This window comes from Diplotaxodon limnothrissa, linkage group LG3 (assembly GCF_057381915.1).
Source record: "Diplotaxodon limnothrissa isolate DT_005_m linkage group LG3, D_limnothrissa_male_GT1.1, whole genome shotgun sequence".
NCBI lineage: Eukaryota > Metazoa > Chordata > Actinopteri > Cichliformes > Cichlidae > Diplotaxodon > Diplotaxodon limnothrissa.
Genome location: NC_140598.1, coordinates 47,353,762 through 47,424,744, shown reverse-complemented (window position 1 = coordinate 47,424,744; position 70,983 = coordinate 47,353,762). Strand labels below are relative to the sequence as shown.

The 70,983-nt window shown below is 42.1% G+C and overlaps 1 protein-coding gene across 1 annotated transcript; it reads left to right on the top strand.

Moving 5' to 3' along the window:
• The first annotated feature begins 12,909 nt into the window (after window positions 1-12,909).
• Window positions 12,910-54,033, top strand: LOC146636223 (basement membrane-specific heparan sulfate proteoglycan core protein-like). Its single transcript, XM_085350301.1, has 20 exons — window positions 12,910-13,000; window positions 14,928-15,200; window positions 15,330-15,590; window positions 15,984-16,256; window positions 18,377-18,643; window positions 20,183-20,455; window positions 23,333-23,599; window positions 23,993-24,265; window positions 26,386-26,652; window positions 28,192-28,464; window positions 31,342-31,608; window positions 32,699-32,965; window positions 33,389-33,688; window positions 33,875-34,132; window positions 34,384-34,632; window positions 34,849-34,962; window positions 42,057-42,107; window positions 42,205-42,270; window positions 53,852-53,914; window positions 54,026-54,033. The coding sequence occupies exons 1-20, from the start codon at window positions 12,925-12,927 to the stop codon at window positions 54,031-54,033; spliced, it is 4,146 nt and encodes a 1,381-aa protein (XP_085206427.1). The 5' UTR covers window positions 12,910-12,924.
• Window positions 54,034-70,983: the final 16,950 nt, after the last annotated feature.

The window sequence follows — 70,983 nt, the reverse complement described above, 5'->3', positions numbered from 1 at the left end:
TAATCACTCCTCCATCCCCATTAACCCGTAGGAGTCTGGACAGAGGATCACAGAGAGGGAGAGGGGAGAGACCTCTGCTGGAGAGGTGAGTCAAAGATTTCACAGGATGGAGTCATTTGTGATGCAGACAGTCTGATTAGAATGTTATGGAACTCAATATGGATATGAAATATGAAACATTTCAGTCACGGTACAACATATAAGACCTGTTTAACTTGAGCTTTTATTTAGGAGAGTCAAGGTTAGAAAGTAGAGAGCAAAGATATATATATATATATATATATATATATATATATATATATATATATGTATTTAGAACAAGGTTGCTTGAAAGCCAATCAGAAACCTGGGTTAAGCACTGGACTAGGGTGGACAGCCTATCCAGCTGATGAGGCTTAAAGGACATATGGAGCTGAATGTCATCAGCATAAAAATGATAAGACAGGTTGCTAAAAGATTGAATGATACTAGCTAAAGGAAGGAAGGAAGGAAGCATATAAAAAGAAAATAGTAATGGACCTAAAACTGAGCCCTGTGGGACACCACAAGTCAGGGCAGCAGTGTTAGAGGAGAACCTATCAGTCAGCTTAAAATGTGAAACAAAAATAGATTTAATTTCTCTGACAAAAACATCGGAGTGGCAGGTGGATACATACTTGTGAAGTATACTTGTTTGGAGGTATGGAGGAGATCAAAACTCCAGACATCCAGAGGCCCCCAGAACACAAGAGACCAAGGAAGACCAACAGAGGGGCAGCCGCGCCACTGTCCCAGAAAGAGCTGAGGAGAGTCCCAGATGAGGGGTCACTCAGCAGCCGCGGAGCAGAAGCCAGGGGGAGTTGCAGTGACGCGCCCGTGAGCTCCGCCGGCAGCCAGCTGTGCCTGAGTGACCGAGCCCCAGGCCGAGAGGCCGGGGGCACCCCACCTCCGAAGTGGCCCGAGCGAGCCCCAGGCTCCAGGCCCTGATAAGCGGCCGCCAAGGAGTGAGCCGGTGTGTACCTGGACGCCCATCCCCGGACACAAAGAACCACCAATGCACCGACACCTGAGGGAGTCCGCCACCGGCAGGGGAAGTGGTGGTAGGGGGAGATAGGCCTCCAAACCTTGGAGGGCCTAAGATGTCCCCAGAGAAGTGGCGCCTGACACCCAACCTGACATATAGACACAGAAATACAGGCACACACAGATACAAACATCCATTACCACCCTCATGCTCTCATATGCACTTACTCCACACTCAACCAACGTGGAGACAGACATAAAGAGACGCTGTTCACACAATCACACTCCCCAAGCGTACTCTAAGAACCGGGTCTAGGTACCCTTGTCCCTGGAGGGGGGAACTGCACCCAGACCCAGGTGGTGTTACCCTTTTCCCTGCAGTGGGGAGAAGCAGACCGCCCCGACTCCGCAGCAGCAGGGAGGGCCCGCATTCCAGACCCCAGTCGGACGTCCAACTCCTCCTCCTAGCCCCCCACTCCAGCAGGCCGCAGAGAACGGGGGTGAGAGAAGACTCCAAACCTCCCTCCACCCGCTCATTGTAGTGTTGATGCATGTGTGTTCTAAGGTGCATTTAAAACCCAGCAGGTCATGGAGCTACCTGCCAGAGAGCAGCAGGTAAGCACATAGCCCCTCCTGCTAGCCCTCAATGTCTACGTGTATTTAAAATTGAGAGGTGGGCAACAACGCCAGGGGTGAGGTGTACACCCTGATGGTAATTTGGATTCCGTGTAGCGTGCCCACCCCCAAGATCCTATATGTATGTGTAATGAGAGTGTGAGTAATGTGAATGTCTAAGTTGTGGGATAAAATTGAGGCAGGGGCAGCCAGAAGGGGACGGGGGGGGGGGGGGGGGGGGTAGCCTCCTCTGCACCCTGGTGACACACCCCTACTCCAAGGCCCTGCATGTGTGGGTGGTTGTGGTGGAGCGGGAAGAGGGAGGCAGCTGGAGATGGGGAGGGAAGGAAGGGAGGGGCAAGTGACCCCTCCCTGGGGCCAGCTCCCCCGCTGACCCCAGTAGGCACCCCCGTACTCCGCGACCCGCCAGGGAAACGGGGCCCAGGCCCATCCGGACCGGGGCCCAGTGCAGCAGCGCCGCCTGGCCCCACAGAGCTGAATAAAATTATTGATCTGAACTGTGCAGAAACATCAAACTTCTTCATCCTGTCATGTGATGATAGATGAAGACCTAAATGCACTTTGAGACAGACTGAATAAGAAAAAGTGAAACTTGAAGTGAACAACACACACACACACACACACACACACACACACACACACACACACACACACACACACACACACACAAACAAACACACTGAGAGGGAAGTAAAACTCAACATAAGACACAAGAAACAGGGTAACAGTTAACACAGGGGAACTGACACAGGAGGATGAGACAGGAAAACACCGAGGAAACAAATTAAACTCTAAGACTAAATTACAAGAAGAACTAAAGCTCCATAAATGCTCAAAAATAAATGAAGCTCAATAAACAACTAGAGATGGCACGATACCACTTTTTTATGTCCGATACGATATCATAAATTTGGATATCTGCCGATACCGATATGAATCCGATATAGTGTGTTTTTTAATCAATAAAACTGTTTTTTAATATATTGCTGCATTTTGTATAAGCTCATACTCAAGTTTAAATAAACAACAACACTAAAGCTATTCTGTTATCCCTGTATGTAAAAAATACACTGCACCCAAAATAATTCATAGTTCAGCAAAACTGATCAATCTAATAAACTTAAACCTACTCAAACCTCCCTATTCTGGTATTTTAAAGAGTACTTAGCAGAAATATTAAGCAACCTAACTAATAGGGTTGCAAACTCCCAGCAAAAAATAAATAAAAAAATAGGGAACCACCCACCCTCCACCTCATGGTGCTAAATCGACGTAATCAACTTTAATTTGATGCAGTGTGGAAAAAAAATGCACAGAAATAAATTATTTTTCAAGAATAATTAAATAGATTCAACATCTTTCTTCAACAGAATTGCAGACTGCACAGATGGTATCTTCCCAAAGGAAAAAGTAGTATAGCTAACTAGGGTATATTAGACTTAATAGTTACTATATACAGTAATGGACTTCTATATATTTTACATCAGATTAAAACTTTGGGTGTAAGATTCAGATAATTATTTATTAAAATCTAGACATTTTAAATGAGAATAAGAAAGAAAAGTATGTCTTTGTCCCCCTTTTCCCTGTTAATGCCCTATCGGCCCCCCTGGCTAAACTTTGCTAGATCCGCCCCTGCACAGTTACCAGCCACCAGCTACTTAGAAAAGGATCCTGCACTGTAAAAAAATTCTGTAAAAATACAGTACAATCTACTGTATAAACGTGAAGGAATTTCCCGTATTAGTTTACAAGTATTTTTCTGTATTTCTCAACTACTGCAATGCATTGTGGGAAAAAAAACCTGAAAAGGAGGGAAAAGTAAGCGCAAGAGCAACCATTAGGCTTCTTTCAGGCTTCATCTGGATTTTGGACTCTGAAGTTGGAGAAACTGCCTTCAAATTTCTGTGGTAAGTATTAAAACTCATGTTTCCTTTTATTAGAATAATGTTTTTCAAAAGACTCCGCATTTTTATTTAGAAAGAATTGTTAATGTATTTGTTAACTGGTTTCGGCTGTCTCCAGACAAGTCAGGAATATTTTGCTGACTCATTTTTTAAAATAATTGTTATTTAGGTTTAACATGACTTAAGCTTTATTTTAGTTAATGTTAAAATAACTTTTACTGTGATACCACCAGTTTTGCCCTTCAGTGGCTGAACCAGTTTTCCTAAATATTATAGTTAGCTCTCTGTGTCTCTCTGGATATTACACAGCTGTGACTGCTAACTAGCTAATTAGCAAAAGTCAGCGATGTGGATAACTGGGAAAAGTGAGAACTTCATGGTCCTAGAAATTATTCTAGGACTCTAATAAGTACTGTATCAATACCTGTGTTTTACAGTTGGCTCTACTGTACACTTAAAAGGGTTTCAGGAAAAGTTACACTAACCCTAGTTTAAGCCTCAGACCTTCCTGGCTGTCGCTAGCAAATGCTAATGTTAGCCTCTGATTTGGGCTGCTAAAGTAAATACTTTTAGCTAGCTGACCAGCATAGATTATTTCGGTGGTTAACAGACTGCAGTGGTAATATTATGGAAAGTATAGTTTCACCTCAGCACATTTACAATTATGTCTATTTTGTAGCACATAGAAATGTTTAGTTAATATTTACAGACACACATTTTCCCTGTAACTGTGTTGTTACTCCAACATTTATTGAAAATGTATTTTATGAAATGCTGAGCAGCATTTCTAGTATGTGGAATATTTTTGTCACCCCACTGTGCTAATGTGATTAAATACTAATAATGATTACTAAAAAAAATCAATAATAAATCAATAATAACTATTTCTTGATTGAACTATAATGTAAGCGCAGTTCTGGTGTGCAGGGGCTTTATATGCCTTATCTATATCAAGCTTTTAGCCAAATATAAGCAGAGATATTTGTATCTTTCTTAAAAATCCAGATCCTTACAGATTATTTGAGAAATGGATCAACAGCTATCACTACTTGAAGCACTCTGCAAGTCCTGCAATGGAAAAATATCCCTTATTTCACCTTTGATCACACACTTTGGTTTTCCAGTGCAGAGCAATGGCCAAGAAAAGGACAGACTTCCCCGAGTGGAAAAAAAAGATGAAGATACAAGCTGGTGATGATCCAGAGCAGCTGGTCTCAGGAAATGAAGAAAAACCCTGATCACCTTCTCTACAGAAACAAGGTGAGTTTAATGTTGTGGTTGATTTAGTTTTTCAAGGTATGTATGTTACTTTAATTATAAACTGCTTTTGTTGCAACAGAATGGTGTTATGTGTATGCAACTCTACGTGAATTATAATCCTTTGTAGGGCTGTGTGATATGACCAAAATCTCACATCCCAATGTAAGACATATCTCTCCTGATAACGATATATATCACAAAATAGTGCATTTTCTGTTAATTCTGTGATTCTCGGGCAACTCAACTTATGTGAAATGTTTTCAGTTGGGCGTTGTGTACTTGGAGTCGAGTGTTTTGACCGATGCGTGAAACTATACATTTTTAGACATGAGTTTAAACGGCCGCCATTTTCTTTCTGAGTATTTATTACATGGCGTGCTGCGAGGAAAACCCTTTTCTAACGTTTGAGTCTACGGATTATTTTGAGCACCTGACAGCTCTTTTTTGCTTTTCATTCGTAAACTCTCTCCATACTCTTTCATGTGATTCTTGTGTAGGTGGTTAAAGAGGTTTGTCGTGTTTGAGTGGTGGTGGGGACCAATTTGTGGCATAATTTGCATAGTACAGTTTTCTGGGGCGTGTCAGATTTTTCATAACCAAACCATGTCCATGCTACAGAGGTAGCCCCTCGTTTAACAATAAGGTCCTCGATTTCTTTTGACTGGTCCTTCTGTTTGGAGCTAGCTGGTTCTGCCTCATCCTTGCTGGCCATGCTGGTATTCTCTGTGCCTTCATCTGCGTGGTGACTGTAAGTGCCATTTATAGTTACTTGATGTTTTTATTTGAGGTAATTTGTTTGATGCATATTCTGAAATTTTATGTTTGAGAATAATGTATATCATTTCAGTTTATTTTGAAAAGTCTCAACAGACACTTGAGCTTTATTGTGAAAGGTTTATGTGGAAAATAAACAAGCGGACAGCAGAGCCACGCACTGGTTTTACCGTCATTGTTGGTAACGAAAGTACGCGTAAAAACAGTCACTTGTCCGTCCATAGTGTGGTTATTGTAAGTATAAGAGAAAGAGAGAACTTTAAGAAATAATATAGCCACTACAGTGACCATCAAAATCATGAAAAAAATATTGCCGTAAACAGTTTATTTTGCAACACCACAAAACAAACAATAGTGTATAATATGAAACAATAGACATTTTTATATCGTCATCTGATATATATCGTCATATCGCACAGCCCTAATCCTTTTTTTTGCTTATGTTGTTTATGTTCTAGGTAAAAAAAATTATAAAAATACAAACTTTTTAAAAATGTCTTGTTGTTTCTCTTTTTTTCCTTAGAATAAATTGCGACTAGTCTCAATGGCTGAGATGGAGGAGCAACCAGTGTTGGGACTAACGCGTTATTAAGTAACGCGTTACAGTAACTACGTTATTATTGTGGTAACGAGCACGGTAACTAGTTATTATGCCAAAATCAGGAACGCGTTACTCGTTACTGGGATTTAGATAGGGTCGTTACTCGTTACTTCGTGTGGTGGCATCGCGGAGTTTCCACAGATTCAGTAACATTAGCAAGTGGTGGAGGCAGCAGGTGGATGAAGGAAAAGGGACGCAGAAGGAAAAGAGACCCGAGGCGGCCGTGTGAACTGAACTTCAGGTAAGAAGTTATGACCTGCAGTCTCTCTGGGTCAGATATGAACCAAGTTTAGGTGGAGTTTATTTTCGTTATTCTGACTTTTTCCGTACTGCGTGCTAGCTAGCATGACGGAGTTTCTACACAGCTGGGTGGTGCTATGAAGTTAATGATGTTGAACCTTATTTTGTTCATAAGTTATTAGAGTTGCCAGCCGTCCCGTCTGGTATTCAGAGAAAATATTACTTATTTCTTATTGAGGTGAAAAGGAACAGTTTGTCCCGTAATTCAGCTACAATGAAAAAGGCACAAAGCTGGAGTTATTCTGTGTTTACGCTGCACAGCTGCCTCTTCTTCTCTCATTCTCCCCCCTCCCTCTCCCGTTTCTACTTCAATCATGAAACTGATCAATGATCAGCTGATCGGCTCTCTTGTTTGTTTATCGCCCACTTTGCGCCGAAAGAGGAAACCAGCGGATGTCGCGCTAAACAACAGCAGCACTTTTAAGCTTGATCAGCTGTTGTTAGAATTTATTTAATATTAATTTCTAGTATCAGCTGATGTTGGCTGGAGCCACAGCTGTAAAAAAAAGCTGCTGGTCATGATATGGTTTGGTTATCTGGTGAGAGGGAAACATGAAGATGAAACCAGGAGATGTCCTTACTGGATCATCAGAGCTGAGCAGGTGATGGAGAAACAGGTTTACCTTTTAGGTGACATGAATGAGTTGAAGGGAAGTTATGAACTGTTTCTGAGAGACAAATAACCCCAGGATCCTTTTTTAGGTAGCTGACAGCTGGTAACTGTGCAGGTGCGGATCTAGCAAAGTGTGGCTAAGGGGGCATGTAGGGCATTAACAGGGAATGGGGGGCACAAAGAAATACTTTTCTTTCTTATTCTCATTTAAAATGTCTAGCTTTTAAAAAATAATTATCTGAATCTTACAACAAACGATTGATAGATTGATGCATATATACCATCAAAACAGTGAACATCACTGTCACAACAGTGTTTGTTTTCATTCAAAGGCTTTATGATTTTTCCTATAATGGTGGGCCAGTTTCTAGTCAAAATGCCCGGGCCAATTTTCTGTCCCAGTCCAGCCCTGTATGCAGCTCATCTGCAGTCTGGTGTTACCTACATCTTCCTATTCAGAAGGCAGAATTTCTGAGTTCTGAGTACAATCGAAAGCACCACGACTGCAGTTTTTGTGTTGGATGTAAAAGGCGCACATGACTCTGTGACGTAGGCTAGAATCATGGCAGCAGTCAATGACGGTCCAGGCGTGGGATTTCTCTTGTGGAAATATGCAAGTTATCATATCCTTTCTATTGGTAGGTGGCACAGTGCACTTGTGGCAAGTAAGCAAGCTAGAAGACTGGCAAAGTTATGGAAGAAACACATTAACAAGAGAATTCTGAGTAAAACCAAAGTTACTTTCCCTAGTAACTAGTTACTTTGAAAGTAACGAGTAACTTGAAGTAACTGAGTTACTTTTGAGAGAAGTAACTAGTAATGTAACTAAGTTACTATTTTAAAGTAACTTACCCAACACTGGGAGCAACACAGCGACACGTTAACCCCGACTGCTGCAGTTCCTGTATGAACTGAGCAACTCTGGAAATCCAAGGAAAAGCTGAGTGTATTTTACTTAAAGCTCAGATGGACCTTGATGTACTAACATGCAGGCTGCATTCAGGACTTTGTCACACTGGTATATGAAGAGTGGTAACAAGACTTTGTAGTAATTTGTCTTACTATTGTCTTATTTGTTGTGATTTAGGGTCTGTGCGCACAAGCAGAGGTTTTTGTGTGTAACCTCGTTTTCAGAGCCTTGTCTAACATTTAATGGTCATGAAATATGTCAGACTTTTTCCTCTACTTAAACAGCTAAGAGCACTTGAACACCGTGGAGAGAAAGGTGTGCATTAAGGATTTTGAACTATGATGTTTAAGTGTTGTCACTGCTGAGGATTCGTGGACACAGATCCTTATTCACTACGCTGCTGTTTACAGTTTAACTTTTCATCAGAACAAGCACTTCTAATTGTACTTTGCTCCTCACTGACAAAACAAGTCCAGTAAATACACTTTTATCTTTAGGTTTGGGATCTGTCTTAATTTATTTTGTGTTGTAGTTATCATATGGGGAAAAGTCCTGTGGTTATCCACCTGTCCTGTTCGAATAAACCCAAAGTTCAGGAACATCTTCTTTAGATCTGTTCAGTTTTATTCATGTGGTACCACTTAAACAGTCAACAAATTTTGACTCAAGTATGTTATATTGTAAGGTAAAGAGCCCAAAGAGTTAATCTCAGACAAATGTGAATTACATTCACTTCATTAATGAAGTGAATGTAATTGTAATGCGATTCAGTAATCAAAGGTGTTTGGCTATAACTGACTACATGTGTATACTGTATCATAAGTGGACAGACATGGATGTAAACCACACCTTAACCATTTGGCTGAGGCAAAACTACCACAAGGCAGTGATTCTAACTAAAAGCTACTCTGGATATTATTAAATGTGAACATATCGTTAAATATGACATTTTTTGTTTGTCAGGTGTCCTGTTTGAAGAAAACACTTGGTAGCCACTTGAATGAATGTAAATAAACACATTTACATGAGGGCAACCTGATTTCAAGGAAATAAAAATGCTCAAATTTGAAAGCTTGTGAGTTATTTTGTTCATGTATCAGCTGCTTAGTAGTTTTATGACAAGATGGATGCTGTCATTATATTTTAGTATAGTTTTAGAGTTGAGGAGAATAAAAGAATATTTAACATTAATTGTACCAATGTTGTTGTGTATAAAGCACAAATTAATTTAAGTTTTAATTTATGAATTTTTGAGCACGTGGTGTACTAGGTTGTAATTGCATAGAAATGTACGTTTAAGGATATAAAGAACTATATTTAATGAGTTACAGTGAAAAGAAGTGCTTGGAAATAGTAATATAAACAGAAATTTCAATTTTTCTATTAATGGAAAATATCAGTTAATGATACAGAAAATATACTGTGAATAAACAGAATTTTCCGTTTTATAGCTGAAGGAAATGTCCTTAAATAGTATAGAGAGTATACTGTAAATCTACAGAATTTTCCATTTTATCATTTACAGAAAAGTCCGTCAAACTTCCGTAAAAAAACAGAAAATATACTGGCAGAAAATTACCAGGACATTTTCCGTTTTTTTACGGAATATTTTTTTACAGTGTGGTGTACAAAGTAATATTAAATAAATTCTAACAACAGCTTATCAAGCTTAAACGTGCTGCTGTTGTTTAGAATCAGAATCAGAATCGGAAAGGGGTTTATTGCCAAATGTTGAGCAGGTTTACAACATTAGGAAATTGCTGCGGTGCTTCAGTGCAAACATAGTGTCATAGATAGCACTTAAATAGACATGAAAAAATAAAAGTAGGAATAAGAATTAAAAGTGCTACGTAGAAAGATATGTGCATGAGATATACATGAGATATATACATGAGAATAAGAATTAAGAGTGCTACGTAGATAGATATATACATGAGTGCAGGTGGTGATCAGTGCCAAACATGGAATGATGCAGTGACACAGCGTAGGGTCATGTGTTAGTGGCGGGGACAGTCATACGGTTATTGTTCATGTGTCCAACAGCAGAGGGGAAGAAACTGTTCTTATGGCGAGAGGTTCTGGTGCGAATGGACCGGAGCCTCCTGCCTGAGGGTAGCAGGTCAAACAGACTGTGTCCAGGGTGAGAAGGGTCAGCTGAGATCCGAGCTGCACGCCGCAATGTCCTGGAGGTGTACAGGTCCTGCAAAGATGGGAGTCTGCAGCCAATCACCTTCTCAGCAGAGCGCACAACATGCTGCAGTCTCTGTTTGTCCCTGATAGTGGCTCCAGCGTACCACACGGTGATGGAGGAGGTGAGGATGGACTCGATGATTGCAGTGTAGAACTGCATCATCGTCCGTGTTGGCAGGTTGAATTTCTTCAGCTGCCTCAGGAAGTACATCCTCTGCTGGGCTTTCTTGATGACGGAGGTGATGGTGGGCTCCCACTTCAGGTCCTGGGTGATGGTGGTACCCAGGAAGCGGAATGAGTCCACAGATGTGATGGGGGTGTCAGTCAGGATACAGTAGATGAAAATATAATAAAATATAATAAAATAAAATAAAATAGGAAAATAGTAAAGAGCAAAATATTAGAGAGACGTGGTAAAAGAGAAAAGATAAGATTAGCCGCTGGTTTTCTCTTTCTGGTGCAAAGTGGGCCAAAAACAAAGAAGAGAGACAGACTCGTGACAGAAAAGCCGATCAGCTGATCATTAATCAGGTTCACGATTGAAGTAGCAGCAAGAAGAGGCACTCGCTCCATATATCGGTTGTTAAGCTTAACGCGGGAATGCTTTACAAACATTCAGAGATGAACTTCCACACTTGCTTTACTTCTCTCTGGGATAACTTCCTCGGAGATGAAATGCTGGTTTGGTAGTGAGGCTACAAATACACACAGCCGCTCTATCATGTGAGCACACTGCTCCGACTGCTACGGTTATGAGCCGAGTTACGCCATGTCGCAAGTTTTGTGAGGTGCTTTTTTGATATTTAATGGATCGGATTGCATTTTTAATTTCTCTCCAATATCCGATCCAGTAATTTACGTCAGTATCGGACCGATACCGATATGTAATATCGGATCGGTCCATCTCTATAAACAACACTACAAACATGAACAAACAACAAATTCAACCTAAAAAAAAAAAACCCAGAAAACAAAATCAGACCTTGAATCTGACACACTCCAGATTTCTGCATCCTCTTTATTTTCATCAAATATTCATTTGATGTTTTGATGGTAAAAATTGAAATTAGAAGCTCTCTAATATGTAACTTCACTAACTTTCAGTTGTGTTTGGCTATTTTTTAATTACAGTTCACTTACCTTTTTATATTTATTTATTATTCAATATATGAACAGTGTATGAGCATACTGTTATAGAGTTTGTTACCTTTAAATGTGACATGAATGAAGGAAAAGACACTGACTGGAAATACAAAATCAACAAGGATGGTCGAGAATTTCTTGCCTACAACTTCTACATGGACTACAGATTAGAAATTAATTCTACAAGTCAGGGTGGTGAATATCAGTGCTTTGGTCGCAGGAAGAGCTCACGTTATACAAAGATCAGTAATACTGTCTCTATAACTGTATTAGGTAAGTCCTCAGTGACCAATAATATGATTATTTGTGTTGAAAATCATCTGAATTATAAAATTCTGAATACATTTAATTAATGTTGTCATTGAAACTATTTTTTTCTGGTGCATTAAAACTTGAAACTTTAAGAAGAACTACTGTATTTTACTGGTTACTTTGCTCACAGTATACACAGTACAGCAATACCCACAGACTGTCATTTATTATTACTGCATTTGTGTATTTTAATGTATAACAAGAATAACTGTGGATTAAATTAATTTTAAATAAGGAGAAGAAGAAACATCAAAAGCTTCATAAAATCTAAGGTGATGATGTTTCTGTTATCTAAACCTGAAACTAGGCAGATCCCTCTGAACCCATCATTGTGTTTCCTTCAAGAGTGAACTGCAGTAGTTTATATTCAGTGTGACTTCTTCAGGCCTGAGATTGGACAAACATGTATACTGTGTTTATTTAGAGATCTACAACCTGAATTACTGCAGCTCTGTCACCATGTTGAGACAGAAAAATGGCAAAAAATTTGAAGCATCTTAAACTGCAGAAAAAAGAAAAAACTATAGTGATGAAATTTGTAGATTTTATTTTGTGGGACTTTAAATCACATGAAAAAATCTTTTAAAATGTAGGATTTGTTTTTATTTATTTTACCTTCATTATGGATCAGGTGTACATTTCCTTCGATTTTTTTTATAGCTCCAGTCATAATAGAAGATAAACCAATTAAACCCAGGGCCACACTCACAGCAAGAACTACAATCATACCAGTAGGGGGCAGTGTGACACTGACCTGCTCTGTGCAGAGCTCTGATGGATGGAAATATGAGTGGTTCAGACGAACCCAAACAACCTCTGAAGTTCAAATCAGAGATCAACAAAACAGAGATATCAGAGTATCTGAAGGAGGAATCTACAGCTGCAGAGGAACAAGAGGAAACCCAGTTTACTACACTGATAGAAGTGATGATGTCAACATTGAGAAAACCTGTGAGTTCAGTAATTTAGTTTGAAATATACATTCACTCATGATTATCAAACGTACAATGTTGAGTTTTCTGTGTTGATTTCATGTTTCTATTTGTATCTCAACTGTTAATATGTGTAAACAGTTTCCAATAAAGTTGTTGTAAAACAACAACCCAACTGGCCTCAGATATTCAGAGGTGAGACGATCACTCTGACATGTGAGGTGGAGGAAGGAGGTGAAACCACTGAGTGGGAGTATGAATGGAGAGGACCCAGGACACCCACACAGTGGACACACAATAATGATGTGACATTCAGAGTTTCTGAGTCCAGCAGTGGAGACTACATGTGTAAGAGTCGACGCAGAGATGACTCATATTCTTCAACAGAGTGGAGTGAAGCCTTCACATTGTCAGCATCAAGTAAGTCATGTTTGTTGTGTGATCTCCATTTGACAAATGTCATACTGGTCAGAACAGGATGAATTCAATGGTCTACAAAGCATGTTACATTGTTAGTCAGACAAAGAGCTGCAGCTGATAGTAGCCTCATTGTAGACAGTTTGTCACCACTTTGTGTCATGAACTTTCAGCTGGTATAGAGACGCCAATGCTGACCTGCTGCTCCATCACCTGAGGACAATAATGACAGAAATAAACAGTATAAAAATATTGTGTTCTTCAAACGTCCTCAAGAAACAACAACAAATCTACAATTTTTATAAAAATCATTTTGGCTTATGATCTCATCAAATACTGCTGTTTGTTACAATTGATTTAAAACACACACATGACTGGGTTTAATACAAAAAAGAAAAAAAGTTTTTACAATCTAAAGTTTTTGATATTATTTCTATTAAATTCATTGATTTGCTTGTTCGCCTCAAGTTCAGTTTATGAAAGCAAATCATACTCATTCCGCTTTATTTCAAATAACTAAACAACAGAAATGCTAGAACATTTTACTTAAAGCTGATATTTTAAGGTCTTATATTGTATTATGACTTTGTATGTAATTTTCATTCCTTTAAACTAAATTTCTTTCTGTGAATCAGCTGTTTTTCAAGGCAAGGCAAGGCAAGTTTATTTGTATAGCACAATTCAACAACAAGGTGATTCAAAGTGCTTTACAGAGACATTAGAAACAAAAACAAATAAAAAGCATGATTTAAAATTGATTAAAACAATCAAACAAACAAACAAACTAATTAACAAACAAACAAACAAACAAAACAGTATATAAATTCAAAACAGATCAAATCAGAACAGTAGATAAAATCAGTAGTTAAAATGTTAGTTTTGAAATTTAAGCATAAAAGTGTGGATTTGGTGCTTTATTCAAATGCAGCTGAGAACAGGTGAGTCTTCAACCTGGATTTAAATAAACTGAGTGTTTCAGCTGATCTGAGGCTTTCTGGGAGTTTGTTCCAGATATATGGAGCATAAAAGCTGAATGCAGCTTCTCCGTGTCTGGTTCTGACTCTGGGAACTGATAAAAGACCGGATCCAGATGACCTGAGGGATCTGGATGGTTCATACTGGGTCAGGAGGTCACTGATGTATTTTGGTCCTAAACCATTCAGAGCTTTATAAACCAGCATCAGAACTTTAAAGTCTATCCTCTGACGGACAGGCAGCCAGTGTAAAGACCTCAGAGCTGGACTGATGTGGTCCACTTTTTTGGTCTTAGTGAGGACTCGAGCAGCAGAGTTCTGAATGAGCTGTAGTTGTCTGATTTTTTTTTTTACTCAGTTTAACTAAAAAAAAAAACTCAGGTAAACAGTGGAAGCCCAGATGTCCCGGTTTTACAGCTGGTCTCAGATCAACTAACAGTTAATAGTTCACCTGTTTCTGCATTTAGGAGTACAGTTTGGTGGCAGAACATAAAAACAGTCTCACCTGATTCTTGATTCACTCTGATAAAGTTTTCATCATGTTATATACATCCAGTGTTAGCTCCTGGCTCTCTAGCTGGCTAACAGTTAGCTGAGATACCTGTGCTGTCCTCATGTGTGCTGCTGCCAGTTGTTGATTCTCATCAAATTTGTTTTACAGACACTTTTTTGTTCTTGTGCTGTTGGTGCCTGTTTGTAACAAGTGTGATGATCACACTGAGATCAGGGACCGACCTACCTGAGAAACCTGAGATCTATTATTGAACTCCATCCATCTTCTTAACCCATTATATGTATTATATGTGAGCTAATTAGCACTTACTGAATTCAAAATATTGGAAATTGCATATTGATAGAATTTTTCTTTATTTCTACAAAATCTTCATTTGTTATATAACAAAGTTCTTCATGAAGCAAGTGACAATCTGATGAATTTTTTCCTGTAACTTCAACAGCAAGTAAACCCAGAGCCACACTGAGAGCACAAAGATCAATCATACCAGCAGGGGGCAGTGTGACACTGAGCTGCTCTGTGGAGGGCTCTGCTAGCTGGAAGTTTGACTGGTTCAGACGTGATTCAGTCTCTTCTAAAGCTCAGCTCATGAGAGGAAATGAAGCAAACAGAGGTATTAGTGTCTCACAAGGAGGTCTGTACCACTGCAGAGGAGGGAGAGGAGATCCAGTTTACTACACAGAGGACAGTGCTGCAGTTACAATTCAGAAACAAGGTGAGGGTGAAATTTTGTTGTGAGATAAAACACAAATTCATGATGATATTAAAGTAAGTATATTTTTTTAAATTTTGTTCCCTGTTGATTATTTTCAGTGTAATTTGTTTTTATTTGTTTGTTGAACAGTTCTGGCTGCTGTGAATCTGCAGCACAGCTGGTCTCAGATATTCACTGGTGAGACAATCACTGTCAGATGTGAGATTCAGGGAGGTGAAGGAAAGGTGTGGAAATATGAATGGACAGCACCCAACAAAAAAAGGCCTCCAACATCCAGTGAATACAGGATCAGCAGAGTTTCAGTGTCCCACAGTGGAGACTACAGATGTCGGGGTAGCAGTGACTATCTCTTAACAGGATGGAGTGATGCCTTCAGACTGACAGTTTCATGTGAGTTGGACCATGATTCATGCTGACATTTCATGTTTTCATGTTTACATCTGTCTTAACAGGAAAACTCCAACAATGATCCAGCTGTCTGCAGGCAGCTCAGGACAACAGTTTTTCTCACTGTACAAACAGAAAGGAGAGACACCATGGAGGCTCTTAAAATATCAGCAATGTAAAGAGGAATGTACAGAGATGACAGTTTGATAAGAGGATGATAAATCAGTGAAATCTTTAGTTTGTTAAACAGTCTAATGTGTCACATGCAGGGAAACTAATTAATTTTTGTGTTTGTAGATAAATTACTCTGTGAATGTTTAAAGTGTGATTAGTGCTGTAAGAAATGTATTCTTTATGATGATTTAATTTTTTTTAATGGTTTTGTTTCTTCAACAGCAAGTAAACCCAGAGCCACACTGACAGCACAAAGTTCAGTCATACCAGCAGGGGGCAGTGTGACACTGAGCTGCTCTGTGGAGGGCTCTGCTGGCTGGAAGTTTGACTGGTTCAGACGTGATTCAGTCTCTTCTAAAGCTCAGCTCATGAGAGGAAATGAAGCAAACAGAGTTATTAGTGTCTCACAAGGAGGTCTGTACCACTGCAGAGGAGGGAGAGGAGATCCAGTTTACTACACAGAGGACAGCAGTGATGTCACAGTTGTGGAGACTTGTGAGTTTTAAACTTTCTGTTATTTAAGTTTCTCATGTGTTTCATACAAATGTAGAAATAAACATTGTGGCATCAACTCCAGAAAAGACTAGAAAAACTGCATATTTTTAGGTCATTATCAGCTGTTAGTCTTTAAATTGTGTTTAATATTTGTGTTAAATATTTTTGGCCTCTCTTTCTAAATGCTTCTTCACCTTAAACTGACTTTAAGTGGACATGAAAGACTACATGTATTAAGCCACAGAGCCCTAAAAACAAACAAACAAACAAAAATAAAGGTTAATCCTGAACATGTTGTTATCCGAGGTCATCACCAAGCTAACAGCTCAGCTAACATCAGGTCAGATCAGGGTCGGTAACCTGCGGCTCTTCCGCCCCTCAGCTGTGGCTCCCGCAAACTTTGGGTGAAACAATTAAAAATAAAAGTCCCAAACTTCCTTTAAGAAGGTGGCCTGATGGGTAATGTATTCCGTGTATTCCGTGCCACAGGTTTAATGTTGTGGTGAAGACAGGGACCGCCTCTCTCTGCGGTGTGTGCGAAGCAGCGAGTGAGAGTAACATCTGCAGGAGGAAGTTTACAGAGTGAGAAAAAGAAAAGTGTGTTTATAGCAGCAGCTACTGCAGCCAGAGAGAGTCTGACAGGCCCAGCTGTGAGCCACATGTTAGTATCCAGCTGTTCACTGTGTTCACCGCCTCCAGAGGAAGAAAGTGTGCTGCTGTAACCTTCCCTCGCCTCTCTCCATCTCTGCACTTTGCCATAAGTTGACCCAGAGCAGAAAGCTAGTTAGCAGCTACGAGCCAAACTCAGAACACTGAGCATCAGCCAGAGGTCTCCGTGGGTCAGAGCCGTGGATCTGGAGATAAACCTGCCGTTCTGACACTCATGTCAACATGACAAAGTCTGCTTTCCATAAGGAGACAAATTTGTGTTGAAAGTGTTACAAATGTGCACAATATTATCAACAAGCAATGATTTGTACACATTTGTTTCACACTGGGACTTGAAAGCAGCTCACATTTGTGGATCTGTGTGAAGCTGGCAGTTAAATTAGACTCAAAACCCCACGTGGGCACGAGACGTGATCTGTGCGTGTCAGGTGATTCGTCCACATGTATTTAACGTGTTGTGAGCTGTGTATTATCACCAGATCTGCTGTTATTGTGCAATAAATATCTTTATGTTTTCGACCCTGAGCTGATGTATTTTATACTCAGGGCTGCCCGTGGCTGCATGAAAACAACAGAAGATGATCGCTCATTGAAATGGACTGAAGACATAATTATATACAAATAGTTTTCATGATTATTCTTCTTATTTTACAATTATTGGACCACAGCTACATTTTATTTACTTATTCTGAACTCAAACAGACCTGCAGAATGATGCTTTATTTAAAGTAGGCCTGCACAGGCCTGTGCTGTTTTTCTCCTCTTTAAAGTTTTTGTTAAAAAGTTCTTAAAAGGTAAAAAAGCTCTTCTTATTATTAAGACATCTTGTATTGTATTAAGTATATTTATTATCATCTCTGAATTATGGACGATGAATTTTAAAGAAAGAAATCTGAAAAACAATCCAGACGTTAAAATTTGTGCCTCAATGATCAGCAGTTACTCAGGTTTGTGTCGACACATTTGTACAATAGTTTGTGTGAACTGGAGACCTGAAAAGTTGCACACAAATCACTGCACACATCTGTAAATCTTACTTTCTGCTTGTGAATCATATTATACACAGTTGTACCACTTTCAAGGTAAATTTGTTGCCATAAAAACAAGGATATACTGTCCACCTTCACTCCCTGTCTCTGTAGCTGTAAGTGGTTCTTCAAAGGGAAAATGCAGCTGTTAGCTGTAATGTTAGGATTTGTAGATCACTTTATAAATGTGGAGTGTGTGGAGAACAAGCTGTGTGAGTCAGATACACCAGTGGGCCACCACACACGTGTACCACACGGTAAATAAATGTAAACACTGATTTTTAAATCCAACTTCATTTACAGTCAAAGTGTCACCAGGATGCAGTAAATCTTTCTCCTCTGAACAACAGCAAAAAGAAAATCAGGCTTCAAAATGACTTCATGTTTCTATTTGTGTCTAACTGGATAATTTTCTGTGAACAGTTCCCAGTAAGCCCACTGTGACCCTGCAGCCATCCTGGCCTCAGATATACAGCGGTGAGACAGTCACTGTCAGATGTGAGATTCAGGGAGGTGAAGGAGCTCAGTGGACGTATGAATGGAGAGCAGCCAAGTTAAACACACCTCCAACATCCAATGAATACAGAATCATCAGAGCTACTGAGTCTGACAGTGGAGGATACAGCTGCCGGGGCAGGAGGGACTATTTCTTCTCAGGGTGGAGTGATATCATCACACTGACTGTATCATGTAAGATCTTTCATCCAGATTATTTCAAATTACTTATTGTGTTAATCTAACCTTTAATTGGGAAAATGAGTCATCTGCCTATTAAATAAAATCACAAATCAGATGTTAATTTATTAATTTTTTATTCTAGTAACTTTCAAACATGATAACAGACAGTTTGTGTTTATATTACAAAACTGATCATTTAACCATTTGTGGACAGGCTGCAGTCTTCAGTGTCCATGAACAGCATCAACATGCTGGTTCAGACGTTTCTTCTCAGGGTCGAAATTATTTATTTTCTTCTTGTATAAAAATATTTTTAATGTTAGTTTTAATCCAAAATTAATGGTTAAAAACATGTAACACATATAAACATTATAGAAAAAGCAAGTGAATGTTTCAGTTCAACAAGCGCTCCAGTCAGACATTAAACTTCAGTAACACTGTGCAGTTATGAAACTTTAATCTGAGTCAAACTGATTTAATCAGCATTAAATAAATCAATGAAATAAACATCACCCCACAGATACAACCCCAGTGAATTATGTCCAGTGTTCACTCAGTGTGGGTGTTAAACTGTGTGACTGGAGTCGTGCTTTGTGGCATCGAGAGCTCAAAACACTCCGTCAGCAACAAACTGACCATGGATTAAAAAAGTACACTTGGTGAGAGACAAACAGGGTATTTTAAAACTTTACTTATACTCGATAGCACTATAATTACTGCTTGTGAATTGAAATGCATTCTGGGATACCTGGCTGCCTCACGTCCACAGTACCACCAGTTCATCGCAGTCAATTTTCTAGTATCGATCTGTGCTGACTTACTCTACATGGTAACCAATCAGATGTTAGACGAGCTGCAGTGGCAGCGTTAAACAAGACCCTCCACAGGTTGATCACATTTTGGCAAGTTTGGTCTCATGAGGAACACAAACTCCATCTTTAGCTGAATTAAACTCAAAGGACTCCTGTGTGGTTTTATTTTATTGGAGACTTCATTGGAGTCTGTCAGCCTCTCTGATTGTTGAGTTTTCCTCTGTAAATAAGGTGTTTACATTATTCAAAATTACATCATAGAAAACTACATGAACTTGATGTTGGAACCATGTCAGCGATGGTCACGGTGCTCGAACAATAACAGACACCATTCAGTGTAGTGTGACTTTAGACTATTATTAAAGGGAAAAGTAGAGAGGACACAAACAAACTGACCATGGATTAAACATGGATAAAGTACTTTGTATTTGTGACATTTGTCTTTGAATAGATGAAGAATAAATCAGAGGGAATCTGTAGTGTAGTTGTGCATGAAGACAGTCTAATGTGTCACATGCAGGTAAATGTTTTCTGTTTGGTGCTAGAAGCTTAATGACTGAGTGAATGTGTAAAGTTTGATCATTACTATTAAGCACTTACTGAAAAAACAACAAATTGCATATTTCTAAAATGATTCTTGAATTTTTTTACTTTCTCTTTAAAATCTTTATTTATTGTAACAAAGTTTTTCCTGAAGCAACTGACAGTCTGATGTTTGTCTTTCCTGTAACATCAACAGCAAGTAAACCCAGAGCCACACTGACAGCACAAAGTTCAGTCATGCCAGCAGGGGGCAGTGTGACACTGAGCTGCTCTGTGGAGGGCTCTGCTGGCTGGAAGTTTGACTGGTTCAGACGTGATTCAGTCTCTTCTAAAGCTCAGCTCATGAGAGGAAATGAAGCAAACAGAGTTATTAGTGTCTCACAAGGAGGTCTGTACCACTGCAGAGGAGGGAGAGGAGATCCAGTTTACTACACAGAGGACAGCAGTGACGTCACAGTTAAAGAAACTCGTGAGTTTAAGCACCCCATTTAGAGTAAAAAAAATGAAGTCTAAAGTTTAAAAACCACATTATGAGATAGTTCATCCTCATCGCAGGTTTTTAATGCAAAATAATTATTTTTAAAATAAAATACTCAAAAATCCCTGTTACTGAAAACAAATGATCTCATGGTCCTGGGCCGTGTTGGCCCAGTATTCTTAGTTCTCTTGTATTTTTGTATTCAGTTCCCTGTTTAGGTTCTGTTTCCTGAGTTGCCCTGTTATGTTGTTCCCTGTGTGCTTTCCCTTTGTGAATCTCACCCCCTGTGTGCCCCTCTATGTATTCATGAGCCCTTGTCCCCTTTCGTGTTTTATTCCATGTTTTCCCCAGCCTGTTATGTCTGTGTTCTCCCCGTGCTCTCTCCTCCTGTCTGAACCTCTGTGTACTTCCTGTTTGACTCTGCCCGTCTCCCGTCAGTGTTATGTTCACCCCGCCCTGTCTCGTTATGGTTATCTGTGTCAGCTGTGTTCCCCGTGTGTTCCCACTTTCCTCGTTAACCCTCTGTGTATTTCTGTCTGCGTCTCCCTCTGTTCGGCGTCGCGTTCTCCCTCATGTTGTGTGTTATTCTCCCCGTGGTTCCTGGTACATCTCATGTTTAGTTTTTCCAGTTTAGTTCAGTACTGTTTTGTGTTTCACCTTTAAGCCAGCATCAAAACCGTGATCTTTAAGTTTATCCCCGTGTCTGTGAGTCTACATCTTGGGTCCTTCTCCTGCCTGCCACACAACGAACCATGACAAATGAAGTGTCCTGCAGAGTAATCAGTGATGATAATGATGTCTAACGTTATTGATCTGAACAGGAAATTTTATATAACTCTCAAGGCTGCAACAGCAGTGGTGTGGAAGGTGAGAGAAAGGGCTGAAGAGCAGGCACTGACTAATGACTTATTGGGAGAGAGCTGTATTTACAGTCGTGAGATACAAACAGAAGCAGTGCAGGGACAAAAGAAATACCTAAACTGGGAAAACTAAAAATCATACAAAGGAACAAAAAACCTGGGACAAACCCAGTACATGACACATAAAGACCTGAGATATGGAACATGGAGCCTGGAATGCAGAAGGACAGGGGGGATAACAGGCACACAAACCAGCAAGAAACAGGACAACACTGATCTTAAATACACAGGCAGTAATGAGGGAGTGAGAAACAGGAAGGAAGCACAGCTGGGTATAATTAGAGATGAAGCAAGAGGAAAGCAAAACTAGACACACTGCACACAGGATGGGCTATCAAAAATGTTTTTTTAAAAAAATAAATAAATAAATAAATAAAAAGGAAGCATGACATTCATAAAGATGCAGAATAGACACTGAGACATGAAACACAGGGAAGACGTAGAGACAGAGAAACAAGACAAGCATTTGACACATGGAGACAAAAAGGAAAACAAGGATACAGAACAAAACCTTCACTAGAGACATGACAGCAAGAACACAGCGAAAGGCACAGAACAGAACAGGAAACCAGAAAATATCAACACAGAAACCCCCAGAAAACAATAATTCAAAGAATATAACTTAAACCAAAACACAAACAGTGGGTCACCAGAGCCAGGACTGTGACAACAGCACATTCATTTCAGGTTGCCAAATCTGCTTTCTTTAGGATTTAAAATGTAATATAGTTTAAGCTTTGACGTTGACATGTTTTTATAGAAGTCATTTTGCTTTGACATTTCCAATCAGCTCACAGAGAAACCAACACACACACAGTCAACTACAGCTTATCAAAATGTCAAAGTACTCGAGCACTACGGCTGCAACTGTTCATCGAGTAATTCTCATAAAACGATTATAAAAAAATCTTTCCCCTTTTTTTTTGCTTTGATGCTTCGTTTAACAAACAGCTCTGTAGAGTTCAGTCGTCACCATGTGAACTCGAGTGTTTCACCCACATTTGTATCTATAAATAGACCTGCAATAGAAACATATTAAGAAGCACGCCTGTGGATAAAAAGTATGACAACACTGAACGCATGCAGCCCCCAGTTTTCCTACAAAAACACTCATAAAAAACAGCAGCAGTGATGATGATGCTGACACAGTTTAACATGCAGTCAGTCTGCACACATGTAGCAAAGAGGTGGAGCTGTTACAGAGACGGTGAGCTCAAGCTGAGTGAAAGAAAATCTGTTTCTAGTGTGTAAAACAGGAGCGCTGTTCCTGTCTTCACCATTAAAACCTTTCCTGGGAAAAAGCTCAGAAGTCCTTCATCACCTGATCAATGAACTCTGACTTGAGGAAAAGTGAACTTTTTAGCTGCTCCATCCACGGCTGTTTGTTTTACACAGGAAAAAAATTCTGCATTAAAGATGCAGAAGTCACATTAAAATATGCAGATGAACTGTTAACTTGCCCGGTGTCATGTTTAAATCAGGCAGCTCACAGAAGGCTCACAGCAGCTCTCCAACATTTTATACCAGTGATAACTGCAGCAAGAAGGGAGGAGTCTAAAGGGGGGCGTGGGGTGTACCATGACCATATTTATTCCAAGGCTTTCATTACATTATTTTTCCAATTTAAAATAAAGTAATGCAAAATATTAATACAAATGCTTTAATATTTACAATTATAAATATAAAGGTTTTTTGCAGTAAAACTCAGACACTGACCTGGGGCTGTTAGGTTGGAAACTGAATTATTATTAACATCTGCATCAGCAGAACCTCGTTTACATCAATGCAAGAATTTGCCTGAAAGGACAGAGTAAACCTCATTACGCTGACTTTTTATCATTGCAACCAACACGTAGTCTGCACACTGAAATTAATTCTAACACTAATCATTCAAATAATTATGATAATAAGCTGCTGCTGGAAACAGTGATGTCTTTGTTTTTCTCAGTTCGTAACAGGATCACAGTGAAACTGCAGCACAGCTGGTCTCAGATATTCACTGGTGACACAATCACTGTCAGATGTGAGATTCAGGGAGGTGAAGGAAAGGTGTGGAAATATGAATGGACAGCACCCAACACAAACAGCCCTCCAACATCCAGTGAATACAGGATCAGCAGAGTTTCAGTGTCCCACAGTGGAGACTACAGATGTCGGGGTAGCAGTGACTATCTCTTAACAGGATGGAGTGATGCCTTCAGACTGACAGTTTCATGTGAGTTGGACCATGATTCATGCTGACATTTCATGTTTTCATGTTTACATCTGTCTTAACAGGAAAACTCCAACAATGATCCAGCTGTCTGCAGGCAGCTCAGGACAACAGTTTTTCTCACTGTACAAACAGAAAGGAGAGACACCATGGAGGCTCTTAAAATATCAGCAATGTAAAGAGGAATGTACAGAGATGACAGTTTGATAAGAGGATGATAAATCAGTGAAATCTTTAGTTTGTTAAACAGTCTAATGTGTCACATGCAGGGAAACTAATTAATTTTTGTGTTTGTAGATAAATTACTCTGTGAATGTTTAAAGTGTGATTAGTGCTGTAAGAAATGTATTCTTTATGATGATTTAATTTTTTTTAATGGTTTTGTTTCTTCAACAGCAAGTAAACCCAGAGCCACACTGACAGCACAAAGTTCAGTCATACCAGCAGGGGGCAGTGTGACACTGAGCTGCTCTGTGGAGGGCTCTGCTGGCTGGAAGTTTGACTGGTTCAGACGTGATTCAGTCTCTTCTAAAGCTCAGCTCATGAGAGGAAATGAAGCAAACAGAGTTATTAGTGTCTCACAAGGAGGTCTGTACCACTGCAGAGGAGGGAGAGGAGATCCAGTTTACTACACAGAGGACAGCAGTGACGTCACAGTTGTGGAGACTTGTGAGTTTTAAACTTTCTGTTATTTAAGTTTCTCATGTGTTTCATACAAATGTAGAAATAAACATTGTGGCATCAACTCCAGAAAAGACTAGAAAAACTGCATATTTTTAGGTCATTATCAGCTGTTAGTCTTTAAATTGTGTTTAATATTTGTGTTAAATATTTTTGGCCTCTCTTTCTAAATGCTTCTTCACCTTAAACTGACTTTAAGTGGACATGAAAGACTACATGTATTAAGCCACAGAGCCCTAAAAACAAACAAACAAACAAAAATAAAGGTTAATCCTGAACATGTTGTTATCCGAGGTCATCACCAAGCTAACAGCTCAGCTAACATCAGGTCAGATCAGGGTCGGTAACCTGCGGCTCTTCCGCCCCTCAGCTGTGGCTCCCGCAAACTTTGGGTGAAACAATTAAAAATAAAAGTCCCAAACTTCCTTTAAGAAGGTGGCCTGATGGGTAATGTATTCCGTGTATTCCGTGCCACAGGTTTAATGTTGTGGTGAAGACAGGGACCGCCTCTCTCTGCGGTGTGTGCGAAGCAGCGAGTGAGAGTAACATCTGCAGGAGGAAGTTTACAGAGTGAGAAAAAGAAAAGTGTGTTTATAGCAGCAGCTACTGCAGCCAGAGAGAGTCTGACAGGCCCAGCTGTGAGCCACATGTTAGTATCCAGCTGTTCACTGTGTTCACCGCCTCCAGAGGAAGAAAGTGTGCTGCTGTAACCTTCCCTCGCCTCTCTCCATCTCTGCACTTTGCCATAAGTTGACCCAGAGCAGAAAGCTAGTTAGCAGCTACGAGCCAAACTCAGAACACTGAGCATCAGCCAGAGGTCTCCGTGGGTCAGAGCCGTGGATCTGGAGATAAACCTGCCGTTCTGACACTCATGTCAACATGATAAAGTCTGCTTTCCATAAGGAGACAAATTTGTGTTGAAAGTGTTACAAATGTGCACAATATTATCAACAAGCAATGATTTGTACACATTTGTTTCACACTGGGACTTGAAAGCAGCTCACATTTGTGGATCTGTGTGAAGCTGGCAGTTAAATTAGACTCAAAACCCCACGTGGGCACGAGACGTGATCTGTGCGTGTCAGGTGATTCGTCCACATGTATTTAACGTGTTGTGAGCTGTGTATTATCATCAGATCTGCTGTTATTGTGCAATAAATATCTTTATGTTTTCGACCCTGAGCTGATGTATTTTATACTCAGGGCTGCCCGTGGCTGCGTGAAAACAACAGAAGATGATCGCTCATTGAAACGGACTGAAGACATAATTATATACAAATAGTTTTCATGATTATTCTTCTTATTTTACAATTATTGGACCACAGCTACATTTTATTTACTTATTCTGAACTCAAACAGACCTGCAGAATGATGCTTTATTTAAAGTAGGCCTGCACAGGCCTGTGCTGTTTTTCTCCTCTTTAAAGTTTTTGTTAAAAAGTTCTTAAAAGGTAAAAAAGCTCTTCTTATTATTAAGACATCTTGTATTGTATTAAGTATATTTATTATCATCTCTGAATTATGGACGATGAATTTTAAAGAAAGAAATCTGAAAAACAATCCAGACGTTAAAATTTGTCCCTCAATGATCAGCAGTTACTCAGGTTTGTGTCGACACATTTGTACAATAGTTTGTGTGAACTGGAGACCTGAAAAGTTGCACACAAATCACTGCACACATCTGTAAATCTTACTTTCTGCTTGTGAATCATATTATACACAGTTGTACCACTTTCAAGGTAAATTTGTTGCCATAAAAACAAGGATATACTGTCCACCTTCACTCCCTGTCTCTGTAGCTGTAAGTGGTTCTTCAAAGGGAAAATGCAGCTGTTAGCTGTAATGTTAGGATTTGTAGATCACTTTATAAATGTGGAGTGTGTGGAGAACAAGCTGTGTGAGTCAGATACACCAGTGGGCCACCACACACGTGTACCACACGGTAAATAAATGTAAACACTGATTTTTAAATCCAACTTCATTTACAGTCAAAGTGTCACCAGGATGCAGTAAATCTTTCTCCTCTGAACAACAGCAAAAAGAAAATCAGGCTTCAAAATGACTTCATGTTTCTATTTGTGTCTAACTGGATAATTTTCTGTGAACAGTTCCCAGTAAGCCCACTGTGACCCTGCAGCCATCCTGGCCTCAGATATACAGCGGTGAGACAGTCACTGTCAGATGTGAGATTCAGGGAGGTGAAGGAGCTCAGTGGACGTATGAATGGAGAGCAGCCAAGTTAAACACACCTCCAACATCCAATGAATACAGAATCATCAGAGCTACTGAGTCTGACAGTGGAGGATACAGCTGCCGGGGCAGGAGGGACTATTTCTTCTCAGGGTGGAGTGATATCATCACACTGACTGTATCATGTAAGATCTTTCATCCAGATTATTTCAAATTACTTATTGTGTTAATCTAACCTTTAATTGGGAAAATGAGTCATCTGCCTATTAAATAAAATCACAAATCAGATGTTAATTTATTAATTTTTTATTCTAGTAACTTTCAAACATGATAACAGACAGTTTGTGTTTATATTACAAAACTGATCATTTAACCATTTGTGGACAGGCTGCAGTCTTCAGTGTCCATGAACAGCATCAACATGCTGGTTCAGACGTTTCTTCTCAGGGTCGAAATTATTTATTTTCTTCTTGTATAAAAATATTTTTAATGTTAGTTTTAATCCAAAATTAATGGTTAAAAACATGTAACACATATAAACATTATAGAAAAAGCAAGTGAATGTTTCAGTTCAACAAGCGCTCCAGTCAGACATTAAACTTCAGTAACACTGTGCAGTTATGAAACTTTAATCTGAGTCAAACTGATTTAATCAGCATTAAATAAATCAATGAAATAAACATCACCCCACAGATACAACCCCAGTGAATTATGTCCAGTGTTCACTCAGTGTGGGTGTTAAACTGTGTGACTGGAGTCGTGCTTTGTGGCATCGAGAGCTCAAAACACTCCGTCAGCAACAAACTGACCATGGATTAAAAAAGTACACTTGGTGAGAGACAAACAGGGTATTTTAAAACTTTACTTATACTCGATAGCACTATAATTACTGCTTGTGAATTGAAATGCATTCTGGGATACCTGGCTGCCTCACGTCCACAGTACCACCAGTTCATCGCAGTCAATTTTCTAGTATCGATCTGTGCTGACTTACTCTACATGGTAACCAATCAGATGTTAGACAAGCTGCAGTGGCAGCGTTAAACAAGACCCTCCACAGGTTGATCACATTTTGGCAAGTTTGGTCTCATGAGGAACACAAACTCCATCTTTAGCTGAATTAAACTCAAAGGACTCCTGTGTGGTTTTATTTTATTGGAGACTTCATTGGAGTCTGTCAGCCTCTCTGATTGTTGAGTTTTCCTCTGTAAATAAGGTGTTTACATTATTCAAAATTACATCATAGAAAACTACATGAACTTGATGTTGGAACCATGTCAGCGATGGTCACGGTGCTCGAACAATAACAGACACCATTCAGTGTAGTGTGACTTTAGACTATTATTAAAGGGAAAAGTAGAGAGGACACAAACAAACTGACCATGGATTAAACATGGATAAAGTACTTTGTATTTGTGACATTTGTCTTTGAATAGATGAAGAATAAATCAGAGGGAATCTGTAGTGTAGTTGTGCATGAAGACAGTCTAATGTGTCACATGCAGGTAAATGTTTTCTGTTTGGTGCTAGAAGCTTAATGACTGAGTGAATGTGTAAAGTTTGATCATTACTATTAAGCACTTACTGAAAAAACAACAAATTGCATATTTCTAAAATGATTCTTGAATTTTTTTACTTTCTCTTTAAAATCTTTATTTATTGTAACAAAGTTTTTCCTGAAGCAACTGACAGTCTGATGTTTGTCTTTCCTGTAACATCAACAGCAAGTAAACCCAGAGCCACACTGACAGCACAAAGTTCAGTCATGCCAGCAGGGGGCAGTGTGACACTGAGCTGCTCTGTGGAGGGCTCTGCTGGCTGGAAGTTTGACTGGTTCAGACGTGATTCAGTCTCTTCTAAAGCTCAGCTCATGAGAGGAAATGAAGCAAACAGAGTTATTAGTGTCTCACAAGGAGGTCTGTACCACTGCAGAGGAGGGAGAGGAGATCCAGTTTACTACACAGAGGACAGCAGTGACGTCACAGTTAAAGAAACTCGTGAGTTTAAGCACCCCATTTAGAGTAAAAAAAATGAAGTCTAAAGTTTAAAAACCACATTATGAGATAGTTCATCCTCATCGCAGGTTTTTAATGCAAAATAATTATTTTTAAAATAAAATACTCAGAAATCCCTGTTACTGAAAACAAATGATCTCATGGTCCTGGGCCGTGTTGGCCCAGTATTCTTAGTTCTCTTGTATTTTTGTATTCAGTTCCCTGTTTAGGTTCTGTTTCCTGAGTTGCCCTGTTATGTTGTTCCCTGTGTGCTTTCCCTTTGTGAATCTCACCCCCTGTGTGCCCCTCTATGTATTCATGAGCCCTTGTCCCCTTTCGTGTTTTATTCCATGTTTTCCCCAGCCTGTTATGTCTGTGTTCTCCCCGTGCTCTCTCCTCCTGTCTGAACCTCTGTGTACTTCCTGTTTGACTCTGCCCGTCTCCCGTCAGTGTTATGTTCACCCCGCCCTGTCTCGTTATGGTTATCTGTGTCAGCTGTGTTCCCCGTGTGTTCCCACTTTCCTCGTTAACCCTCTGTGTATTTCTGTCTGCGTCTCCCTCTGTTCGGCGTCGCGTTCTCCCTCATGTTGTGTGTTATTCTCCCCGTGGTTCCTGGTACATCTCATGTTTAGTTTTTCCAGTTTAGTTCAGTACTGTTTTGTGTTTCACCTTTAAGCCAGCATCAAAACCGTGATCTTTAAGTTTATCCCCGTGTCTGTGAGTCTGCATCTTGGGTCCTTCTCCTGCCTGCCACACAACGAACCATGACAAATGAAGTGTCCTGCAGAGTAATCAGTGATGATAATGATGTCTAACGTTATTGATCTGAACAGGAAATTTTATATAACTCTCAAGGCTGCAACAGCAGTGGTGTGGAAGGTGAGAGAAAGGGCTGAAGAGCAGGCACTGACTAATGACTTATTGGGAGAGAGCTGTATTTACAGTCGTGAGATACAAACAGAAGCAGTGCAGGGACAAAAGAAATACCTAAACTGGGAAAACTAAAAATCATACAAAGGAACAAAAAACCTGGGACAAACCCAGTACATGACACATAAAGACCTGAGATATGGAACATGGAGCCTGGAATGCAGAAGGACAGGGGGGATAACAGGCACACAAACCAGCAAGAAACAGGACAACACTGATCTTAAATACACAGGCAGTAATGAGGGAGTGAGAAACAGGAAGGAAGCACAGCTGGGTATAATTAGAGATGAAGCAAGAGGAAAGCAAAACTAGACACACTGCACACAGGATGGGCTATCAAAAATGTTTTTTTAAAAAAATAAATAAATAAATAAATAAAAAGGAAGCATGACATTCATAAAGATGCAGAATAGACACTGAGACATGAAACACAGGGAAGACGTAGAGACAGAGAAACAAGACAAGCATTTGACACATGGAGACAAAAAGGAAAACAAGGATACAGAACAAAACCTTCACTAGAGACATGACAGCAAGAACACAGCGAAAGGCACAGAACAGAACAGGAAACCAGAAAATATCAACACAGAAACCCCCAGAAAACAATAATTCAAAGAATATAACTTAAACCAAAACACAAACAGTGGGTCACCAGAGCCAGGACTGTGACAACAGCACATTCATTTCAGGTTGCCAAATCTGCTTTCTTTAGGATTTAAAATGTAATATAGTTTAAGCTTTGACGTTGACATGTTTTTATAGAAGTCATTTTGCTTTGACATTTCCAATCAGCTCACAGAGAAACCAACACACACACAGTCAACTACAGCTTATCAAAATGTCAAAGTACTCGAGCACTACGGCTGCAACTGTTCATCGAGTAATTCTCATAAAACGATTATAAAAAAATCTTTCCCCTTTTTTTTTGCTTTGATGCTTCGTTTAACAAACAGCTCTGTAGAGTTCAGTCGTCACCATGTGAACTCGAGTGTTTCACCCACATTTGCATCTATAAATAGACCTGCAATAGAAACATATTAAGAAGCACGCCTGTGGATAAAAAGTATGACAACACTGAACGCATGCAGCCCCCAGTTTTCCTACAAAAACACTCATAAAAAACAGCAGCAGTGATGATGATGCTGACACAGTTTAACATGCAGTCAGTCTGCACACATGTAGCAAAGAGGTGGAGCTGTTACAGAGACGGTGAGCTCAAGCTGAGTGAAAGAAAATCTGTTTCTAGTGTGTAAAACAGGAGCGCTGTTCCTGTCTTCACCATTAAAACCTTTCCTGGGAAAAAGCTCAGAAGTCCTTCATCACCTGATCAATGAACTCTGACTTGAGGAAAAGTGAACTTTTTAGCTGCTCCATCCACGGCTGTTTGTTTTACACAGGAAAAAAATTCTGCATTAAAGATGCAGAAGTCACATTAAAATATGCAGATGAACTGTTAACTTGCCCGGTGTCATGTTTAAATCAGGCAGCTCACAGAAGGCTCACAGCAGCTCTCCAACATTTTATACCAGTGATAACTGCAGCAAGAAGGGAGGAGTCTAAAGGGGGGCGTGGGGTGTACCATGACCATATTTATTCCAAGGCTTTCATTACATTATTTTTCCAATTTAAAATAAAGTAATACAAAATATTAATACAAATGCTTTAATATTTACAATTATAAATATAAAGGTTTTTTGCAGTAAAACTCAGACACTGACCTGGGGCTGTTAGGTTGGAAACTGAATTATTATTAACATCTGCATCAGCAGAACCTCGTTTACATCAATGCAAGAATTTGCCTGAAAGGACAGAGTAAACCTCATTACGCTGACTTTTTATCATTGCAACCAACACGTAGTCTGCACACTGAAATTAATTCTAACACTAATCATTCAAATAATTATGATAATAAGCTGCTGCTGGAAACAGTGATGTCTTTGTTTTTCTCAGTTCGTAACAGGATCACAGTGAAACTGCAGCACAGCTGGTCTCAGATATTCACTGGTGACACAATCACTGTCAGATGTGAGATTCAGGGAGGTGAAGGAAAGGTGTGGAAATATGAATGGACAGCACCCAACACAAACAGCCCTCCAACATCCAGTGAATACAGGATCAGCAGAGTTTCAGTGTCCCACAGTGGAGACTACAGATGTCGGGGTAGCAGTGACTATCTCTTAACAGGATGGAGTGATGCCTTCAGACTGACAGTTTCATGTGAGTTGGACCATGATTCATGCTGACATTTCATGTTTTCATGTTTACATCTGTCTACTACTCTTTGGAGTTCATTCAAAACTGAACTGGTATTTGAAGTTTGAATATTTATTTTGTTATTGTTATTTTCCCTGAACTAAAGGATAATATGATGTATGTTTTCCTGTAACTACAACAGCAAGTAAACCCAGAGCCACACTGACAGCACAAAGTTCAGTCATACCAGCAGGGGGCAGTGTGACACTGAGCTGCTCTGTGGAGGGCTCTGCTGGCTGGAAGTTTGACTGGTTCAGACGTGATTCAGTCTCTTCTAAAGCTCAGCTCATGAGAGGAAATGAAGCAAACAGAGTTATTAGTGTCTCACAAGGAGGTCTGTACCACTGCAGAGGAGGGAGAGGAGATCCAGTTTACTACACAGAGGACAGCAGTGACGTCACAGTTACAGAAACTTGTGAGATTAATTATTTTATTTCTACCAGACTAAGAGGTCATAATATGTTCTGTGCTAAGAACTTTATTCAACAACTGCAAGTTTATTAACCCTTAAATAGGGAAAGTCTTTAGTTTTCCGTTCATTAAGATTACTTGGAGAGGCGAGAAATGGAAAAATAGAAAACATTTCTCGGCCTTATTTTTGATCTTTATGTTTCTTTTTGTCTCTAACTTTTTCACTTCATTACTTAAATCACGCTGCTGTTATTGTGTATATATTTATTTATATTTCTTCATACATTCTTATATAGTTCTATATTGTGTATTTTGTTGTACAGTTATTTTATTTTCAACTTTAATTTATATATTTTATCTTATTCTTTCCCAGTTAAATTTACCCTTCATTCTAATTTGTGTTGTACAGTTATCTCCTTTTTAACCTTAATTTATATCTTATTCCTTCCTAGTAAAATTTACCCTTTTTAATTTTTCATATTTATTTCCTATCTTATTCATAGCTTTTTCCTTTTTCGTGTTCTTTAGGTCACGAGCAGTTGTCCAAGCATTTCACTGCATATCGTACTGTGTATGACTGTGTACGTGACAAATAAAATTTGAATTTGAATTTGAATTTAACTGGATATTTTTCTGTGAACAGTTCCCAGTAAGCCCACTGTGACCCTGCAGCCATCCTGGACTCAGATATACAGCGGTGAGACAGTCACTGTCAGATGTGAGATTCAGGGAGGTGAAGGAGCTCAGTGGACGTATGAATGGAGAGCAGCCAAGTTAAACACACCTCCAACATCCAATGAATACAGAATCATCAGAGCTACTGAGTCTGACAGTGGAGGATACAGCTGCCGGGGCAGGAGGGACTATTTCTTCTCAGAGTGGAGTGATATCATCACACTGACTGTGTCATGTAAGATCTTTCATCCAGATTATTTTGACACAAATTTGATACATAAGAAATATAAATACAAAAAAACCCAGTACATTTTGATCACTGATCAATAAACTCAGCTATGCTTCAAATTAATTACAGCATTTGAACTAGGTAATCACAGAATTTATAACATATTATATTGTTGATCAAATGAGCTTCACCATTGAGGTTTTAGAACATGAATCACTTTTTTCCACCCAGGTCTTTAAATTTGTTGGATTCATTCAAATTTATGTTCTAAAATAAAAATGTGTTTTTATTAGTACATGTTGAGATATTTGACATGTTTAGATAGTCTCACTCTTAAAGTTCATCATAAATATTTGTGAGTCAACATTTTAGTGACATTGAATTCAGAGTTAAGAGACGAAACATTGAGAGAAAATCTTTGTTGAACAGATGAACCCCGTCCTGTCCTCACTGTGTCTCCATCATGGCTGAGTCCTGGAGCCTCAGTAACTCTGAACTGTGAGGTTGAACATCCGTCTGCAGGATGGAGCTTCTACTGGTATAAAGCTGTTCCTGATCTATCAGAGAAATCCTCCAGTTATGAGCTGCTACCTGATGGCAGTGGGACTGCACAGGACTCCTACATCATTCATGGACAGACACACACAGCAGGATATGTGTGCAGAGCTGGAAGAGGAGACCCAGAGTATCACACTGATCACAGTCGACCAAAGTTTGTCTGGTCTGCAGGTCAGTTTGAGGAATTTTGTCTCAGGTATTTTTAATCTTGATGTTGATGATTTGAAAGTCTGTAAATCTGGCTGCATGACTATCAGGACTCCTGTGAACCACACAAAAGTCAAACGTATATTTCCACTGTGATATTTTGATCCTAACATCTGTGAGCTTTGTCTCTTCACTGCATGTTGTTTCCAGATGTTCATTCAGCAGCGTCTCTCACAGTGAGTCCTGACAGAGTGCAACACTTCACCTCTGACTCTGTCTCACTGACCTGTGAGGGAAACTTCACTGAGTGGAGAGTGAGGAAGTTCTCTGAGGACGGCCGACTCTCTGACTGTAGGAGAATGACTGGATCCACATGTGACATCAACACATCAAAGTCAGATACTGCAGTGTACTGGTGTGAGTCTGGATCAGGAGAGTTCAGCAGTGCAGTCAACATCACTGTACAGAGTATGTTATTATACATTTACTACTTGGATTTGGATGATTTAGACGTCACATGAACATTTGTTCCAGCTTTGCTGTATGTGAAGTCATTTCATGTGGGAAAAATAAAACACATACAGCAGTTTTTAAACACATAAGATCAGATCTTCATGATGAACATTTGTACAATCTGTTCTTGTTATTGTTTGTCAGCTTTTTCTCATAGTGTGCACCAGCTGATGTGACTGAAACAATTGTGTGTGATTGTGTCACAGATGATGGTAATGGTCCTATCCTGGTGAGTCCTGTTCATCCTGTGACTGAGGGAGCTTCTGTTAGTCTGAGCTGCAGTTTGAGAACACAAAGAATACTTTCCAATGTGTTTTTCTATCACAATGACAAACTTATTGAAAATGATCCCCAAGGGGAGCTGAAGATCTCTGCAGTGTCAAAGTCTGATGAAGGTTTCTACAAGTGTCAGTACTCAGGAAGAGAGTCAGCACAGAGCTGGATGTCAGTTAAAGGTGAGCAGGATCAAAACATCTGATATGATTTATTGTAGATGAATTCTTCCCCCGTGTGCTGCAAATGTGTACGTTTGTTTAAGGATTTAGTTTTTTCATCAATAATGTTCAACATTGCTGTTTTATTAATTTTTTAATTAAGTACTTTGTGAATTTAGTTCAGCTTAATTTTTTAAGCTAAATCATTTATTAAAAATGAAATGTTCTTATTTACAGCTGCTGTGTCCACACCTGAGAGCTCTTCATTTCCTCTTCTGATGATCTTTAGACTAATTCTTGGATTCATGTTTATTTTCCTTCCACTGTTGTTTTGCTGCAGACGGTCCAAAGGTGAGACCTTTTTTTGTTTTTTTATGTTTTTAAAAATTAAAATAAATAAAATTAGAAATTAATTACATTAGTATAAAAGCCATAACCATGTTTAAGCAAAAGTCTTTGTCAACTACGACCCTGAAAACACACACAGCCACAAGGTTGCAGCTGAGCAGCAGCCCTTTTATTAGCCACACACATTGTTGTTTCAGCTACCGAGGCACAGGAAGCAGACACTCCTTGGTGGCTTGCTGCTCACTTCCCTCCTTGCTCGTCACTGTCAACAACATAAAACAGAACCCAAAGTCAATTACCTGGCCAGGCACACCTGTTCCTTGCCCTGCCCCGCGAGCACACTGCGTCACCCCTCCTATGCAGCAGGCCAGAGACCTGCTTCATGCGGTGGAGCCACTGCCGCGGGGCATGGCCTGAGCAGAGGGTGAATGGCCGTCCCAGGAGGTAGTAACGAAGGGAGTCGACCACCCACCAGATTGCCAGGCACTCCTCCACTGTGCTGTAGCGGGTCTCCCAGTCCGTGAGCTTCTGGCTGATGTAGAGAGTGGGACGGTCGACTCCCCTTACCTGCTGGGACAAAATGGCCCCCAGCCCTCTGTTCGAGGCATCTGTCTGCAGAATAAAAGGACACCCGCTGCACATGCTCCGCCCAGGTGTTGCTGTAGATGATAACACCATCCAGGTAGGCGGCAGCATATGCAGCGTGCAGCCACAGCACCCACTCCATAAGGTGCTGAAAGGCGGCGGGGGCTCCGAAAAAGCCAACCGAAGTGTGACAAATTGGTACAACCTGTACGGTGTGGAGAAGGCTGTTTTTCCTTAGACTCCACAGACAAGGGAATCTGCCAGTAGCCCTTGGCCAAATCCAGCGTCGTAAAACAACGAGCAGTGCCTAACCTTTCCAGGAGCTCGTCGACCCGGGGCATTGGGTACTAGTGATGGGATTTCCGGCTCTTTTTAGAGAACCGGCTCTTTCAGCTCGGCTCACTAAAAAGAGCCGGCTCTTTCGGCTCCGAACCGGCTCTTGAGGTTGTTTTGTTGCTTTAATTAATTTATTATTAACAACAATATAAAATTATGCACAAAAGGCATTACGTGAATGCACCGTCACGCCAAGCTGCTCTATGAGAGAAGTACGGCCGGGTAGGGGGGAGAACACATCAGCAATGCACTGTTGCAGTGCAGCAACATCCGCTCTCTGGGCCTGTATGAGATGGTCATCACAATGGAGGGAGGTGGGAAGAGCAGCGGTTTCAGCCTCTTTCCATGCTTTAAGGAGATTGAGGTGGTAAATCTGTGTAGCTCCTCCCCTGTCCAACCGTGCTACCTCATAGTCAACATCCCCCACTCGCCGTGTGACCACAAAGGACCCTCACCACTTGGCAAGTAATTTGGAGCTGGAGGAAGGGAGCAATACAAGCACTTTGTCTCCTGGTGAAAATTGCCTGAGCCTAGTCCCTCTGTTGTACAGGCTTTGCTGATGCTGCTGGGCCTGGAGCAGATTTTCCCGTGACAACCTCCCCAACCTGTGCAGTTTTGCTCTCAGGTCCAGCACGTATTGAATCTCATTCTTCGCGGGGCTCGACCCTTCCTCCCAGTTTTCCTTAATCAGGTCGAGCACCCCCCCAATTCCTTCAGTGTGTGAGACATGAACGACGTGCCCATGTCAGTATTTCTTTCAGAATACCGACATGGGAGATAACATGGCGAGAGAACACAGGAGCACCTCAGGGATGTGTCCTCTCGCCACTCCTCTACTCCCTCTATACTTCAGACTGTGTGGCCACCCACGGCTCCAACACCATTGTGAAGTTTGCTGACGACACAGTGGTGTTGGGTGCTATCTCCAACAACGATGAGGCGGCCTACATGGATGAAGTGAAGAATCTGGCATCATGGTGCCAGGACAACCACCTCCAGCTGAACGTTGGCAAGACCAAGGAGCTGGCGGTGGACTTCAGAAGGAGTCAGCACAGAGACTACAAGCCCATTATCATCAATGGAGCTCCAGTGGAGAGGGTGCAGTCCTTCAAGTATCTTGGTGTCCACATCTCCTCAGACCTGATATGGGCTGCCCACATTCAGGTCCAGACCAAAAAGGCTAGGCAGTGCCTGTATCACCTACGACAACTGAGGAAGTTCAGGGTCTCTCCAAAGATCCTCAGGATTTTCTATACAGGCGCTGTGGAGAGCATCCTCACACAGAACATGACATCGTGGTTTGGGAACAGCTGTGTGAAGGACCAAAAAGCTCTCCAGAGAGTGATCCGTACAGCAGAACGCTGCTGCAGGATTGCTCTCCCCCCGCTTCAGGACACCTACACCAGGAGATGCCGGACTAGAGCAGCGCAGATACTGAAGGACCCGTCCCATCCTGGCAACAAACTGTTCCAACTTCTGCAATCTGGTAGAAGGTTCCGCATCATCCGGGCAAAGACAGAGAGACTCAAGAGGAGCTTCTATCCCCAAGTCACCCGGGCCCTAAACACACACACCCGCCCTCTCACATCACTATAATTGACTGAGACAGGACTCTCTTCCAGACACTCTAAACCAAGGCACAATGTACATTCCAAATTCCTTTAATTTTAAATATGCTTATATTGTCTATCCTGTAAAATAGTCAGATGTCTATTCATATTAATGTACAGAATTCACCTGCTTGCTGCTACTACTGCACATTCACCCAATGTGTGTATATATATATATATATATATATATATATATATATATCGTTAGCTTCATAGCATAATTGCCTAAGTCAATGACTTAGGCAATTATGCTATGAAGCTAACGATATATAAAACACCCAGCACGCCCCTGCGGGCGGTTTATCCCTCAAGCTCGGGTCCTCTACCAGAGGCCTGGGAGCTTGAGGGTCCTGCGCAGTATCTTAGCTGTTCCCAGGACTGCGCTCTTCTGGACAGAGATCTCCGATGTTATTCCCGGGATCTGCTGGAGCCACTCGCCTAGCTTGGGAGTCACCGCACCTAGTGCTCCGATTACCACGGGGACCACCGTTACCTTCACCCTCCACATCCTCTCGAGCTCTTCTCTGAGCCCTTGGTATTTCTCCAGCTTCTCGTGTTCCTTCTTCCTGATATTGCTGTCATTCGGAACCGCTACATCGATCACTACGGCCGTCTTCTTCTGTTTATCTACCACCACTATGTCCGGTTGGTTAGCCACCACCATTTTGTCCGTCTGTATCTGGAAGTCCCACAGGATCTTAGCTCGGTCATTCTCCACCACCCTTGGGGGCATCTCCCATTTTGACCTCGGGACTTCCAGGTTATACTCAGCACAGATGTTCCTGTACACTATGTCAGCCACTTGGTTATGGCGTTCCATGCATGTCTTGCCTGCTAGCATCTTGCACCCTGCTGTTATGTGCTGGATTGTCTGTGGGGCATCTTTACACAGCCTGCACCTTGGGTCTTGCCTGGTGTGATAGACCCCAGCCTCTATGGATCTTGTACTCAGAGCTTGTTCTTGTGCTGCCATGATTAGTGCCTCTGTGCTGTCTTTCAGTCCAGCTTTGTCCAGCCACTGGTAGGATTTCTGGATATCAGCCACCTCCTCTATCTGCCGGTTGTACATACCGTGAAGGGGCCTGTCCTTCCATGATGGTTCCTCGTCTCCCTCCTCTTTCTTGGGTTTCTGCTGCCTGAGGTATTCACTGAGCACTCGGTCAGTTGGGGCCATCTTCCCAATGTATTCTTGGATGTTCGTTGTCTCATCCTGGACTGTGGTGCTGACACTCACCAGTCCCCGGCCCCCTTCCTTCTGCTTAGCGTACAGCCTCAGGGTGCTGGACTTGGGTGAAACCCTCCATGCATGGTAAGGAGCTTTCTTGTCTTTATGTCAGTGGCTTCTATCTCCTCCTTTGGCCAGCCTATTACCCCAGCAGGGTACCTGATCACGGGCAGGGCGTACGTGTTGATGGCCCGGATCTTGTTCTTACCATTCAGCTGACTCCTCAGGACTTGCCTGACCCTCTGCAGGTACTTGGTGGTTGCAGCTTTTCTAGCGGCCTTTTCATGGTTCCCATTTGCCTGCGGGATCCCCAGGTACTTGTAACTGTCCTCTATGTCTGCAATGTTGCCTTCTGGTAGTTCAATCCCCTCAGTTCTGACTACCTTCCCTCTCTTTGTTACCATCCGACTACACTTCTCCAGTCCGAACGACATTCCAATGTCATTGCTATATAGCCTGGTAGTGTGGATCAGTGAATCGATGTCTCGTTCACTCTTGGCATACAGCTTGATGTCATCCATGTACAGGAGGTGGCTGACAACTGCTCCGTTCCGTAGTCGGTATCCGTAGCCAGTCTTGTTAATGATCTCACTGAGGGGGTTCAGGCCTATGCAGAACAGCAGTGGGGACAGAGCATCTCCTTGGTAGATCCCGCACTTGATGGTGACTTGTGCTATGGGCTTGGAGTTGGCCTCTAGTGTTGTGCACCACATCCCCATTGAGTTCCTGATGAAGGCTCTTAGGGTCCCATTGATCTTGTACAATTCTAGGCATTCCAGTATCCAGCTGTGGGGCATTGAGTCATAGGCCTTCTTGTAATCAATCCAGGCAGTGCACAGGTTGGTCAGTCTGGTCTTGCAGTCTCGGCTGACTGTTCTGTCTACCAGTAGCTGGTGTTTTGCGCCTCTGGTATTCTTGCCAATTCCTTTCTGTGTCCCGCTCATGTATTGACCCATGTGCCTGTTCATCTTAGCCGATATGATGCCTGACAGGAGCTTCCATGTAGTACTGAGGCAGGTTATTGGTCGGTAGTTGGAGGGGACCGGTCCCTTCTTGGGGTCCTTGGGGATCAGGACCGTCCGACCTTCGGTTAGCCATTCCGGGTGTCTCTCGTTAACTAGCAGCTGGTTCATTTGTGCTGCCAGACGCTCGTGGAGTGCAGTCAGCTTCTTTAGCCAGTAGGCGTGAACCATGTCGGGACCTTTCTGCAACTCCGTTAGTTGGCTAACCTCCCTCCGTGCTACTTTGATCTTGCCCTCTAGCCTCCTTCTCCATGGAGGGTACTGCCCCTTGTGGCTGTTCAACTTGTAGCCAAGCATCTCACTGATCACTGCTGCCGTATTGTAGATCAGCTTGTTAGTGTCGGTAATCGTGGTTGTAGGTATTGCCCGTAGTGCTGCATTAACATCATCTAGCAGACCTTCTGAGGGTACTTCACGTAATCTTGGTAACCGGCTACGGGGGATCCAGGTTTCAAGCTTGGCCATGATCCTATTTTTCAGGTCAGCTCCTCTCGCACTCAACGATCCTTCTCCTATCGCACTTGGGGCTATGTACCCAATCTCGGGTGGGGGTGATGATATCTCCCCCCTGACCTGGCGTCCTGACTCCTCCTTGCCGTAGCATTTGTGTTGTACCTCGTCAATCTCTAGCTGTGAGAGCATTCCCTTCTTTCGAATGTTGGAACACTGAGCTACTAGTTGTTTCGCCGTCATTGTGGATGTTGGGTATCGAAGAATCCATAGGTCCCTCATCCTATTCATGTAGCCCCTTCCGCCGGGGTTACTTGCGTAATAGCATTCCAACAACGCCCTGTTTTCGTCCCTTGCCCACCGATGCCTTCTTGTTCCAGTAGCCCACTTTTCGTCAGGGTGCCCTGGTTCCTCAACACCTGACGCGGACCTTGTTGATCCGGGCGACGTCCGAGCCGGCATGCCTTCATATTTATCTGTCTCGCTCATGTCTGCGGTAGGCTTGTTTAGCATAGGGGGTCTAGCCTTAGGACCCTTACTGGATACAGACGCCCCAGGCAGGAATCGAACTTGCGATCCTCTGTTCCAAAGGCGTGTAGTTTAACCACTACGCTATCCAGCTGCTATATATATATATATATATATATATGTATATGTTCTTCCTCTACCCCCCCCCCCCCCCATTTTTGCACATGTCGAGGAGCGTGTCAGGCTACATTTCACTGTGTGTTATACTTGTATAACTAGGCATGTGACAAATAAAGAACCTTGAACCTTGAACCTGAAACAGTGCCTGCGCCACACTTTTCGCCGAAATGGTGCGCAGCAGCACTGCTTCCAGGTATTGTATTGCATAATCCACCAGGACCAACACAAGGCGATAGCAAGGCATAGCAAGGCATCCTAAATGCCTTGCCATGGGGTTTGAATGAGCCTCCTGGAAAATCGTTTCCTGGCAGCTTTGCGACACCAACAACTGGGTAGGGATTTCATTCGTGCGAGTGTTGTGACTCACTCAATAAAGCCGATCATTCCGTAATCGGAAGTGGGGCCATCAATATCTATCACCTGGTCGTAGGCTGAGCCTAGGGTGTCGTCCCAAGACTGCTATAGTGGAAAATCTTCCATGGAGTCTATAACGGGAGGCAGTTGGGCCTCTGTAGAGGTCCCCGCCGCCTCCTTCCCCCCAGAGTCAGTGTCGGTCGACCCCGCGTCACTGCAGACATTACATCAATTTATAGGTTGCGATTGCATCTCCACGTATTGCCCCAGGAATCTGTGAAACCCCGGCCAATTTGTGCCCAAAATTAGGGGATGTGACAGGCGCGGACTGACCGCCGCCTTTACTCTAAGTGTTTTGCCCCTAAATTTTAACAGCAGCGACACTACCGGATACTTGTGAATATCCCCGTGCACACATTTCACCTCCACCCACTCTGCCTCCAGCAATGCCCTGGCCGAACCAGAATTTGGTGAACCAGGGTCTGCATGCAGCCCGTGTCCACCAAAGTGTGGCGTATACCCCCTTGACATCTTACCGGGATGTGGTACGTCCCTCCTGGACCGGGGGCGGGTGCCGGAGCCCCGGCGACGTGGAACACCTGGCCCACTTCCATCAGTCTTATATTACATTTTTAATAAAGGTGCTGCTAATGAGCAGACTCTAAATCAGGATGACGTTCAGCAGCAAGTGTACTCCCCTCTTCTTCATGGTTAGTTTTTCATGTAGTTTCAAATATTCTGATGCTATTTGCAACAAGACTATACTTAGTAAATCTGCTGCAGCTTTTCATATAAATGTTATTCAATAATATTTGTTTTTAAATTAGGTTCACAGACATGAGCTGACTGATTTTCTCTGACCTGCAGGTGATCTTTGTGTCTATGAGACAGTCAGAAGATGTGAAAACACTGAAAATGGTAAAGTATACACTTTCATTAATATAAAGCTTGTGGAAGCTGAATGATTATACAATAACTGTGTTTAACATGAAAGTCAATAAGATTATTATTTCAGGTCCAGCAGAAGGTGATTTCACCAATGTCACATCCGTGATTCAGCTCAAAGTCATTAGGAAGACAAGTGAGTGCACAAAATTTAAAATTTAAATGCAAAATATACATTGGTAATTATTCTCACTGATAGGTTTTATTTGATGTAACGGTTTTCCAAAACAGTTTTTTATTTTGATGTAATGAAAAAAAAAACCAATGCATTTGAACGGGTAAAAACAAAGCTGAAAAGTAAGAAAACAAACAAACAATAAAAAAACAACAACAAAGCTAAAAAGTAAGAAAAAAAAAAAAACATTGAGAAAATAATAGGGAAGGGAGGAAAAACAATTACTAGGAGAGCCACAATGTGTAATTCTCGTCGAGCACTTTATGAATTACAGTCCTGGTCACCTCAGTGACGCAGGCGTCAGTTTCTTGCAGCGTGGCCTCAATGTCGCGGGCGTCTCTGAGTTCAAACAGATATGCCTGGGCAACGCCTCTGACTTGAGCCGCTGGTGGTGAAAAACCCTCTAACCGCAAACTTTGCAATAATGTGTTGGTGAAATGCCCATTCCATAATCTTTTGCAGAGTTCATCATAGTACCTGAAAAAGTAATATTTTTCCAGCGGGAAAAGACAAGAATGTCGTCTCTGCGAGGGGTGGGAGACCTCACATCCTTGACAGACTTCTTGCCAGTGTTTCTGGATTAGCGAGTTAATAAGGTACTTGACAGTTAATTTTGTAAGTTAAAAAACAGTGGTGGGGAGCAGACTCGCCGCCTTGTCGTTGTCCATGGCCGAAGGCTGTCCGCGGCTCTTGCCGGGGTGGGGATCGATGTCTTCAGGCTCTCGGAAAAGGGCCCGGCATACAGGGTCGCCCAAAGCCCAGAGCGAGGCACCGGAGACTGAAGTGTTGCCGGGGGGTCTGGTCTGGGGATTGCCAACCGAGAGCGGCGAGTTGCAGATGGCTGGGTGAGTTCCAGCCTTGAGGGGATGAGGGCGGTGGCGGAGTATCTGGAAGCATAGTGGCCGGAGACGTTGAGGCCAGATGCAGGCTCTGAGGTGGGGTAGCCAGAGCCATCGGTGGACTCGGTGGTGGAGTAGAATCAGCTGAAGATGCAGCAGAGGGGGCTCCGAAGCTATGGTGAGTCATGATTGTTTAGATGATGTGGAGAAGAAACGAACGTTGTGGTTTTTAAAAGGACTGGGAGAGGAGGAGGCGGGGGTGGGGGAGGGGTAAAGGGGCCGGATGAGGGGCGGTGCTATGTAGAACGTGGCGGCGTTTTTCCAACTAGGACCAGTTCAATTGTAGTTTTACTCAGCTTAAAAAGCTCTAATATTTTCCCACTCTTTTCGCCCACCATCTTCAACCAGTCCTGAGTGGGAATTCGAAGCATGGTGTTGAAAACACCAGACTGGGTGTTTGAAAAGTCCAACACAAACTCTTCCGTGTGAGCATCATCGGTTGTATGATGATGCCGACTGGCTCTACAAAACCACCGACAAAATGGCGTGCTTTTAGTCTCCCACTGCGTGTATGTGACTGTTTTTCTCACCATGTTTAAAGGTCGGTGCTGATGGTGTTGCTGGTTGAATGTCGGAAATGCGTGGGCCTCTTTGAAAGCCGGATGCGTCTGCGTCTGCTGGTCCCTGGTTCGCGGTTGCTGCGAACTCGTTTGCCGCAGGCTCTTCTGAACTTCTGGGGTGACGATGAGGGTCAAAACAGCCCAGTCAGAGGAAGTAAAGGCGATCCGTGGTGTTAGCGGGCCAAAACTTTCACCTGCTTTTAGCTCTCTAAGGCTAAAGGCGTAGCCCCAAAACCCGCCGGAGCTGAGATGGAATCTCTCCTCCATTGGATTAGCATGGGCTGGCTGAACCCTACAAAGATGCAATTGTGTGAGTTCTGTTGGCATGGCGGAGGCTCTGTAGCTAGTTACTGGGGTCTGAGAGACCACAGTGAGGTTGGCAGGTCTGGTGTCCATGTTGTTTTAAGAAAAAGAGAGAAAAGTCTTTTTTTTTCTGGGAGAAAAAAAAGAGTTAAATTTAAGCTGGAAAGTTAGATTATTTATCCTGAACGAGAGCAAGAGATTGCACCTATCGCAGATAAGGTAAATCAGACCTGTATCCGATTGGCTAACCAGGGTAGCCGCCCACTTGTTATGTGATTGGCAGCGGGGCGAAGTTAGGCACGCCTCGGAGGCGGAGTTGGTCTCCCTCTTTGAACGAAGAGCCAGAATCATTAAGGAGCAGATACAGAGCGAGTAACAAGGGGAAAAAATTGTGCGCTGGCTGTGGCTTGGTGCGAGTAAGAGGGACGGAGAACTTAGGCTGTGCGCTGAATTTGGGACGGAGCTAGTAAGAGGGCTGGTTTGAAGAAAAAAGACTAAGGATTTTTTTCAGGAGTATTGCCTGTTATCGAATATAAGGTTTTGGGAATAGAGGGTTCCCTAACAAGTTATTCTAGGAGTTTTTTGTTGCGCGTATTTGGATAAAAACACGGAGGTTTTTTTCAGGAGGTTTCCTGCTTGTTTGCCTAAGGGTTGGGTGGGAGCCGCGGTGCGCTGAATTTGAGAAAAAAGACTAAGGATTTTTTAAGGGTTTTGGGAATAGAGTGGGAGTGCCTATCGAGTTATTCTAGGTTTTTTTTGTTGTTGTGCATTTTTTGGAGAAAGACGGAGGATTTTTCAGGAGGTTTTTGCTGGGAGCCGCAGTGCGCTTATGCTTGGGGTAGTTTTTTGGGGATCGTGAGAGTTTTTTGCGACTCGGACTTTGATTCTAAATCTCCTTGTTCGGATTAAACAAATGCAAATAAATTGAAATAAAGTTTTCCAACAAGGCATGCAACCTGTATCTCCCGGCATACTGAACTAGGGCTGCCACAAACGATTGTTTTGATAGTCACCGATTATTTTTGCAATTAGTCGACTAATCAGATCATGCATCCATTGGACGTAAAATGTACAGCTTATTGCACCGGCATACATCTGCTCTTATATAACTATCATTAGCTTACAGCTTTAAGTGTTTAAGGTATGTGCTAACTAAAAATAAAGACAAGATGATAGTTTATTAAATTTTAATGAAATTTGCAGATTGTTTCGGTGAGTTTAATAAACTCCTTGCTATCTAAAATATAACGGGACACCGGAGTATATTCTCGAGCATCTCACACTTCTGATAATCAGTTGTCTGCTTGACGTTTATTCAGCTGTGTAAAAACTATAACTTTAATCTCAGCCAAACCGATTTACTCAGGAATAAATAAAATCCTAAAAAAAAAGCCAAACAATAACATTTTAAGTTATCTAAGTGACTTAAATATGTTTAACCTGAGTAGCGAAAGACGGCGGTAGGTTTGAAAACGATTTGCCCGGAGTCCGGGGTTCTCACCGGCTCTAGTGAGCTTTGCCCCCGGCTAGCTATTGAGCTAGCGGGTAACAGACGTCGGAGCGCTTTTGAAAATATGTGGTGTCTTGATAAACTGAGCAGATATTTGAGGTTTACACAGTTACATTCTTGCCTGAAAATATGTTAAATGTTTATTTTGTGACCCAGAAAGAATAATAAGAGTAATATTAAAACTAACTAGCTGCCGCCATTGTTGGAAACTGAGCTGGGCTGCGCTATGAATTCTGGGACACAGCTTCTTCTTCTTCTGGGTTTAACGGCAGCTGGCATCCTTGTACATACAGTGCTGCCATCTTCTGTTTCAGTCCGTTATTACACTCTTAAATCCTACTACTTATTCCTGCGTCTTTTGTGATCTTACAAAGCTTCAAACGACGCGTCGACTATTAAATCAGTCGTCGGCGATTTTGATAGTCGACGTAATTGTGACTAGTCGACTAATCTTGGCAGCCCTATACTGAACGTTACAAAAGCACAAGTTTAACTAAGCACTTTTACTCTGGTTTAAGACATTTTCACACACACACACACAAGCACGGACCCTGACACAGGCGCGTGCATGGGCGCGCACAGACACACAGGCGCGGGGCGCGCACGCGCGTGCACATGCACTGACCCACCACCAGATGGCGTTTTTTAAGCATAAAAAGTAAAAAACTTTTTAATGGCTTAAAATTAAAGAATGCTATTTGATATAAAAGCTTTATTTTTTAATAATCAAATTATTTTTTTTATTTTTTTGGAAATAATGAGTTATGAACTACCATAATTTGCTGAATATCATAATTTGCTGAATATCATAATTATATTAATATCCAGAGGTGGGTAGTAACGAGTTACATTTACTCCGTTACATTTACTTGAGTACGTTTTTGAAAAAAATTTACTTTTAAAGTACCTTTTTTGCACGATACTTTTTACTTTTACTTGAGTACATTTGTGAAGAAGAAACGGTACTTTTACTCCGCTACATTTGCAAAATTCGACTCGTTACTTTTAAAAAAATGATTAGTTTAACACATTAGATAACATGCCGCCAGTGGAGTTTCCGGTAACTTTTTTACCAATCAGATGTGGCTATGCAGTCACATGACCAGTTTGAAACTGTGCCGGGCAGTGCAGCCCAAACGTTTCAAAGAAGAAACATGAAAACATGGCAGAGCCAATTGTCTACGCTAGAGCTGAAAAGGATGAACACCCTTGGCCTCATATACAAAGAATGTTTCGCATAAAAGCAGTACAAAAGAACAGCTATGTCTTCAGTGTCGGTGTCTTCAGTGAGAGCCAAAACAACAACTTTTCAGCGTGAAACAACTCAACTCATGTAACCTGAGGAAGCGGTAAGTTTTCTCTAAATATCTTTTTAGCTGTAGTTAGCTGGATGTCAGTCTTATGTTACAGCAGCTGTGTTGAGCTCGAGCTGCGAGTCATATTTTCGGCGCTACGTTGTAGTGAGACAAATTTGTGGGGTTTTTGTGCAGCTTCGGCTGTCCTTTTAACTGCTCGCTGGTTAGCTAGCGTGAGCTATAAGCTAACAGTTCCACGCGCATGCAAACAGCTCGTCTCTACTGCTTTAACTGTTAAAACAGAAGGCAATACTGCGGCTAGCAGGATTTATTATGTGAAAAAGCAGCTTGTTTAGTTTAAACAGTCTGCATTAAGCTGGGCAAACACTGTGCGATTTTTTTCAGTCACGTTATTCAGCTCCTGCTCAAACTGTACAATTGAATCGCAGGGGTTAGAAATTCATAGGTCACGATGCAGGGTCTCACACTATACGGCCTGATGCTCTGATGCGACCTGAGTGCTCAAACTGTGCGTCCATAACATGAAGCTTATCATACAAAATCTGTCTCTCGCTCTCCCTCTCTCTGTCTTACAGACACACACACACACACCATCAACTTTGCTAAATTACTAATGGAAAACATTGACCAGGCAGCTGCAATTGAGCAGCAATGTCCATCCAACTCTTTTCATGGTTGTTGTAGTCGTCACAATTTTGTGAGGCCACATTGCAAAGCCTCGGATACAGAAGCGTAGAGCTGCCACCCAGCCAAAAGAAAAATAGAAAAGTGAAAAGTTCTAACAATATACTTTTCATGTTTGTACAATATACTATCATGTTAGTACAATATACCTTTCACGTTTGAACAATATAATATCACGTTATTACAATATACATAATTATCATGTTCGTACAATATAAATATTATATAGGCTACATCGCAGCTCCAGTCACGGCTTCCATCAATGTCTTTCTCATCTTTTCCCAGAGTAACAGCCAAACAGGAGGATCTATTGGCTAGCACTGCTTAGCCTTGCATGCATTCTTATTTTGAACTTAATCTGGAATTCATTGCAAACTGTTTGTGCGGGATATGAATGACAGGATTTTGTTTTTCTACAAGAGTTAGTAAAAAACATCTCCAGTGTGATCAAATCTTCTTGCTAAACATCTGCAGCTTAGCAGTGTATACAGCACTATAATGACCAGACCTAATTCTTTTGAAAACCATACATCTTTCTACAGGTCTCAACTTCATCAGACATTACCTAGACTCAGAGCTGGATGATGCCAGCACAAACAGCAGCCTAACCGACTAAGATGATGGATCCATGGGGTCAGGAAAGCCAGAAGCAGGGGAACTGGAGAGGTACCTTTCATGTCCATTCACTGGAGGTGTGGATCTATTGCATGGCGTTCCTCACATCAAGAAGCTGTTGATCAAAATCAATACAGCTCTTCCTGCATCTGTAGCTTGTGAAGGACTTCTCAGTCATGCAGGACTCCTGTTCACTGCTGAACAGTTACAACTTCACAGCAAGAACCTTGAGAGCAAACTGCTGCTGAAGCTTAACCATCACTTCACTAAGTGAAGAAATGGCACATTTTTGCTAAATATGCAGAAATAAATGTACACCCATACAATTTATGGTAAACTGAGCTGCCTTGTATGTACATATGTTAAAGTTGCCTCGTTGTAATGTTTTCTCTGAGGCTGCTGTGTCATTTGGAGCAAAAATGAATATAAAGTTTACAGCATATCTTGTCACTGGAAATTGTTTGCACTGTTTATATATTTATATTATTTACTGTAGGTATTGGTGAAAAAAGCTTGATGTTGTGAAAAACTGAAATCTGGAAAAAATTTTCTTGATCTTTTTACATATATTCCTTTTAAAAATACTAAAATTTGTATATTTATTTATTTTTGTTTGTCTGATAGCATTTATTTATAAAATAAATCAGACATTTCAAACAGTTACTCGCTACTTGAGTAGTCTTTTCACCAAGTACTTTTTTACTCTTACTTGAGTAACATTTTTGAAGACTACTTTTCACTTTTACTTGAGTAATAATATTTTAAAGTAATGCTACTCTTACTTGAGTACAATTTTTGGATACTCGACCCACCTCTGTTAATATCATAATTTTATTTATATAATATTTTTATGAATATCATATTTTTATTACTTCCTTTATTACCCCTGAGCTCACGGATAATTTATTGGGACCATAAATCACTCGGTTTGACATAAGGGGTATAATATCACTCTGTCTCAGACTTAAGAGTCACTACCCCCATTCATTTCCCCCACATCATATTCACTGGTTGCCCACAAGTGCTCCGAGATATCCAGCAGTTCTGGAGAGTCTGGGTTCCACCTGCTAAATACAGAGAGGATTTTTTTTTTGTTAGCAGCTGCACAGTTCACAAAACACTAATGTTTAGTGTCAGATGCTTACTAAACACCTCATTGCAATGTTTCATCACTGGAATGTGAGTTTCTTCCCCAGGTCTGTACTGTTGCACTCAGTTTAGTCACAGACCCAATCATGTTATTTAGCTTTTAAAATAAAAATATGTGAGATGCTGTCACGTATTTGACTTGACAAAGCAAGTTCAGGTGTGTGTTTATGTCTAGGTGCAAGCTTCACATACATCAGAAACAGGAAACACATTTAACCCTTTGCAACATTCTACTCACTTGTGTTACAATCAAATGATCTTTCCCTGATCTAATAACAATCAACTAATTTACATATCAATTCTCATCCCACTAAGTTGACAGGACAAGATGATAATAGCTGGTCTGCAATCTTTAATCAGTCCCACATCATATTTAGACTTGACAGGCCATCGGGCACCTCTGTGAGCAGTGGATAAGAGGAGTCTGCACGGGGTGGCCTGCACTAAATAAGGATCAACAGTGGGATCCACCAGTTCAACTGAGTGAACATAGTGAACAGTATAACAATAGACATAACTGTTTTATAAGCATTCAATTTTTAGGGAGAACAACACTTTTGGGTCCTCCCTGACCTGGCAATCGCAAGATCTGTTACAATTGTGTACAGATCTGCCCAGGTCTTCCCACCTGTAGTCAGTGGACCTAGCAGGGGAAATGTGTGGGGTGGATGCATCCATTATAAACAACCTTTTGTTCTTTAGTGAGTGAAATCGCAAGCGCAGCAAATGTAAAGCTCTAAAATAAGCATTTCACTGTTAGTTTATCATTTTCAACTCTGTACCACTCCTTCTCATGTCTCACATCAGGGCCCTGCGAAGCACAGTGAGAAGTGCAGTGCAGGCTGTCAGCAGCCAAAACAGGCATCTGGAGGCATGCAGTCACGTGCTGTTTATAAAAAAGCAAAAACAAAAACAACAAACAAACAAACAAACAAAAACTTTCAGTGAGTGGCCCTGCCCCCAGCTTCCATGCATACACGAAGGCAGGGGTCACAGGGCTGTATTTAACCATTGCATAGTCACATTCTGACTGTGTGATTGTAATGCCATCATGGCAGGAGATCAAATTTATGTTTAATTTACACATTAAGTAAATTTACTGGACATGAGTCTGACCATGGAAAACTGTTTTAACTTTTGGCCCTGTCCGTCAATACAGGACAGGGGAATGGTGAAATTTTCCCTTTGAACATGCCCTGTTGCAGAGACAGAGTGGGAGTACCTTCTAACGTTGGCTGGAATTTCAGGGAGGGTGAGAACATAACACAGAGTGGCTCCGGAGTCTACAAGAAATTCCACCTTCTCACCACACACAGACATTCCATGCATAGGCAGAGATTTATAAGCTTAAATGTACATATGCGCCCTTTGGATTGCATGAAATGCGTTCAATGTGTATGTGTGGAGCATTTTGCGTATCAGCATGAGTACTTGTTAGCAAAGCATTCTTCATTGCATCAGCATGTGTGTGTGTGTGTGCGCATCACTTCATCCTGAGTCAGTGTGTGTGTGTGTGTTCGTGTTTTTGCATCACTTCCCTGTTCTGATGTCTTGGGCAAACCACGGCCTGAAGCGCCCCCTGGGGTCCTGCCCTCCTCCTTTCAGTTTGCTTACGACCACTGCTGCTGCTGGTCACTGCACCGTCCACCCTGGTTCTGACCCAGATTGGGGCAGTCCTTTCTCCAGTGTCCATTCTGGCTGCAGGTGAAACATGCATCTTGATCTGCGTTTTGTCTCTTCTGCAGTGGCTTTTGACCTCGATTGCTCCTTCTGCTCCTGCCACGCCACCCCATGCTGGTTTGCCACGGCCTTGTATAGTGTTAATGCAGCGTTGCAGAGGTCAGCATTCTGATGCTCTGCCTCTCTTTTGGGCTTGACGTCACAGCTCTTTCAGCTGAGGCCTGTCTGGGGATCTCCTCCCGTGTAGTGAGAGGAGGCCTTGGGTTCAGCGCCCTCCGTCTCCGCTGGGTGAGGTGCCCCTCCTGCAGCTCTGTTGGGGTTTTCGGGTTGTTGTGGTGGGTCCAGCTGCTGCAGCGGTGGGTCAGGGTCACGTCAAAGGGGGTCGAGGGGAGAGCAGGAGTCCAGGTCAGCTTCGGCTTTCTGTGATGGGGCATGAGCACAGAAAAAAAGGGTAGAGGTGCGTGAACAGGAAAATGATGTGTTGTGTGCTGTGTTATACAGAGGCGGGAGGGGCGCTGACACGGGTTCTGTGTCAGCTTTCTCCCTCTCTCCTCCTTTCTCACCTTTTTTTTTCGAAACTGCATTTGTAGGTTAATACACTCTCTGCTTATTTGTGTGTGCGCATTGTTTCACCTTGCTGTTTTTTAATGGTGACGTGGGCAAACCACAGCCTACAGCTCAATCCAGAGTCCCTTCCTCCCTTCCACCTTCAGTCCTTTGGCTAGGGGTTTGTGATGAGGACAGTCTCTCCTAAAATGTCCCTCCTTTCCACAGCTGTAGCACTTTCCTCGGCCACCTTCAGGCACCCACACCCTGGCCCTGACCCCACCTCGCCGTCCTCTGCCTCTTCCCCTCCTCTCTCGTTGGCCTGTGCTTCCTCTCAGCACGTGGTGGGGGTCAGCACTTTGTTTTCCCTTTTTTTGTTTTCTTTGCGCCTCCCCTCTCTGGCTGTAAAATCTATTGGCATCAGCTGGTTCACCTCTGCGCTGTTTGCAGGCGTATAAAGCTGGCCAGAGACGGTTGTTCAGCATTTTCATGGCATATGTGTTCTCCTCCTTGGGGTGAGGTTGAGGTGGGGGTCTTTGGTGGTTACACAACAGCAGTTGGGCTTGTTTTTGGAGGGACCACGCTCAGTTCTGGAGCTGTTATTCTTGCCGCGGTGGTTTTGGTTGCCGGGGAGGACGGGACTCCAGATCGGAGTGGCTATCATTGCTGCTTCTGCAAAATGACATAAAAAAAAACAAGGTAGTGAATCATGGCTTGTATGTGTGTGTAGTGGAGCTGCAGACTTAACAGGGCCTGTCTCCTATCCATTTCCTTTTTCTCCCCAAAAAGGCATCTCCTTAAAAGCTGCTTTTCTCTCGCGTCTCTCTGCTTCCTCCATAACACATCTCTTTTCATCATTCATCCTTAGCACACCAGCCAATTTAGCCCCTTTCTTTGTCAACATTTCTTTTTCTTTCTCACAACTTACTTCATGCCTTCTACATTTTATTTATCATCGAGTCAAAGATTTAGTTCTTTCCTTGGCCACCCGGTGGAGCGTGTGTGACAGTCCACGCCCCGGCCCTTAACTCAGCTGTGCCGACTGTCTCGGAGGATCCGGATCCCATGTTACTGGCTTAAGCGTCCTTAGCGAGGCTAGGCCTAGAACTTCCCCGTGAAATATCACGGAGGAGCACCCCGTCTCACCCATCCTTGGGCCTGACCAAACAGAGAACTTAAGTGACTTATATATATATACACAAAATACTATAGGCTGGACACAGCTCACCGGTGCAGATTCTTTTGGATGATCTCGGTGTGTCGCTGAGGACTCGCCCCACAGCTCCCCCATTTTGAAGCTTTGGTGGGACCGAGGATTGACTCTTTCCCTCGGCATGATCAGCCGTCTTTGGGGTCGTTCCTCAGCGCCCACACTCGGAGCATCCTGTTCATGATGCCAAGCTTGTTGTGGAATTTTGTAAATAAAGTCTGCAACACGGAAAGAGCTGTGGTCAAACTATTTATTACTGCGCGCAGGAGAGCCAACACACACATCAAACATTACAGTTCACAGTCATCCCAGCTCTGCCCCTGGGACGTCTCAGCTCCTCTTTTATACCCCCCCCCCCCCCCCCCCCCCCCCCCCCCCACACACACACACACACACACACACACACACACAACTCTCTGTATCTTTTAGTTACAACAGGTTTCTGTCCCACGGGCTGTTGCTGGGCAGATAGCAACTCCCACTGTCTTTTCCCAGGAAGCTCCTGGCACCTGTCATCTTGGGAGTTTCATCCTTCTACGCCCTAACAGTTCAAGGTTCAAGGTTCTTTATTTGTCACATGCATAGTTATACAAGTATAACACACAGTGAAATTAATAGACATCTGACAGTTATAGACAGTTAGCAGATAACATAGTGAAACATCATTAAGCAAAGCTAAGCAGTTTTTTTACGAGGTCATACTGACACACACACACACACACACACACACACACTTTATCTAAGCATACAAAAAGGTTATACCAAATCCTACAGTGAGATTCTAAACACATAAATCCAAATGTGAGGATAAGCTAGAATTTTTCCATAACCCCAAGAAAATCAAAGGTGAGCAAAGTCTGCCATCATCTCCACTGAATATTGTTCAACATGTTTATCTGCTCTTAAAATGTAAATCTGTTTATTTTACAGTTTATATTTATGTATGCGTAAGTACTCATTACATGGTTAATAAAATCGATCATACTTTTTATCTTTGCATTAGTGGACACATCCAGTTTCCTCCTGGTTAATGATATTATTGTTCTCAATTATCTTCTCTTCATTCACAGGAAAATCAAGTCCTGCAGCTGATGCAGCAGTTTATTCTGAAGTCACATCAGGAAGCTCTCTCAGTAATTCTGCTGCCATGCAGGCTGATTTATTCTTCACAATATTAAATGTCTTCAGCTCATAATATCTTTACATGTTGGAAATCACTTTGTCTTTTTGTGCTTGTCTTACAGGTCAGTGAGGAGAGCTGTAGCAGCAAAGCCAAGAAGAAGCTTTTTATGAAGCCACTCTTGCTCCTCTGCTGCCCAAATATCAGACATGCTCAGCTTTATGTGCAGTTACAATATTACATCATAATATCATATAGACATATTGCTCTCTTTTAGTATCAAACAAATGCAGGTGTATTAGGTATTAATATTCATGCTCTTTATATTCAGTTTTTTCATAAAGATTTTGTAATAAACCTTGAATGTATCTAACATGTTCCAATAGCAGTGAGAACAAAGTGTGAAATATGTGATCTTTAGTATCTGACAGCACAACTTAAAGTCAGTGTTTGCAGTGTTTCACAAGTAAATACTGATATGGGCACCAACAAATACTTTAACTGTGTTTGTCCAAAGATCTCGTACATTATATAAATAAGAATTATATCATAGGCAGTGAATACATTTGAATGTATTTCATGTATATTTTTCTGATCATTAATAAGGTAGAAATAAAATCTTTTTACATTGAAACATTTTGTTTGATTTTCGTTTCCTGTATGAGATTATCCACAAACTAATAACACAACCACTTAAACAATTTGTATCAACATTGTCATGGAAACCTGAAATAAACAGGTGTGAGTATTATCTGCAAAGCGGTCACTAACAGTACAGAGCATGACAGCAGTCTGCATGTATCTGACACAGACGACTGTGAAGTAGAACATTTACAGAGAGAAGCTCTCTGTGTGCTGCTGTCACAGGATGCAGTTAAAGGAAAAGATAACTTGTACATGTGATATAACTTGTACATATATATATATATATATATATATATATATATATATATATATATATATATATATATATATATATATATATATATATATATATATATATATATATATATATATGCAAGTCTCAAGTAAAAGTCCAAGTAAAGTCACAAGTCTGAAATTTTGAATTTCGAGTCTTTATAAAAAAGGAAAATGAAAAAAAGCATGTTGCAGTTATATGCCAAATGTAAATATTAGACCATGTAATTTTTAAATCTGTGTTTTTCTCAACACATGACAAAATAGTGAACTTAGAAAATATACACAAATTGTGAAATTGCACCTCTTTAAAATGCAGCTCAATTAAACCTAGCTCCAAGAATAATTTTCACCGACAGTTCTGAGATAAGCTGCATGTTATTCTTGGATGCGGTTGTAGGACCGGCTTTAAAATCGCATGACAAAAATATCATACATAAATAAATGGTATTTTTTTAAAAATATCATTTAAAAAAAAAACTGCATCACCAACGTAGCCTGGAGAACATTTGCTAGTTAGATGAAGTCAGCTATCTCATCGTAGCATATTTATATGCATATTTATAATTCAGAATCAGAATCAGAATCAGAAAGGGTTTTATTGCCAAATGTTGAGCAGGTTTACAACATTAGGAAATTGCTGCGGTGCTTCAGTGCAAACATACTGTCATAAAAATATAAAAATAAGAATAAGAATTAAAAGTGCTAAGTGGATAGATATATACATGATATATACATGAGTGCAGGTGGTGATCAGTGCCAAACATGGAATGATGCAGTGAACACAGCGTAGGGTCATGTGTTAGTGGTGGGAACAGTCATACGGTTATTGTTCATGTGTCCGACAGCAGAGGGGAAGAAACTGTTCTTATGGCGAGAGGTTCTGGTGCGAATGGACCGGAGCCTCCTGCCTGAGGGGAGCAGGTCAAACAGACTGTGTCCAGGGTGAGAAGGGTCAGCTGAGATCCGAGCTGCACGCCCCAGTGTCCTGGAGGTGCACAGGTCCTGCAGAGATGGGAGTCTGCAGCTAATCACCTTCTCAGCAGAGCGCACAACACGCTGCAGTCTCTGTTTGTCCCTGATAGTGGCTCCAGCGTACCACACGGTGATGGAGGAGGTGAGGATGGACTCGATGATTGCAGTGTAGAATTGCATCATCGTCCGTGTTGGCAGGTTGAATTTCTTCAGCTGCCTCAGGAAGTACATCCTCTGCTGGGCTTTCTTAATGACGGAAGTGATGGTGGGCTCCCACTTCAGGTCCTGGGTGATGGTGGTACCCAGGAAGCGGAACGAGTCCACAGAGGTGATGGGGGTGTCAGTCAGGATGATGGGGGGGAGTGGAGCTGTGTGCTTCCTGAAGTCCACAATAATCTCCACTGTCTTCTGGGCATTCAGCACCAGGTTGTTGTGGCTGCACCAGGACACCAGACGTTCAACCTCCCTCCTGTAGGCAGACTCATCCCCGTCCGAGATGAGTCCGATAACGGTGGTGTCATCTGCAAACTTGATTAGCTTGACAGACTGGTGGGTGGAGGTGCAGCAGTTGGTGTACAGGGAGAAGAGCAGAGGAGAAAGAACACAGCCCTGAGGGGAGCCGGTGCTGATGGTCCGGGAGTCCGAGACATTCTTTCCCAGCCTCACATGCTGCTTCCTGTCCATCAGGAAGTCAGTGATCCACCGGCAGATGGGATCAGGCACATTCATCTGGGAAAGCTTGCCTCGGAGATGGTCTGGAAGGATGGTGTTGAAGGCAGAGCTGAAGTCCACAAACAGGATCCTGGCGTAGGTTCCTGGGGAGTCCAGATGCTGCAGGATGAAGTGTAGGGCCATGTTGATGGCGTCGTCTACAGACCTGTTGGCTCTATATGCAAACTGCAGGGGGTCCAGGAGGGGGGCCGTGAGGGTCTTGAGATGGGAGAGAACTAGGCGCTCAAATGACTTCATGACCACAGATGTCAGAGCCACGGGTCTGTAGTCATTTAGTCCAGTGATCCTAGGTTTCTTGGGGACAGGGATTATGGTGGAGGACTTGAAGCAGGCAGGCACATGACATGCCTGCAGTGAGAAGTTGAAAATGCCAGAAAACACTGGGGCCAGCTCGTTTGCACAGTGTCTGAGGGTGGCAGGAGACACACCGTCTGGGCCGGGAGCTTTTCGAGCATTCAGACTCTTAAACTGCTTCCTCACATCTGCTTCATGAATATGAAGAGTTGTGGTGGGAGGAGGTGGTGTGAAATCCTCTTTTGTGTGGGGTGAGGAGGGGGGTGTTGTAGGTGAAGTGTTTGAAGGTGGTGATGGCTCTATGGAGGGGGGAGAGGTGGGGGAATGAGTGTCCAAAGTGCCTCTATTGTTGGGGCCGTTGGAGGTGTGAAGGCTGCCTGATGGCTCGTCAAAACGGCAGTAGAAGTCGTTAAGGGTGTTGGCCAAGAGCAAGTCGTCAGTGGAGTGGGGGGTTTTAGGCTTGTAGTTGGTGATATTCCTAAAACCTTTCCACACAGAGGCCGAGTCATTCTCTGAGATCTGCTGCTGCATCTTCTCAGAGTGCTGATGTTTAGCAATGTCCACTTCTTTAGTGAACCTGTACTTGGCCTCTCTGTAGCAGTCCCTGTCTCCGCTTCTGAACGCCTTTCTCTTTTCCAGCCACAGCTTTTTGAGTTTAGGAGTAAACCAGGGTTTGTCATTGTTATAACTCACCCTGGTGCGTGATGGCACAATGCTGTCCTCACAGAAGTGGATATAGGAGGTGACAGTGTCCGTAAACTCGTCCAAGCTGTTAGAAGCAGCCTTCATTGTGTCCCAGTCTGTAGACTCCAAACACGTGCGAAGCTCCTCCACAGCCTCGTTGCTCCACAGTTTTTTGGTCCTCACGACAGGTTTGGAGAGCTTCAGCCTCTGTCTGTACGCGGGGATTAGGTGGATCATGACGTGGTCAGAAAGTCCGAGTGAAGCGCGGGGCACCGCACGATAGGCCCCGCTGATCGTGCTGTAACAGTGGTCTAATGTCCTCTCCTCTCTGGTCGGGCATTTAATATACTGCTTGTATTTGGGAAGCTCATGGCTCAGATTGGCTTTGTTAAAGTCCCCAAGAGCAATGATGAGAGAGTCCGGGAATGTCCGCTCCATGTGCAGTATCTGCTCCGTGAGTGCGCACTGAGCTGCCTGCGCATCCGCATCTGGCGGGATGTAAACAGCGGCCAGGATGAATGAAGCAAACTCCCGCGGAGAATAAAACGGTTTGCAGTGGATGAAAAGGTATTCCAGAGAGGAAGAGCAGTGCTGAGCAATCACTGTTACATCTGTGCACCAGCCACTATTAATGTAGAAGCAGACACCTCCACCTTTGGTCTTACCAGAGAGAGAGGCCTGCCGGTCAGCGCGCAGCAGATGAAAGCCCTCCAGCTTGAGCGCGCTGTCCGGGATGTCCTCACAGAGCCACGTCTCCGTAAAACATAACACACAGGAGGAGGCAAAGTCTCTGTTCATGCTTCTCATCAGGGCCAGTTCGTCTGTCTTATTCCTGAGTGATCGTACATTGGAAAGGAAGATCCCAGGAAGAGCAGTTCGCAGTCCACGTCTCCTCAGACGCACGAGTGCGCCGGCTCGCTTACCTCTCTTTCGGCGTCTCACTTTCCTGATCAGAGTCTGCAGTAAATCTGCCGCGGATGCGACAAATATTGGAAGTAAATCCACAGGTGTTGTAGTCCTGTGGTTAAGAAGCTCTTCTCTGGTGTAAGAATATCCAGAGGAGTGCCCAGACACAGAAGTTATGCACAAAAACAAGACAGAAGTAACGCACTGAAGCACCAGGGCATCCATACGCGGCGCCATCTTGGATTATACGGTTCTTGGAGTGAGTGCATACACTCATGAAGTTTAGTAACTTCCGGTCACTGCAACAAGCCCAGGTACAGTTTACCGACGGATGGGTACAGGACCTTGAAATGCATCGTGTAGAAAGTAAAGACCATCGTACGTATCATAAATTTACCAGTCTCACAAATCGTCGTCATAAATACACATTCGTTAACCGTTTATTAATAGGCCCTTTGAGCTCAATGGTAATTAATTAGCAGTGGAAATAATTTCTGGTAGCATCACAGAAATGTAGCAGTGACAATAATATTGTATGCTGTAATCGCACTGGGCAATTAGTGATACAAAACAACTGTTTTACCCTGTGAATAAAAGTATATGTTTTTGTCAATGTACCATAATAACAGAAGCGAAACGCAATATTGTGTCAGGACAATTCACTATTTATGCACAATAAACAAAGGAGCATAGCGCGACAATTTCTGTTCAGCGCCAGACTTGCTTGTAACCAATATCACCAATTATGTTAAGAAAAATGACGCATTAATATGGAAGAAATATAGTATCATCAGAATTCAAGTATTTTTAGACACTGAATTTATGACACTGAATTTTTATCCTCCAAATTTCCCTGCAAAAATATTCACCTGCAAAAATTCACCTGCAAAAATTCACCTGCAAAAAATTCACCTGCAAAAATTCACCTGAAAAAAATTCACCTGCAAAAATTCACCTGCAAAAGTGATGAACTTTAATGACCCAAGCCAGAGCAATCAGCACCAGATCGAGTCGAGTGGCTCTCAGCCAATTAAATTACGCTGTTTGATCACATGACACCGTTAGCCAGCAGTGTGTCTCCTAAAAGAGAGCTGTTTAAAGGTGAGTGATTAAGTTTTTCTCCTAAATAGAGATCATTACAGAACGCCTAGTCCTACTTAAAATCCCATTTATTTTTATTTTTTTTTTTTATCATCTACTCGAACTAAGGAAAACGTTTGACTAACTCAAAGACAATTTCCACGCCTCCCCTGCCTGACTGCAGAGGCAGTTTTGAATTTAGGAGCGCCAAGATGGCAGCGGCAAACTCTGGCGGCTCTCCGGTGAGTATATATATTTTTTTATCTTCAAGTTTGTCTTTTGAAACCTTAATTTTATTTAAATCCGTTGCTCACGTATAAAGTACACAGACGGGGTCTTTGCTCAACTCGTCTAAGGCGTGTCTCACTAAGCGCTACATGCTAGCATCCTGCTAACCGAGCTACCCTTTACATGCTGTGCTTTAGAAAATAGGATACTCGTTAAAAAAATACTCCGCAGATATTGATAGATAGACGAACACTGCAAATATAATGTTGGAAACGAGAACGGCCTTTGGTGAAGGGGTAAAATACACCATGAATAAAGCCATAGAGTGAATGGCTGCCATGGTTGCAGAACAGCCTGATTTAATGACAAGAATGGGGAAGAGTGAGGTGAAGTGAACCACAGCCACAAAACACGGTCAGACAAGGCGGCAAAAGGGCAGTGATCTGTCCGTCAGTATGAAGTTGGTGTGTGCTTTGGTGAACAAAAACTCCAGACCGGTAGCAGGAAGATGGGAGACTCGTGTTTCACTGGAATAGTGGTGAATTAAAACATCCTTTGTTGGGGACATTTCGGTGTAAATGCATCCATACAGGCAAGACAGAGGCAGACTAGACAGTGAAGAAAACAAGGCAAACATTAGAAATATAAAAACGGAAATATAGGATGAGTCGGGGATGAGTTCCTGCCCCAAGTGGAGGAGTTCAAGTATCTCGGGGTCTTGTTCGCGAGTGATGGGAGAAGGGAGCCGGAGATCGACAGACAGATTGGGGCTGCAGCTGCAGTAATGCGGACGCTGCACCGGTCCGTCGTGGTGAAGAGGGAGCTGAGTGTAAAAGCGAAGCTCTCAATTTACCGGTCGATCTACGTCCCTACCCTCACCTATGGCCACGAGCTGTGGGTAGTGACCGAAAGAACGAGATCGCGGATACAAGCGGCAGAAATGAGCTTCCTCCGAAGGGTGGCTGGCCTCTCCCTTAGAGATAGGGTGAGAAGGTCGGCCATCCGGGAGGGGCTCAGAGTAGAGCAGCTGCTGCTCCACATCGAAAGGAGCCAGCTGAGGTGGTTCGGGCATCTGACAAGGATGCCCCCTGGGCGCCTCCTGGGTGAGGTGTTCCAGGCATGTCCCACCGGGAGGAGGCCCCGGGGCAGACCCAGGACACGCTGGAGAGATTATATCTCTCGGCTGGCCTGGGAACGCCTTGGTATTCCCCCGGATAAGCTGGAGGAGGTGGCTGGGGAGAGGGAGGTCTGGGCCTCTTTGCTTAGGCTGCTGCCCCCGCGACCCGGCCTCGGATAAAGCGGATGAAGATGGATGGATGGAAATATAGGATTAATATAACATACAATTATTTGGACAACATTTGGACAACATTTTCTGTTGTCCAAATGTTAATTCAAAATGACCCCATGAACCACATTAATAGGTTTGTACTTCATGTAATACATTATTTAAAAATCATTACATCATCATTTATAACATCAGACATTACTTAAGCATATAACATATTTTTAATAAAGAATAATGTGGTTGCCCGTGTTTATAAATTACACACTAAAGTGTAGTGATGGAGGAGAAAAGCTTTATGAGAGATTAAGTCAATATTTGCTTATACATCACTAATGCTCACTAGTATTTAAAGTGTTACTGAAGTCACAGATGTAGCCAAATCTGGGAAGCTTTTTTATTTACTGCTGTGCTGCACATGCGCAGAGCCTGCTGCAGGCTGTCTGTTGAATTCACAACGGCACCAGAGCGCCCTCTACTGACTCAATAAGACCTCAACATTGCCAATATATTTAACCTGCCACACAGAGCAGAGCTGCCAGCATTTCTTTCCTCAGAAGAACAGGGGGTGGCTGTAGCTCAGGAGGAAGAGCAGGTCATCTACTGATCAGTTCGATCCCTGGCTCCCCCAGTCTGCATGCCAAGTATCCTTGGGTAAGATACTAACCCCTAAGTTGCTCTCTGATGCATCTATGCATGCTATGAATGAGTGTGATGTTAGTTAGTAAGCACGGGGTCTCGCAAAAGTTCTGCGAGCGCTCACAAAGGTTCATCTTAGGTCATTTTAATTTTTTTTCTCTTTTTGTCACTTGCGGGGCTCCGTAATTTGCAGCTTTCATCAACCACTGCTAATCAAGTGAATGAAAGAGGTTTGAAGAAAAAAAAACTTTAACTTTATTTACCATGAGCCCACCCGCTGGTGGGCCCATGGTAAATAAAGTTAAGTGTCAGTGTGGATATACAGATATAGGTCCTTGTCCCATATTTCCCATGTCAGACTCTGAACAGCTTCCAAGTACAATCACAGGACTGTGTTTACAGCTGGTGGCCAATAGAGGGAGACATTGATCCACTTAGAATTTATTGTATCTGTCATGGTCTCCCAGTCCACCTGGTCAATCAACACGTTGTTTCTCCTTACAAGTATAATGAACTCGATACTTTACTTTGTGTTTCTCTCCTGTACGCGCTGCTGCAATTTCACCAAAGAGGCAACCTGGCTGTCTTAAAGGTGATGAAAATTCATTCAGAACTAGTGACAATGATCATGTACCTTAATTATTAAAAAGTAATGGTACTAATATAAGTATCAGCGATACAGGCCCCTTACTTGGTATCAGATTGATACCAAATCTTGTATTATTGAACACAACTAACAAATAGTGATGTTAAATTCATTATACTGTTATTATTTCAGCACCATGGACAGCACACAAGGTTTTCACTGCATGAGCTGTGCTCTCTAACACGTGACTGTTTGTAGTGGTGGACAAATTTAGCACACATATCAACAACAACCCCAATCACAGGGCCCAGTACAATACTTCAGTCAGCGGGGCGTGATTGTGGATGCCGTGTAGGTGCAACCGCCTTCCCTTTCACGGCACTGCAAGCCCCGCCCCACCACAACCTCCATAGTCCTGAGAAGGCCACATGTGAGATAAGCAGAGCTACATGGCTGCAGCACTGTCCTTCAGTACAGCAAAGCGATATGGTTGGAGCAGCAGGAGAATCTCACTCACTGGGTTAACTGCCAGTCAGCCACAGAGAGGACCCACTAGCCACATGAACCCACAAGACTGTGGGCAAGACGCCAGAGGTGTTCTGACTTTCATCCATGTTTCTTACACAGCATGCTGGTGCTCTTGGCTTCTTGGACTTATGGGATGCAGATACTCTCTAAGCACAATTTACCACACTGACAGGTGTTGTCTACACTAGTGTATTCAGCTTTGCTGTAATGTTTCGATTCCGAGTCTCACCATGGTGCACTTTGCTGTTGTTTAAGGGGTTTTGATATTATGAAGATTAAAGGCACAACTTTACAAATCTTCATACACACACACACACACACACACACACACACACACACACACACACACACACACAGAAGAAAGAGGGGAGTGATGATGTTTCAGAATAATAGTAATTGACAAATGGCTACATATGACATGTCTAGTGGTTCAGGTCACCCTTTAATATCCCCCACCCTCCTCCGAACAGACTGTGATGACTGCATGTGTGTAAAAGACTGTTGTAGGTTTATTTTTATCTGCTGAAAATCAGACACCACAAAATTTCTGTCTGGGCCTCCAAGAAAAGAGGAAATGCAGCCTGTGGTTTCAGCCTGAAGTCTAACGTTCATCTTTCAACACAGCACAGTGGAAATGTGCAGGTATGACAATGTGTGAAAACAGGTTAAAAGTAGCTTTATTGTGGTGATGACACATGCTGGACTAAAGAATGAATAAAGCATGTGGGCATCAAGAGAAACGGTGAAAAGCTTGTTTCTCACGCTCATGTCTTTAAGAGTCTCTGCATGGACGTGCTGTAAATGTTCATTTATCTCTGAGATAAATAAAATCATCCATCACTCTCTCTGTCCACAACATCATATACAGACATGTTTTTCTTCTTACTGCAACTTCCAAACAGGTCAGTTCCTCACAGTATAACACAAAACTCCAAAGTATAATCACAGCTTTGTAACCAGCAGAGGAGCCAGTAATTCATCTAAACCTACTGATACTAATGTGTCTGTTTGGCTGCTGTTACAGAAATGGTTCCTACACCTGTGATGATGACGTCAGTGTTTGACTCCAAACTGTCTGCTGTGGGGCTGTGCTATTTGACCAAAATCTCATATCCTGATATTAGACATTTATCATCCTGACGACGATATAAATCCCAAAAATTTAACATTTTCTGTAAATTCTATGAATCTCAGGCAACTCAACTTACATGAAGTGTTTCCAGCTGGGCGTCCTTTACCTGGAATGAGTGTTTTAACCGATGCATGAAACTATACATTTTTAGACATAAGTTGTAACGACCAAGATTTATTTTTTAGCACCTGACGGATCTTTTTTGCTTCTCATCCGTAAACTCTCTGCATACTTTTTCCACGTGAATCAGTTTATTTTGAAAAGTCTTGAGCTTTATTGTGAAAGGTTCGCGTGGAAAACAAACTGGCGGACAGCGGAGCCACGCAATGGTTTTAACATCATTTTTGGTAACAACAACACTTAAAAACAGGCGCTTGTCCGTCCGTAGTGTGGTTATATTAAATATAAGAGAAAGAGAGAACTTTAAGAAATGAATAAAGCCACTATAGTGGCCATTAAAACGATGAAAAAAATATTGCTGTAATAGGAAACGATAGACGTTTTTATATCGTCATCCGATACATATCGTTATATTGAACAGCCCTATCCTGCTGGAATCTGCAGTATCACAGAGTCCCCAAGTTTTTAGGCTTTATTAGACGTTATAAACTCTTAAAATATTGATATGTACTGAAACACTCCACTTACTTCAACGTATAAGCTACAAATAAGCGAAAAACAGGACGTTATGTCTTAATGTATTTTTCCTTTCCCACAGAAAAGTGGAGGGATGGAGAAACACACCTGCTGTTAAACAATATAAAACACTTGGATATCAACATGTTTGTGAGTAAGTGTAGATGATACTGCAACAAACCTTAATCATAACCTTTGTAAGAAAGTGTTTGACAGGATGTAGGATGGAGTTTGGCACTAGTCAGTGACAAAATACTTGTGAGGCCCTGAAACAAGACCCAGGTTGTGGTTAAGCAAAGAGGCTGATTGATTGTCTGAAGCAGTTATAAGAGCACAAAGCTACTGACCTGACCTCATTCCACAGTCTATACCCAGGGGAAGCCACACCAAGTCTGTATGTTTTAATGAATGCTGCGCCTTTAAGACCAATTGTCTGTATGATCCAATTGGTCACCTATAACATCTCAAAGTTATAGCTGGCTTTAATCCTCAACCCGTTGATAGGCAGTCTAAACACCACATCTAGAACACCTTGGATTTTGTTGAGAGGGTACGAGATGTTATTATGAAGGTAGATAACACAATGGACTTGTGTTCCAGTCACTGGAGCAGTGGAGATAGTTTGTAAGAGATTACTGGATAACCCCAACCTCAGCAACAGGACCACTCTCAGCACCGACCAAGTGTGTTTGCTGTTGGAATTGTGTCTTCATTCCACCTACTTCACATACAAGGGTCAGTACTTTTATGTGAAGCATTATAAACAGCACTGTTTATAATATTGGGGAAACCTGCAGTCAGCTGAGACTGAAGGAGTCACTTGGATGAGTGAAGAAAAGTATTTCTCACTGAAAACTACATCCAGATGATCAGAATCAACTTTTTGAGAATGAAGGATGGAGGCTGTGTTTGTGTGCTTTACCTGTGATTGATACTACAGACTGTATATTGACAATGGCCATTGCCATGTGTTTTGATTAAGTGAAACCTGAGGTACACTGTAGGCTCATATAGAGGAGACTAACAGAGTAGCCAGAGTAGCTGGAGAGAACCCAGACAGGTGGAGGGAGAACATGCAATCTCCACACAAAAAGCCCAGCTGGTGGATTCAAACCGACAAACTTCTTCCTGTGAGGTAACAGTACACACCACTGTACCTCTGTGCCACCCATTTGTCTTATTGTTTAATATCTGTGTAGGTTCTGAGTCATCCAGGTCATGGTTGTCTAAGGAGTTTGGAAAGAAAGTCACTAAACTTCCTTAAGTTTCTTGAAGACGTCTCACCTCTCATCTAATAATAATAATAATAATAATGGATACTTTATTGATCCCCATGGGGAAATTACTTGTTTTTCTCTGCATTTGACCCATTCACTCAGTGAAGCAGTGGGCAGCCCACTAAGCAGGCGCCCGGGGAGCAGTGTGTAGGGACGGCACCTTGCTCAGGGGTACCTCAGGGTAGCCGTTAAGTGGATTCGAACCGCCGACCTTCCGATCATGGGGCGACCACTTTACCTACTGAGCTATCCCTGCCCCTAAGAGGCTTCTTCACTTCTAAAAGCAAATGGTGGAGAGTCCCGAGTGTTTAACCTTAGTGGGAGATTGTCCCTTATACACCCATTTTTAATCATGTGTGTCATCCCATGAGCCAAGGTGTGAAAAAAGATGTGCGTCATTATGGACCTAAACGTTTTTGGACTAACTCACTGTATGTTTGTCTGCTCAGACTTTCCGAGTGGAAAATCCGAGCTGAGGGGGCATTCAATGAAAAAACATCCGACATCTGGGAACTCAGAATTTTATTTTTTTTGACTTATTCAGAGATTACCACTGGAGATTTTGGGTGAGATCAGGGTGACAGCTTGCCTCACCCTATCATGTGACATATTATGGTCACCTGAGGAAAGAAGGTAGGTGACTGACAGCCTCTGAGAATAAAACATGACTATGAGCTGGTAAATATGTCACCTGACCTGAAACAACAGAAGGTAAGAAGAAAACACAAGAAGCAAGCCTGCATGTTTGCAGTGGACAGGAAATGTGAACACGTCACACAACTGCTGTGGTCAAAGCTACAGGAGCTGTTTGAGGTTTGTATAAAAGGAAAGGAAGCGCAGAGAGGCCACAGTCAGAAGAAACACTCTGGTCTTATCTGTATTAAATGCAGCTTCTCTTTTTATTATTGATGTAAAGTCAAAGTGTTTGAGATCAGCTGAGGATCAGAGTGCAGCAGGGCTGGATGTGAGGATGGGGCACTCTTTGCTCTGCATGACGGGGTTATTGTGTAAGTACATTTGTGACATTGTTTGAATGGCACTGATTAATGAAAGTGTTCCTCATGTGTGAGAATTAGAGTGTATCACTGGTTTGAAGTGTTTATGTGAGAGTTTGAACAAAGCATATTTGTGATGTTTATGAAAGTTACAGACAAATGTTGGCTGGTTCCTTGGTTCAGTTTAGTCTGGAGTATCGTGTTGGATACATCGCTGCTTGTTGCACTTGACTCACTGTTGTGTACAAGTTCATATATTCATATTGTTTTACAAATATATACAATTTTATAGGGTACTAAAAATGTTATAATAGTTTTTTATGTTTCAAACTTGTTACTAAATTAATACAAATACTAAATGTGCACAGAAATATTTTGATGAGCAGTAACTGTGTCATGTGAAAATTAATCTTTAAAAATACTTTTGTTCATTTTGACTTTGATTTTCTGTCAGTTTGATCCTGATGATGTTTAATCTTTACTTTAGTGCTCGATACTCTCTTCTACATTAATGCTGAAGGTGAGAAATGTTTCTTTCTTTTCTTCACATTTATAAAATATGTATAATTTTGCTCCGATATTTCATATTTCATGCACCATTTGAAATCACATCATGTCTCTCTGTTTGTGCATCGTTTTATTTAAGGCACAAAATCAGTATATTAACAATGAAGTAAGTCAGATACTGTAATCACAATTTTCCTGGTTGCGATTTTGAATCAATAACATCATCATCATCAACAACAACAACAACAACAACAATAACAATAATAAAAAGTTAGAGGTTTAGGATTTTGCTGAAGAGGTGAGTTTCGAGAAGTTTTTTAAAGGATTCCAGTTACAGGGAATTACAGATCTCATATGGAAGAGAGTTCCCAAAGGTGGGGGGCGCTGCACTGAAGACTCTGTCCCAAAGGCATTGAGGCTTGTGTGAGGGACAGAGAGCAGACTCTTGGCTTAGGACCATAGCATCCAAGACTGTGTAGTTGCAGCAGGGGCCCGTTCTCCGTACGTCGCTTACTACATCCAAGATCAAATGACACATCCAAGACCAAACCATCGCGCTAACCGTGAGCTCGCTAATCCGGTTCCCCGAACACACCTGCTGTTGACAATCAGTACAGCTGGATGAAGTAATGTGAGATCACTGGGTGTCGTAAAAGGGGCTACGCATCGATAGTAGAAACATTGATCGGCAACCCTCTGATTGGTCGGCGAAAATGTCGAAGGAGCGCGCTCGGTATTTTTCGGCAGCAGAGCAAGAACTCTTGAGTGAGGGATTCCAGGAGTTTCAGAGTTTAATCAGAACGCAAGGGAACACTGCAAAGGCTGCAAAAGCAAGGAGAGGGGGCTGGCAGAAAGTTGCTGACAAATTAAACTCGTAAGTAATTTAATAATAACAATAATAATGGAGTGGATTGATATGGCGCTTGTCAAGGCACCCAAAGCGCTTTACAATGCCACTATTCAGTCGCTCTCACATTCATACACTGGTGGAGGCAGCTACAGTTGTAGCCACAGCTGCCCTGGGGCAGATTGACAGAAGCCAGGCTGCCATATCGCGCCATTGGCCCCTCTGGCCAACACCAGTAGGCAGTAGGGTAGATTTATTATATTACATTATATTATCCAATATTATATTACATTATATTATATTATGTTATATTATATCCCCTTTCACATTAGAGCCACAACAGGACCCACTAGAACATGGGAACAGGTAAAAGTGAAATATAAGAATATTCTACAGAATGGTAATATTTATCACTTATATTGCTGTGGTATCGCAAGAAATAAGTGGTTATATAAATATATGAGTATACATAATAGTTATTATTCATAGATACCTACATCCTAAGTTCCTGTTATTCTTCTGAAAGAAACAGAATGAATGTGTTGTTACAATGGTAATGCCAGGAGAGGCAGTATTAGTTCTGTGTTACATTAATGTGTAAGGAAGTGGAAGAAGTGTGTGTCCTGTAGGAGGCAGTAGAAAATGGATGCTCATGTTCTGTACATGCCCTGAAAGTAAGGTTCAGTAAACCAGTGCAGGCTCAGTTATTGTATTTTTATTTTTTGAAGATGCAACATCTTTTTGGCGACGAGGACGTTTAGGGGGAAGGAGTTTGGGCGATCAGACTGAAAGGAAAGAGAAGAAAATAAAGTGATGGAGTCGGCTACAGGTTTGGCTAGCTTTTCAAAGAATGCAAAAGTTTTCGGCTGGAAATAGAAGGCAGTGACCTCGAAGCGGAAATGGCTACAATTGGCACGCTAGTAGCGTTCGATCCAAAGAATCAGACTTGGGATGAGTACACGGAAATACTCGAGCAGTTTTTCGCAGCTAACGGGATCGACGATGCAGAGAAACAAAGAGCGATATTAATAAGTGTCGTCGGAGCAGCAACGTACAGCTTGATGCGAAACCTTCTCAGCCCGGCCAAGACCAAAGACAAAACCTTCCAAGAGCTGGTGCTTCTGATGAAAAATCACTTCGATCCGAAGCCCAGTGAAATTGTGCAAAGGTATAAGTTCGACTCTCGCTCCCGCAAGCCGAATGAAACCGTCATGGAATATGTAGCGGAGCTGCGTCGCCTGGCACAGGATTGTAACTATGGCAACACGTTACAACAGATGTTGAGAGATAGGCTCGTCTGCAGAATTAAGGATGACCGAATTCAGAGACGTCTCTTGTCAGAAATAGATCTCACTTTTGACAAAGCTCTGTCAATTGCAGTAGCCATGGAGACTGCAAATAAAAATGCACAGGATCTGCAGACCTCAGGGGCGTCAGCAAAATGTTTCAGTCTCGCTAGAGGACAACAGGAGAGTCGTACCTTTAAAGCAGAAAATAAAGAGTGTTATCGTTGCAAAGGAACCAAGCACACAGCAGCAGACTGTAAGTACAAACAAGAAAAATGTCATGCTTGTGGTAAAATGGGACACATAGCTAGAGCTTGTAAAAGCAAGACTAAACTGAACCAGAAAAAGTATGGATCGACATATGTAAAGAAAGAAAAAAAGCAGAGTTCACACTACAGTACTCACAATGTGGGCGAGAAAGCAGATAACAACAAAACTGATAGCTCTGAAGATGACTCTTTTATGTTGAACTGTGTCAAGTGCAGTCAAGGGCACAACAGAAAACTGTTCAAGTTAGGGCGTGGCAGTGCGGTACACTTAAGAAGAGTAGACCCCTACACTGTGGATATGCAAATTGATGGGAAAAAGGTGAACTTTGAAATAGACACTGGATGTTGCCTAACAGTCATGAACGAAGCAACATTCAGAGAAACAGGGAAAGACAGCAAGCCCCCCAGCCTGCAGCCCATCAAAATCAAGCTCGAAACTTATACAGGGGATCCTGTTAAGGTGATTGGTGCAACACGACTCAGCGTCAAATACAAGCAGCAGAAAAAACATCTGCCGCTGGTGGTGGTCGAAGGCGACGGCCCCAGCTTGCTAGGTCGAGCTTGGCTCGAGGAAATTAAATTGGACTGGGGTGAAGTGAAAAACAGTCCTAACAACAGAAAGCTGCACTAAGTCAAAACAACAGAAAAAACACTTCAGCAAGTGTTAAGTAAACATGAGAATGTGTTCAAAGAGGAGTTGGGCACCCTGAAAGGAATGAAAGCTGCTATTCATGTGAAAAGTGATGCCACCCCACGCTTCTTCCGTCCGCGTTCTGTCCCCTTTGCTATGCGAGCAAAAGTCGACGAGGAAATAGACCGACTGTTGAAAGAAGGCATCATCTCGCCAGTGAAATATGCTGAATGGGCGGCACCAGTAGTGCCACTCCTGAAGCCCACAGGGACAATAAGACTGTGTGGGGATTACAAGCTTACTGTAAATACCGTGGCTTCACTGGAGCAGTACCCCATACCCAGAATGGAGGACTTGTTTGCCACACTGTCCGGGGGTAAGCAGTTCTCAAAATTAGACATGAGCCACGCTTACCAGCAAATCCTCTTGGATGACGAATCGAAAAAGTACGTGACAGTAAACACATCTCGGGGGCTGTTCACGTATAACAGATTGCCTTTTGGAGTGGCCTCTGCTCCAGCAATATTCCAGAGGACCATGGAAAGTCTTTTGAAGGGGATACCTCATGTAGCAGTGTATTTAGATGACATCTTAGTGACTGGAGTGGATGAAGTAAGCCATCTACAGAACCTGGATGAGGTGTTGAC

Coding starts and splice junctions, on each gene's coding strand:
- LOC146636223 (XM_085350301.1), top strand. CDS start 12,925: ATGTGTAAGAGTCGACGCAGAGATGACTCATATTCTTCAACAGAGTGG. Junction 15,591..15,983: donor CTTCAGACTGACAGTTTCAT/GTGAGTTGGACC, acceptor TTTCTTCAACAG/CAAGTAAACCCAGAGCCACA. Junction 34,963..42,056: donor TTGCTGCAGACGGTCCAAAG/GTGAGACCTTTT, acceptor TCTGACCTGCAG/GTGATCTTTGTGTCTATGAG.